At 34.5% G+C, this 66,032-nt stretch overlaps 5 protein-coding genes and 1 pseudogene across 11 annotated transcripts; 1 reads left to right on the forward strand and 5 right to left on the reverse strand.

The window, feature by feature from the left end:
• Nucleotides 1-7,207: 7,207 nt before the first annotated feature.
• LOC132044042 (protein RKD3-like) lies at nucleotides 7,208-8,293 on the reverse strand. Its single transcript, XM_059434520.1, has 4 exons — nucleotides 8,161-8,293; nucleotides 7,744-8,069; nucleotides 7,424-7,554; nucleotides 7,208-7,334 (listed from the first exon to the last, which is right to left on the reverse strand). Exons 1-4 carry the CDS (start codon nucleotides 8,291-8,293, stop codon nucleotides 7,208-7,210), a joined length of 717 nt encoding a protein of 238 aa, XP_059290503.1.
• Nucleotides 8,294-18,919: 10,626 nt separating this feature from the next.
• On the forward strand, nucleotides 18,920-20,519 carry LOC132044036 (UDP-glycosyltransferase 73C4-like). The gene has a single exon (XM_059434509.1). It carries the CDS (start codon nucleotides 18,970-18,972, stop codon nucleotides 20,479-20,481), a length of 1,512 nt encoding a protein of 503 aa, XP_059290492.1. The 5' UTR covers nucleotides 18,920-18,969; the 3' UTR covers nucleotides 20,482-20,519.
• Nucleotides 20,520-24,609: 4,090 nt separating this feature from the next.
• On the reverse strand, nucleotides 24,610-28,652 carry LOC132044037 (UDP-glycosyltransferase 73C4-like; annotated as a pseudogene).
• A 2,029-nt stretch (nucleotides 28,653-30,681) lies between these two features.
• LOC132044041 (UDP-glycosyltransferase 73C4-like) lies at nucleotides 30,682-32,308 on the reverse strand. Its single transcript, XM_059434519.1, has one exon. The coding sequence runs from the start codon at nucleotides 32,302-32,304 to the stop codon at nucleotides 30,814-30,816; it is 1,491 nt and encodes a 496-aa protein (XP_059290502.1). The 5' UTR covers nucleotides 32,305-32,308; the 3' UTR covers nucleotides 30,682-30,813.
• A 4,224-nt stretch (nucleotides 32,309-36,532) lies between these two features.
• LOC132044039 (probable pectinesterase 15) lies at nucleotides 36,533-41,058 on the reverse strand. Of its 3 annotated transcripts, none has more exons than XM_059434516.1 (5): nucleotides 40,603-41,058; nucleotides 39,964-40,135; nucleotides 39,497-39,703; nucleotides 38,111-38,361; nucleotides 36,533-36,874 (listed from the first exon to the last, which is right to left on the reverse strand). In XM_059434516.1, the coding sequence occupies exons 1-5, from the start codon at nucleotides 41,028-41,030 to the stop codon at nucleotides 36,727-36,729; spliced, it is 1,206 nt and encodes a 401-aa protein (XP_059290499.1). In that variant the 5' UTR covers nucleotides 41,031-41,058; the 3' UTR covers nucleotides 36,533-36,726. The 3 variants fall into 3 exon arrangements, with proteins under 3 accessions (XP_059290499.1, XP_059290501.1, XP_059290500.1); XM_059434518.1 differs by having other exon boundaries at nucleotides 38,107-38,361; XM_059434517.1 differs by having other exon boundaries at nucleotides 38,104-38,361.
• A 2,224-nt stretch (nucleotides 41,059-43,282) lies between these two features.
• On the reverse strand, nucleotides 43,283-55,486 carry LOC132044038 (uncharacterized). Of its 5 annotated transcripts, XM_059434514.1 has the most exons (23): nucleotides 55,159-55,476; nucleotides 54,961-55,005; nucleotides 54,290-54,705; nucleotides 52,221-52,292; nucleotides 51,914-52,118; nucleotides 51,714-51,822; nucleotides 50,922-51,014; nucleotides 50,716-50,808; nucleotides 50,492-50,584; nucleotides 50,306-50,398; nucleotides 50,137-50,218; nucleotides 49,974-50,033; nucleotides 49,808-49,860; nucleotides 49,518-49,684; nucleotides 46,490-46,703; nucleotides 46,350-46,407; nucleotides 46,212-46,268; nucleotides 45,797-46,042; nucleotides 44,984-45,048; nucleotides 44,839-44,895; nucleotides 44,650-44,743; nucleotides 43,721-43,861; nucleotides 43,283-43,607 (listed from the first exon to the last, which is right to left on the reverse strand). In XM_059434514.1, exons 1-23 carry the CDS (start codon nucleotides 55,346-55,348, stop codon nucleotides 43,479-43,481), a joined length of 2,832 nt encoding a protein of 943 aa, XP_059290497.1. In that variant the 5' UTR covers nucleotides 55,349-55,476; the 3' UTR covers nucleotides 43,283-43,478. The 5 variants fall into 5 exon arrangements, with proteins under 5 accessions (XP_059290497.1, XP_059290495.1, XP_059290496.1 ...); XM_059434512.1 differs by having other exon boundaries at nucleotides 54,290-54,904; nucleotides 54,989-55,478; XM_059434513.1 differs by having other exon boundaries at nucleotides 54,290-55,005.
• Between the last annotated feature and the right edge of the window lie 10,546 nt (nucleotides 55,487-66,032).

Genomic DNA, 66,032 nt, shown 5'->3' on the forward strand with positions numbered 1-66,032 from the left:
TTGCCTAGTGTGGTAGTTGGCAGGAAACTATGCTTAGTCATTGGGTCTGTTCTGCTCAGTATTATAATTTGCATAAAATTACACTCAAGGTGGCCTAACTTGTTTGCTTAATTTGGGAATTGCGTGATTTGTTTTTTTAAGGTCAAGATATTGTGCCATACATATATATGCCTATCACTCCCTCCTCTGTTTTGGAATCAGGGAAACACCACTCAGAAGTTAGAAATATTTCCTTTTTTTTGAAAAAGGATATGATGCTTATTTTACTTATTCCGTTAAAGATAAGAGTTCTTTATTCTAATCCTTTTCTTTCATTTTTTTTATGCATGACCACCGCATACGAGTCCGAGGGACTCGTTCTTCTCCCGCATTCGGAGTTGGGCTAAAAGCCCAACGCACCCTTCTTGAGTCAGCCCCCATCAGCTACACAAAAAATGATTCTGGGCCGAAGCCCATACAGCAGCCCAATCCGCAGCAGTTTATAAAAGTTATATTGGGCCAAGGCCCAACAGCAGCAAAACAGACCGCAGCAGCTTTAAAATGGGCTTGAGCCCAAGCCTAATTGCAGCAGCTCTTTTAAAATGGGCTAAGCCCATTGAAATTATCCCTTCCTCTATTTAATTCTTTTATGCATTTAATTTGCCTTGTATGACTAACATTTTACTTTGTTCTCATTTTCTTAGCTTAGATAAATTCTAGTGAAATTTAGTGGGTTAGCTTTAGTAAAGGGTAGTTAGTTTAAGAAAGACTAAAATTAATTCCATAAGTTTTACTCTCTTCCTTTCATGTTAAAAATGTCTAATATTTATTTTAGAATAATTAATTTGCAAAATGGCATGACTTTATATTTTAAGTAAAAGGAATCATATCTTGTCCTTACTATCATATACATTTCAAAATGTCACTAACACACAAATATAAACTCAAGCATATTTTATGGATAATTTTTGAAGTTTTGAGTCAATCACGCATATTTTTAAAGTATAGTTAATAAAAGGGATAAACAAAACTCATTAGCTATTTTGATATTTTGTTTATACTCCTAAATTGCAAAATCAATTAATATCTCATCATTGGAGTTCTTTCAAATATTTATTAAAATACTGCATAAACTTGTATTTTCTTATATATATATGCAAATTATTATATTTTGCAAATCTTGTTTTAGCATTATTATACTTCCCTTTGAAGCAATAGCAACATTTATAAGCTTTATTTTAAAAGCATTTAAAATCTTCTTTTATGCAAGTTACTATATTTTTACAAAGCATTATCTTAAATAGCATCATTAATCTCTCATTTAAAATCTAGCCACTTTTATAAGTCTTATTTTAGAATAGCATTTAAACTCATCTTTTATGCAAATTGTTATTTTTCTGTAAATTTTATTTTACACAATATCATCACATTTTTCTTTAAAATCTTAGCAATATTTTTAGCCGTTTTTTTTAAATTCAAACACTGCATTCGCATCTTTAGCCTTAATTAATTAACCTAAGTTTGGCAGGATAACCGTAAGTTAACGGATCCTAAAGGATGCCTAACCCCTTCCCTTTAGGATAATATAGAACCCTTACCTAGAATCACAAGTTGTTGCGAGACTATTAACGGAGGTTTAGTTAGTTTTACCTTAGTTAATAATTAGGTGCCCTAATTCACCTTAAAATCAATTAGGTGGCGACTCCTTAAAATAAGCAAAATAGGAATCTCCAATATGTTGTACTCTAATTTAACCCGGTTAAAATGGGGTATAACAGCTTGGCGACTCCGCTGGGGAAGTTATTTAGGTTCTTAACCATAACAAACTTAGGTTAATAATTAATTTGTTGGATGTTTTGGTTGTTTTCTCTATTTTTGCCTTTATTGTTGCTTTATTTGTTTCTCTTATGTCTTTTAAGTGATTGTTTTATTATGTGAAGTTTTCTATGTAATAATATGTTTTCGCTTTCTTTAACCGGCATTCCGTTCATATCTCTTCCACTCCCCGGAAAATTCACACATATGCACACACTTAAGCGGCTTCGCGGTTCGCGCCCGTGCACTACTAAATTGCCCTTCGTAGTTGGATTGATCTAGTGGATTTAGTCGATCGGCGGTGCGATCGACGGCCACGGACTTTCCACTCCCAAGTTGTCCGCTTGGGGGAGCCTTGTGTCATAGGAAAACAACTCCTAGTCAGCCTAAGATAGAGCTAAGCCAAAACCCTTTTTAAGGACATGCACAAGCCTAGGAGGCTTAATACCCAAGGTGTATTAAGTCCATTAGTCAACCTCGTCCAAATGTCCGAGTGGGTCTATGATCCCAAGCGACGATTATCATGTTATCTGCATTGATTTGAAGGATAAACATGCGTGTTATGTGGACCATGTGCTATTTAGGTAGAACTAATCGCTTGTGAACGCAGGGTACCATGAGTCAGTACAATACGAGCAACAGCATTTAATTACGAGCAAAGCATGCAAAAATTGGATATACTACTAGCTGAGCAAGGAGACACTTACGTCAAGAAGGCATCAAACGGGAGGAGTTCTATGCCATATCTAATGCGAAAATTGATCGGGCATTCAATCCAAGCAAATAAGAGGCTCAAGAATGGCTTTAATTTTGAAGCTCATGAGAGTCATTATAATTACTTTTGTATTTCTAAACATTGTATATTTTTGGGGCTTTCAATTAATAGCACATTGGGATGACATATAATTGCATATTTTATCCTTTAAATCCGCGTTAGGCCTACCTCTGGCACAAAGAGGTCCCGTGCATAATAGGTCGCGTTATGTTGGCTATATCTCTCTTTCACTATTTGATTTGTTGCCATGCAATATGTGTTTGTTTGCTATATGTGTTTTGTTTTCTATGCAATATGTGTTGTTTGCTATGCAATATGTGTTTCTTTCGTCGTTATTTGCTCAATATTCGCATTATTTTCAGCAGCATTTATTCGCACTATACTAACGCAGTTTTCTTCAAAGGTTTTTCTTTTATTTTGATTATTCCCCCAAAGGTTGATTTGTGTTGACTGCGAACTGGCGGATCACCCGTACTTCACAAGATCAAAGGCACACGCATCCAACGATATGAATGATTCAGGGGCATCCAAACGTAATGGCTTGGGACTCGTCACCCTTTTCCAAGAGACGAACCCAAAGCTTCGAGAGGAGGGACGACGAACTCATCGCCCAAATGGTGCAGCAAATAGCCAATATGCAAACTGAGATCGAGCGACTGGGAAATCTTACCAATCTATCCATCACCTCAATACCCCTCACCACGAACAAAGAACAAATGCAGCAATTCCATCATCTTTTTCGCCTGTCGATTCGCCCGCTCCTCAGCCCGCCCCCACAAACCCTCCGCTTTACACATGCCATCCAAATACTACCGATTCACAACAAACTAGCCAGCAACAAGCCATCTCACAACAAACCAACTTCCAGTCCGCAACCAAATTAACAAGCCATTCCACCACCAATCCGCCCACAACAAACCATCCCGCCACAAACCACCCCGCAACAAACCAACGTACAAGAAACCATTCCGCAACCAAATTACCCGCAATAAGCCAACCCCCAGCAAATTAACTTTCAACAAACCAATCCGCCACCCTTCACCGCTCCCTACGTTCTTCAACCTACAGTTACCCAAAGCTACCAAGCAACCCAAGCAACCCAACACGTACCGTTGGCACAACCGCTAACCATAACACGCAGTATATGCCACCGGTATATGTAGCAGAAGCTCAACCATTTACTACCCAGTTGCAGGCTGTGCAGCATCCAGAGCTTGACCCTTATGAAGAGCTTGAGGGGAAGAAATCGGATATTTGAACGCTTGTCCTTCAAATCAACAAGGAAAACGAGTAAATCTATCATATCCGCCATAAAAATGGAATGACAGGCTGATCACCGCCTTTCATATGTTGCATGGGCTGCGCACCGCCCCTTTGAAATTTCTGCAAAGGCCGAGCACCGCCTTTTATATGTTGCATGGGCCGAGCACCGCCCTCCGGATGTTTACGCGCGAGCACCGCCTTCTATATGTTGCATGGGCCGAGCACCGCCCGCCGAAATTTCGCAAAAGGCCGAGCTATTTACGTGCATGGGCTAAGCACCGCTTCCTTGATGTTCCTGCATAAGGCTGAGCACCGCATTCTATCGTTGTACGGGCTATGCACCGCCCTCTTGATGCTTCAAGCACCGCCTTTTATATGTTGCATGGGCTGAGCACCGCCCTCTGGATGTTTATGCAAAGGCTGAGCACCGCCTTCTATATGTTGCATGGGCCGAGCACCGCCCGCTGAAATTTCTGCAAAAGGCTGAGCACCGCCTTCTATTTATCGTACGGGCTAAGCACCGCTTCCTTGATGTTCCTGCATAAGGCCGAGCACCGCATTCTATATGTTGCATCGTTGCATGGGCTATGCACCGCCCTTTTGATGCTTCTGCAAAAGGCTAAGCACCGCCTTTTATATGTTGCATGGGCTGAGCACCGCCCTCTGGATGTTTATGCAAAGGCTGAGCACCGCCTTTCTATATGTTGCATGGGCCGAGCACCGCCCGCTGAAATTTCTGCAAAAGGCTGAGCACCGCCTTCTATTTATTGCATGGGCTAAGCACCGCTTCCTTGATGTTCCTGCATAAGGCTGAGCACCGCATTCTATCTGTTGCATGGGCTATGCACCGCCCTCTTGATGCTTCTGCAAAAGGCTAAGCACCGCCTTTTATATGTTGCATGGGCTGAGCACCGCCCTCTGGATGTTTATGCAAAGGCTGAGCACCGCCTTCTATATGTTGCATGGGCCGAGCACCGCCCGCTGAAATTTCTGCAAAAAGCTGAGCGCCGCTTTCTATATGTTGCATGGGCTGAGCACCGCCCTCTGGATGTTTATGCAAAGGCTGAGCCCCGCCTTCTATATGTCGCATGGGCTGTGCACCGCCCCTTTGGAATTTTTGCAAAAGGCTAAGCACCTCCTTCTATATGTTGCATGGGCCGAGCATCGCCTCTTCGACGTTTCGCATAAGGCTTAGCACTGCCTTCTACATGTTGCGTGGGCTGAGGACCGCCCTCTTGAAGTCTACATAAGGCTGAGCACCGCTTTCTACTATATTTTGCACCGTCCTCTCGATGTTTCTACATTAAGGCTGAGCATTGCCTCCTCAAAACAGATACGCTCTCTGAGGGCGTCAAAGACACCCTTTCATAGTCAAAGGAATTTACTTTTATGCATCATCATCCAAGGGCATCATAGTCTAAAGGCATCATCTTCATAGCCTAAAGACAACATTTCATGGCCTAAGGAATTTACTTTGTGTATCATCATCCAAAGGCGTCATTGTCTAAGGGCATCATCTTCATGGCCTAAGGACACCATTTCATGGCCTAAGGATCTTATTTCTTGTATCATGACCCTAAGACATCATAGCCAAAGACACCATCTTCATTGTCTGAAGGCATCTCCTCATTGTCTAAAGGGAGTTTGCATTATGTTTAACTACTCATCGTACTTTATAGTTGAGCACTAACCATTTATCCTGCCATAAACTGGGACAAATTTTAAGGGCATTATCGCAGCTCAACATCTCCGTGTGCTAGAAACTGGGACAAATTTTAAAGGCATCATCGCAAGTGACATCGAGAGACATGAAAGAGTATATGGTCAATAGAATCATCAGGCAAAAGGAAGATTTTGTAGAAAGGGCATTCGCTTTGTTTCGCAATGCGTCACAATTCCAGTTAGCCAAGACTCAGAAATGGGCAGAGTTTACAAGTCCAGACGAAGTTGGAAGCAGAAAGCGTCAAGAGCCAGTCTTCAAAGTCAACGCGAATCAACCCTCCCCCAAAACTTACAAATTTTCTTTGGATGCAGATTTTCAAGTTGCGGAAGTTGAAATATATAATGGTTGCAGCTTTGCAAAGATTGCGCGTCGAACGGTTTGAACATTCTTTTAACAATTATGCCTCTCAAATATTAAATCCGCGATAAATTAATGCTTAGTCTTCCAAATGAGTTTTCCAATATATCAGCGTACAAATATTTCTTTCAAATGCTTTGCAAAAATGCTCACTGCGCATGCATCTACTGCCTCAAAAACCCCGCACTGCATACACACTATTGTTTTAAATTCCCCGCACTACATACACACTATTGTTTTAAATTCCCGCACTGCATATGCACTATTGCTTTAAAAGCCCCGCATTGCATGTGCACTATTGCTTTAAATGCCCCACATCGCACGCGCACTATTGTTTTAAATCCCCGCACTGCATATGCGCTATCGCTTTAAATTCCCCGCACTATATATGCACTATTGCTTTAAATGCCCCATATTGCATATGCACTATTGCTTTAAACGCCCCACACTATATATGCATTATTGCTTTAAATGCCCCGCACTGCATATGCACTACTGCTTTCAAATATCCTGCACTACAAAAGCACCGCACTATTACTTTCAAGTACCCCGCAAAAACATAACATCTTTGTTCGCAAAAACACCGCATTTAGGCCAGTCCGCCTTTAATTGGACATTTTAGGTTTGTTTGCCTTTAATTGAACATTTAGGTTTGTCCACCTTATAATAGGACTTCATTATTTATTTAAGTTTGTCCACCTTATAATAGGATTTAACTATTTTATTTTAGGTTTGTCTACCTTATAATAAGACTTTATTATTTATTTGGGTTTTATCCACTTTATAATAGGATTTAATTATAGGTTTACATAGGCTTCGGTCACATTATTAGAAATTTTAATTTTATTTTCCTTGCACGGTCTTAATATAATGAAAATTCCATCTTCCCCATAAAGCAACACTGGGGCAACTTTGCAAATGGCCTATCATTATTCGACAAAAGCATGAATCGAAATCCCGAGCAATATATTAGCGTCACCAGATTGTTGCAATGCCATCACCACGAGAAATGCAGATCCAATGCCAAAGCTTCAGTGTTCAATGCAAGGCAACCGTTTTATTTTACACTAACAAATTTTCTTTGAGTAACGCAGGGGCATATTCTTGAAGGATGTCGCATAGTATCAAGTCAGCAATTGCAAGATTCAGACAAAGCAAAGGATAAAGCCAACTTAATTTCTTTAAAGACGTGAATTTTGAAAGGGTACCATTGTCCCAACTACTTTCTTCGAGTAGCTAATAGGAACACATAAAAAAAAAAAAAAAAAAAAAAAAAAAAAACATAAAAGCAAAGTTCAATCATGCAAGGTTGGGCTACTGGAAGTGAAACAGTCAGCAAGAAATAACTTAATGACTTCATCTTCATCATCTTCCTCTCTATGGCCATAACCAATAGCAGCATCATTGTCTGCAACTGGACCACTATCGCAGGTAAGTACCAAAAGAAGCCCGCAATTCTCGCCATACCCATAAGCCTTCTCTTCTTGTGGTTAGCCCCGAAACAATATTGCCTTAATCTCTTTGTTTTCTCCTCAAGTTCCATGTCTGGAATTTCTTCCATCCTTTTCTTCTCTTCCTCTAATGAATCTATCACATCCTTCCACTTTTGTTCCATACCATTTCCTTCCCCCCCCTTCAATTCCTGTAAATATTCATAACCGAAACAAAGGTTACATGTTTATATAGAGAATAAATCTTAACGTTCTTTTTTTTTTAAACGAAATATTAAGAGAATCTAATATTATTACATAAACTAAAAGGTAAATTTCACCATAATATTATATGCAGTTGAAACAAGAGTGTATAGAAGATGTGTGTATAGAGAGTGAACCTTAACATTCTTGATTAATGTTTGAAGACTCATTAACTTCCTATGTGGCCACCTTCGAATTCCCAAATCCCTACATCTTATCTTCAAAAATGTCACCCCAATATTAAGTTCCTTGGTCGCTTGAATTATTGGCATATAAAAGTACTTTGAAATTGTTTCTCGAGACAACATTTTTTGCTTCCCTTTTTCCGTTATAATTCCCTCAACACGATCATTAGTCATTATCTCTTCTTGATTGTTGTCACATAACAACAATTCCTGGTTCTCAGTTCTCTCAAGTAATTGGGTACTTAATCCAAATCCACCACTCATTTCACCCCACATCCCTGCACCCATAACATTATAACACATTAGCTAACTTATTTAGAACAAATACTATTAGTGTATACAAATAGATATTCAGAATATGACCATCACCTGGGGTAGGGTTATAAAAAGATGAATAAAATGGATCTTCAAGAGTACAATCCATCATCAAAGGATTGTTAGCAGCATCAAAAGCGAAATCATACTGATGATCGATAGCGTAGTGTCCTGAATTACCTTGCATTTTTTCTTGGATTGGATTCACAAAGAAGGATCCTAGAGGCATATTATCGGTTCTATATGAAAGTGCATGGTTCTATCATGTACATCACTCGAATAATCCAAGTGGACGGCTGATCTTGAAGATGCCATCTGCTTTTGCTTTCGTGAAAGTGGACAGCTCTTTTCATAAAAATTGTCGGCCACATGGATTTTACCTGAGGGGGTAAATACTTTTTGAAAAGTGGATGGCTGCTTTTTATAAAGCTTGTCGGCCACAAAAATCAATTGAAAAAAAAAAAAAAAAAAAAAAAAAAAAAAATATAAAATAATCCGGAATTGTGTATTTCTACGTATTGTTTATTTTTTTTATATATGTAATTAAGAATATACGTATATAACTGATATACAAATCAAGAATCAATTAATTACGTTATATAAGTACGGTTAAGAAATCTATATTGACAAGAAATAATTTGTATTAGTACTTATACACATAAGAAATATATAAAGACAAGACAAGTACTTTAAAGTAAATTATCTACCCTAAGTCTACAATACAGTGACTTATACCTTATATTTGACTAATCATTTTAATTTGGGCATGTCCGCCTTTATAATAGGACTTGGTTAATTTATTTGGGCATGTCCGCCTTAAAATTGGACGTATTAATTTATTTGGGCATGTCCGCCTTAAAATTGGACATATTTTTTTTTTTTTTTTTCAAAACAGCATTGATATTGCACTTGCATTCACACTACTTTTACCTTGAATGATTTTCGTACTAATTGCACACTAATGCTACTTTTATTTCAAATATTTTATACTACTCTCACGCTAGCACTAGTTTTATCTCAAATATTTTGTACTAATCTCGCATTTGCACAGCTTTTACCTCACATATTTTGTACGAATCGCGCGCTTGCACTATTTTTTTTTATATCGAAATAATATCGCACTAATTTTTTTTTTACACCTGCATTAATTTTATCTAGGAGTAATTCCACGCTTCTTGTAAAAGGAAAGAAAGTACGTAATGTTTCTGACCTTGCAAGGACTATGCACCGAACGGTTTGAGTTTTCTTAGGACTAATTATGCCCTCAACGCTAACAACTCTCAAATTTTCGAATAAATTAATGCTTAATTTTACAAAGATTTTCAAATGAATCGATGCACAAATATTTTCTATTGCTTTCAAATGCTTCGCACAAAATGCTTTCAAATGCACAACATACGCACTATCGTTTTCGAAGGCTCGCATAAATAATTTCAAACGCACGCGCACATGAATCACACTACTATTTTAAACGCATTATCGCTTTCAAATGCTCTACGCAAATGCTTTCAAATACACTGCACATGCACCGCACCAATGCTTTTAATTTGCTCCGCACAAATGCTTTAAATACACTGCACACGCACTGCACAAATGCTTTCATTTGCTCCGCATAAATGCTTTAAATGCACTGCACATGCACACGCACTGCACCAATGCTTTCATTTGCTCCGCATAAATGCTTTCAAATGCACATGCACCGCACCAATGCTGTCAATTTGCTCCGCACACTACACATGCACATTGCACCCGCACCGCACAAATGCTTTCATTTGCTCCGCATAGATGCTTTTAAATGCACTGCACATGCACCCGCACCGCACAAATGCTTTCATTTGCTCCGCTAAATGCTTTAAATGCACTGCACATGCACATCGCACCCGCACCGCATAAATACTTTCATTCGGTCCGCATAAAATACACCGCACGCGCACTGCATAAATGCTTTTAACTGCTTCGCATAAATGCTTTCAAACGCACGCACCGCACAAATGTTTAAAATTCACCGCGTAAATGTTTTGCACCATGAGTCATACTGGGTTTTAAAACCTCATTTTCATCAGTCATTGGGTTTTAAAGGAAAACCTCATGCGGGCTTAGTAAGCCTCATTTTCATAAGTCATCTGGTTTAGGGCCCCATTTCCATTAATCATCGCCAAAAGGTATCATTTTCATAAATCATTCGGCCCATAACCTCGTTTGCATCAGCCAAGCAAGGCTATTATTTTAATCATTGCGGCTACGTTTTGCGGATTTATTTTACATCGCTTTATTTTGACATTTATTTTACCGACTATTTTATCTAGTCTAAAGTTTCGCAGGAGCTTAGCGCAACGTGGAACTATTTCTTCGGCAGCGAACTGGGGCAATATGTTGGGAAGGAAATCAGACTTCCCGACAAGGGTCGAAGATCTACCTCGAACACTCATCTCCAATTCCAAATATCCCGCCTGCATTCCAGCGTATCCAATTTTCAGAATTTTCAAGTCTCTACCATAATACCCAGTGTCTCCATAATTCGACACTGGGACAATATTTTGCGAAGATTCGCACCAATCGGGATTCGTCTTTCATAGGTGTCGTAGTCATCCTAGAACTACACACGGCCTGATTCTCGTGCAACCCGAGATATGTAGGCAACTCGAAAACCGAAGTTCGGCCGCAATTCTTTCTTCATCCTTATAGTCCCCCGTTTTCTTGTGGTCGGGACAAAATAGGCTACTAAGTCAACGTCTTTGCCCGAAAACTCTTTCATCGTTCCCGGTCCAAGAGGGACAAGCTGTTGACACCCAATTTTGTCCCACCTTTCCTCCGAAATACCTATTTTTTCGCTTCCAATATTTTTTGCAAAAAAATAATTATTTGCATTTTTTACTATAATTATTAACTTTTATTAATACCGGCATTTCATTATCCTGTCATTATCTTTTACAACCGTTACTATTATTATTATTATTATTATTATTATTATTATTATTATTATTATTATTATTATTATTATTATTGTTATTATTATTATTACCAGTATTATTATAAGTCGTATTTTTTATCGTTTCAGCATTTTTACCAGCTTATGCACACGCATCGCATTTATCTTCGCATAATTTAATAATAGCATTTACTTACTGTTGAATTTCAAATATATTATCGCACGGCAATTACGGCATCATTTTATTTTCATCTAAATACTAATAAATACATATTTTATATTTGGGGATATTTTAGCACACTCAGTATATGATTAATTTAAAATGGGTCTCTTATTTAAATTTAGAAATTTAGATTTTAAAACAAATTTCTTCCATCCAGCCCAATATTTTAAAATAGCAAGCCCAAATCAGTTAACCCATTATTTTCATCCGCCCAGCCCACATTTTTAACCAATTGCCCAAAAAGGAAATTGATCCAGTCCATTTAACAATCAGCCCATGTCAATAAATTGATCCGGTCCACTAAGCTAACGACCCGACCCAATTCTATCAAAAACGGATGAAAACCCTTTAGGTTTTCATCCTTTTCTTTCAGCCGCACCACCCCGCTCCTCCTCTCTCTCTCTCTCTCTCTCCCCACCCCGCCTCCTCTTTTCCCTCTCTCTCATCCGCTCCTCCACTCACCACCGCGCCCCACCACCGCCGCTCTTCCCCGCTCCTCTCTCCTTTTCACCCACTTCACTTCCTTTCTCTTTCCTTAAAATCGAATGAAAAAACCCTATAAATAAGGGTGAGTTGAATCGGTTAAGGAGGGGATTATTTTTGGATTGATGAGAATTCCTCAAAAAAAAACTAAGTCTTTAGCCGCAAAATCCCCTAAGCAATACTAGTTCATCAGCCCTTTTTTCTGAATATCAAGTCAAAATTGTAAGTCGTTTTTTTTGGGTTTTTGTTTGTCTTGGTGTCGCTTTGAATCCGAGCATCGCAAGCTCGGATTTGGTAGTCTTAGAGGACAGATCGCGAAAACCCTCCCTGAAAAGCAGTTTCTTCAGCTTTGAATACTCCTGAAAATATCAGTCCCTAATCGCACGAATTTCCCTGTTGAACACTAGTTTTAATTTTCTAGATATCGACCCAAGCATTAAATTCTTTTCTGTTTTGCCCCCTTATTGTTCGTCTTGAATCCGAGCATCGCCAGCCCGGACTTGATAGTCTTCGAGGTAGATCGGAGACTCGAAGCCTTACTTCGCTGCGCACAAAAAAGGTAAAACTCGATACATTTATTACTTATAATCTTCAGTTTCTGCTTCTAGTTAAATTTTTAGCTGATTCTGCTATTTTCTAGTTATGTAGTTTCTTTGTCGTCACGTTATTTGTTTTGATGTTTGGGAACTGTTAGGATAGAATATTAATTGCTAAAACGAATTCGAGGACGTATACTGTAGTTCGGAGGTTTAGACTGAATTCTCAGGAGTTAGGACCTATTCAAAGCCGAATATACATATTATTACATAGGATATACGGTGGGTATCAAGGTAAAGGGGAGGTATGCATTCGATATACATCTGATATACACATCATGGTGTATATACCTTAGGCATATTGTGTATATGATTAAAACAGGCTGGCACTGTCCCTCTTTCACTCTGTTTATTCAAGTAATATACTCTGACATGAACGAAATCTGCTTGGGTTAGATACGATGAAATGATTACATGATATGTCAATGTCGTTCGCTGATTCGATTTGGTCTCTAATTTGACATAGTCATGTTTGTTTGGGCCTGTTGAGATTAGCTCATTCATTTGCTGGTTATCGCTTAAGGTGATTTTGGTGTTTAAAGTCAGCGCATTCTTCAAGCAAACTCATGTTGACTCAACTCCTGAAATTTGATATCTATGTGACTATTGCTTTTGTGGTTTATCCATCTATTTAACTTGTGCCTAAGTGATAGTCGAGTGTTAGCGTAGTGATTAATTGGATTTTCTTGGTAATTTATGTATGTTTAGTAGGCATATGGGGGCTGTTTGGTTGGCTTAATATGATGCCTAGTGCAATTTTATTGACTTCTGGCAGATTAGTCTGTTAATGGGCCTTTTATATATTTGTTGGATATGTTTCTCTGTTTCTCTGTTTGTTTGATATGTTTCTCGGCTTAATTTATAATTTAGTCAGTTTATGAGTTTAAGACAGCATTTGATTAACATTAGTTTTTTTTAATATATAGCTTAGTTTAGAAATCATACATGCAATGTTGCTATCTGGTTTGTATGCATTAGTTGGTCTAGCCTGGTTTAGTTACTGCTTCAACCTAACCTGAGCTAAGATAAATTTACCTAATCACTGGCATTCCTATAAGCTCTGTTTAAAGTGAAAACTGTCCTAAGAGGTACTCATTAGAAGCTGTTTAGTCCACAGCCTGTTTGAACATGATCCATGCCTAGCTTGGTCAGTCTGCTGCAGTGTCTTCCCACTTTGAAATGTTCCCTCTATGTCTTACTATATGGAAAAACTCCACTCAGCTCTGCATTAATGTTTGAGTTGGTTGCCGACCTAATTTGCCTTTGCTTGTCCTCAGCAGCTGCATACTTCTCCCTTTTGCCTTGCCCACAGCTGCTGTTTACTGTTTGTCTTTGCCCTTTCAAAGGAGTGTTGTTTGACTTTATTATTGTTTGTGTCATTAAGGTCTTTTATGATGTGAATTTCATATGTATGTACTTGCGCATTGTCTCCTGCTCCTGCCCACATCTGCTCTTGGAATTGCTTTTGAACTCATCTGTTTTTGTACAGTGACTGGCTCCATGACTTGTCTTGATTATTTCCTTTCTGTTGAATGTGATAATTGACCCTGATGCATTCCTACTGTTGCACTCAGTTTGTTGCTTGGATTGTGTTTTATCTAGAGTTGATTATTCTCCCTCTACTAGTTTCATCATGTCATTACTTCGCAGTTGCTACCCATGGTTATTTATTGCTTGTTGTAGTTTGGTCATCAGTTGTTGCTTTGCTCTTAAAAGAAGCATATTGATGCTATGAGCTGTCCCTCATATTCTTGTGATCGAGCTGCAACCTGTTTGCTACTTAAATCGGTGCTTAAAATGAGTATATATGCTACACTTGATGTATAGTTGCTATTATAGCTCTGCTGCCTTCTTAGAAGAAACAGATTACTAAAAAATAATAGAATTTCTAGGAGCCATTTCATCTGTGGATTTTTGTTATTCCTGTTTGTATTTCCCATATCATGTTGTCTAAGTTGGAAATGACCTGTTGAGATCTCTTCCCTGTTTTAAATCAGCTGCTGCTCGTAGGCTCTAAAAAAAAAAGGGTAATAACTCTAAAGCCTATATCTCTTTAAATTTCAGACTGATCAGTTGCTGCTCGATAAGTTCACTGTTATAGCTTGTTGTTTGGGTTGCTGAATCTTAAAAGGAAGAGTAAAACAGAGATGGGATTTGAATCTTACATAAAAATGTATTCTAATTTGGATTAGTCAGTTGCTATTCGACTAAGCGTATGTTAGTTTAAGTTAAGTATTGGCCTGTGTCCATGTTCAAAATGCCCCTCTTTAGTCATATATCTATGCTTGGCATTCTTCTTTCACCTCTTGCTTTAAAAAGAAGAAAGTTTAGGTTCTTAATATCATCTAGGAGGTTTTGTTTGTCTTCATGAACTATCTATACACTTAATGATATTTTTTCAGATTTAAAGAAAAGGTTGGTTATGTTTTGTATATGTCTAAGTATCTTTATGATCTTGAGTCCTATTTGGTAATGTTTTAGTCAATGGTTCACTATTGAATCTGTCAATATTGGTAAGTCTGATTAGTTATTAGCTTTGGATTAGATCTTATGTTCGGTTGCTAGGTAGCAATGTTTATATTTGGTCATGCCTAATGGTCACTTATACCTGCAAAGCAGTTGATTAGTAGCAGCTTGAGTCATTGGCCCCTATATGAAACTCCTTTACTGATTAGCTATCCCCCATATTAGTGTGTTTTCCATGCTTAATTCGCTAGGGTGTATTTAAATGTTTACATGATGTAGCTTCACTATCTTAGTTGTTTGTTGTTAGTTTGTCTTCATTGTGTTTTGGTTCAGTTTGGGAGACACGTTTGAATGCTCTTGATTGATATTTAGTTTGCATTATACTTATAGCAAGCCTGTTAGTTTAAACATATCCGAGAGCATTGTGTGATCTGTCCATGTTAAGCATGTATCTTGTGTTAGTTGAATAATCTAAAGTAGGGTCCCGATATGTTAATTCTTGAATCTGACTGCAAGTATGTGTTAGTCTGGTTTAGATTATTATCTGTTTGAATATTGGTTCTGTTGGTCTATTATTATGGTGGATGTAATGCTATGATTGGTCTGATGAAGTTTAGAAGTTGATGTTTATTATGTTTTAATGTGTTCTTAACCCAAATTATCCTTCTTGTTTCGAATAAGTCGATTGTTGTCCAATACATACCTGAGTATATATCATTCCTTGAGTTTAATAAAGTGGAGCAGATCTGGTCCATCCTCTTATTTATTTTGGTTTTGGGTTTCTATGCAGTCATGGTTGTTTTGTTATGTACTTAGTTAGGTAGTTTGTTTTGCTTAATATTGTAGCTGGTATGAACTGTGTTTAGTCAGTTAGTTTATTTGCCTAGTGTGGTAGTTGGCAGGAAACTATGCTTAGTCATTGGGTCTGTTCTGCTCAGTATTATAATTTGCATAAAATTACACTCAAGGTGGCCTAACTTGTTTGCTTAATTTGGGAATTGCGTGATTTGTTTTTTTAAGGTCAAGATATTGTGCCATACATATATATGCCTATCACTCCCTCCTCTGTTTTGGAATCAGGGAAACACCACTCAGAAGTTAGAAATATTTTTTTTTTTTGAAAAAGGATATGATGCTTATTTTACTTATTCCGTTAAAGATAAGAGTTCTTTATTCTAATCCTTTTCTTTCATTTTTTTTATGCATGACCACCGCATACGAGTCCGAGGGACTCGTTCTTCTCCCGCATTCGGAGTTGGGCTGCAAGTCCAACGCCATCTTGTCGAGTCACCCCCATCAGCTACATAAAAAATGATCCTGGGGCCGAAGCCCATACAGCAGCACAATCCGCAGCAGTTTATAAAAGTTATATTGGGCCAAGGCCCAACAGCAGCAAAACAGACCGCAGCAGCTTTAAAATGGGCTTGAGCCCAAGCCTAATTGCAGCAGCTCTTTTAAAATGGGCTAAGCCCATTGAAATTATCCCTTCCTCTATTTTTATTCTTTTATGCATTTAATTTGCCTTGTATGACTAACATTTTACTTTGTTCTCATTTTCTTAGCTTAGATAAATTCTAGTAAATTTAGCGGGTTAGCTTTAGTAAAGGGTAGTTAGTTTAAGAAAGACTAAAATTAATTCCATAAGTTTTACTCTCTTCCTTTCATGTTAAAAATGTCTAATATTTATTTTTAGAATAATTAATTTGCAAAATGGCATGACTTTATATTTTAAGTAAAAGGAATCATATCTTGTCCTTACTATAATATACATTTCAAAATGTCACTAACACACAAATATAAACTCAAGCATATTTTTGGATAATTTTTAAAGTTTTGAGTCAATCACGCATATTTTTAAAGTATAGTTAATAAAAGGGATAAACAAAACTCATTAGCTATTTTGATATTTTGTTTATACTCCTAAATTGCAAAATCAATTAATATCTCATCATTGGAGTTCTTTCAAATATTTATTAAAATACTGCATAAACTGTATTTTCTTCTACTTATATATAAATTATTATATTTTGCAAATCTTATTTTAGCATTATTATACTTCCCTTTGAAGCAATAGCAACATAATTTTTATAAGCTTTATTTTAAAAAGCATTTAAAATCTTCTTTTATGCAAGTTCTTATATTTTTTCTACAAGCATTATCTTAAATAGCATCATTAATCTCTCATTTAAATCTTAGCCACTTTTATAAGTCTTATTTTAAATAGCATTTAAACTCATCTTTTATGCAAATTATTATTTTCTCTAAATTTTATTTTACACAAATATCATCACATATTTTCTTTAAAATCTTAGCAATATTTTTAGACATTTTTCTTAAAATTCAAAACCGCATTCGCATCTTTAGCCTTAATTAATTAACCTAAGTTTGGCCGGATAACCGTAAGTTAACGGATTCTAAAGGATGCCTAACCCCTTCCCTTTAGGATAATATAGAACCCTTACCTAGAATCACACATCATAAATGTATTTTCTTTAAAATTTAATTTAAATTCTTGGTTAAGCGGACTATTAACGGAGGTTTAGTTATTAATATATTTTATTCATTATTAAATTATTTTCTTTAAAATTTAATTTAAATTCTACTAAAGTTTAATTATAGTAGTTTGTGCTCCGATTAATAATCTTGTAAGTTTATCCAAAACTTTATTATATTAGTGTTTGCTACGAATACAAAGTTTGCAAAAATTTATTAATACTTTTTAAAAGAGAAGACTTGTTTAAAAGGAAACTATTTTCCTCTCTTTGAGACAAAACAATAGCAATATTTAAGCATCAGTTGATAACTTGAGTTTTAATTCGATTAATTTAAAGGTGTAAAATATTCTTTTATTAATGTATGTAGATTGGACCTAAACAATACTTATTATTTTTTATCAAATTTTTATTTGGATAATTCTAAAATTAAATCAAATTTACATTAGTTCAAATTATTAAATTAATGTACATGTTTAAAATGAAACAAAGTAGAAATTTGATTTTCTATTTAAACGAAGAACTACTACTTTTTAATTTTTGGTGAATATTCTTGGTTTAGCTCATTTTACTTGTTGTGTTGTCTTTTGCACATTTTTTTTAAGGAAACGTCAATTAGAATTATAATTTGACTAATTTACCTTATTGATTATTTGACCTCCATTTAATATTATTTTTTCTTTTACGACATTAATCTCTTTTCACATTTATTAGAGTAAGAATAAAAATGAAAAAGTAATTAAATTCTATCTTATTTTAAAATATAAATATTTTAAGTATATTTATTTTAGTAAACATAACAAATAAATGACATGGCGGAATAACAAATACAACAGTTAAATATCTAGATTAGATCTTAGGCTAATATAAGAAAAGAAAGGAAATTGTATGGTTTGGCTAATTAACCTTTTGAAGAAAAGCAATAATATGGGGTCCACGTTTTTTGCTGTACAATGATTTCATTTGCTCCCACTAATGGGTTGATATGCATGTGGCAATGAATCCACCATTATTGACTTAATGGGGATACTTTGGGAATTACATGAATATTGCTTGATTTTTTAATATGGAGTTCACATTTTTTTTTTTTTTAACACGAGTTGGAGGTGGACGACGATACCACCTCCAAACTCATGCTTCTGTATAAGTTAAAATATAATATACTTAACTGCCACAAATCTCAATACTACTTTCCTTAGTTGTATATAGTAAAAATTATTTCTTAACTCTGGTTTCGGTATCCGCTTTGGGTCCAACTAATTCGAATACGAGTCTAAAAGTCTCATTTTGGTAAAACGCTCGCTATTAAAGGTGAATTCATTTTCAGTGGTCGATTAATCTGAGATCTTTGATTAAGGATGGAAGAATACTTACCGCCAGAGATAGATGCATGATTTTAAGCTGATAGGTTCTAAAATTACCGCCTTTTTCACTTACACGGTTCACAATAGATTATTTATACATATATTAAGTCGATTTTTAACATAAATACAAAGTTTACATCGAAATTAATGGTTCTGCCGAACCATAATATGTATTGCATATCGCTTCTGCTTGTCGCCCCACCATAACCTTTAGTGCAGTTATATAAATTTCATATAACTTCTCCCCTTTACAAACAAGGGTTGTGACTGTTATTTCCTTCTACACTTGACCAAACTAAGCCTCCCCGCAATGGCTTCTTCCCTATCTAAACAACTTCATTTTCTTTTGATACCTTTAATGTCTCAAAGCCATATTATACCATTAACATACTTTGCAAAATTACTAGCCCTTCATGGACTCACTGTCTCCATTATCACAACACCTCTCAATGCACAAAGGTACAAATCTATAGTCACTCATGCTTTAATATCCAATCTAAAAATCCAACTAATTCCTCTTCATTTCCCAAGCCAAGAAGTTGGATTGCCTCAAGGATGTGAAAACTTGGACACACTCACTTCTCTAGAGTTGTTTAAAGATTTCTTCTTGGCTAGTGAAATGATGCAAGAACCACTAGAGAAATTGATTCAAGGTTTGAAACCAAAGCCAAGTTGTATCATTTCCACTAGTCCGCTCATTTGGACTCAAGAAGTTGCTAATAAGTTCAAGATTCCAAGGTATATATTCCAAACTGTCTCTTGTTTCACTCTCTATTGTTCTCACATACTAAATCTGACAAAAATACAAGATAACTTTGTGTTGGATTCTGATTCATTCGTGATACCTAATGTTCCACACAAGATTGAGTTCACAAAAGGTCAAACATTGAATGGCACTATAAAAAAGCAATCTCAAGATATGCAAAGTATTATAGACAAAATTAATCAGTCTCAAGATTTAGCAAGAGGTATTTTGATCAATACTTTTGAGGAATTAGAACCATGGTATGTTGATGCATACAAGAAAGTTCTGAACAAAGTATTTTGTGTTGGTCCAGTATCATTGTGTAACAAAGAAATGGTTGAGATGGTTGATAGAGGCAACAAGGCCTCTATTGATGTGCATAGTAATTGTTTGAATTGGCTTGATTCTATGAAGCCAAAATCAGTCATTTATGCTTGTTTCGGTAGCCTTTCTCGGATTTCATCCTTGCAAATGAAGGAAATTGGATTAGGCTTGGTGTCATCAAATTTTCCTTTCATTTGGATAATCAGAGAGCTTAATTTTACATTAGAAGTCGAAAAATGGCTAAGAGATGAAAATTTCGAAGAGAAGGTGAAAGGAAGAGGGATGATTATTCGAGGTTGGGCCCCACAAGTTTTAATATTATCTCATCCATCTGTTGGAGGATTCCTGACACATTGTGGATGGAATTCGACTTTAGAAGGAATTTCATGTGGCGTACCGATGATTACTTTTCCTTTGTTCGCCGAACAATTTTACAATGAAAAATTCATCGTAAATATTCTGAAGATTGGGATTCGAGTTGGGGTTGAAGTAAGTATTAACTCTTGGAATGAAGAGAAGAATGGAGTGTTAGTTAACATGTATCAAGTCAAAAAAGTAATAGACCAACCAATGGATAAAGGATTAGAGGGTGAAGAAATAAGAAAAAGAGCAAAGGAACTAGCACATATGTCAAAGAAGACGATACAAGAAGAGGGTTCGTCATATTTGAATATCAAATTGTTGATTGAAGATGTCATGCAGCTACTTAAGGATAAGGAAGGGGAAGCCAATAATGTGGCTAAGACCATGTAAAGTTTATAAGTTGCACTACAAAAAGAAATTTGGTAATGACTAAACTCGGCTAAATGGGTTTTATTACAAAATGACCCGGAGTGAGTGTAGTCAATAAGATGTGCCTCATTGTAAAATATTATAGTGCATTTTCAATGTGTCCTTAGATAAATTGTTTTGAAAAAAAATGAAACAAAAAACAATGAAATATTTATTTTAAATGCGGAATATTTGATTTTAAAAAAGAAAAGCGAAAACCGAAAAACTACGGTTTTAATTAAAATATTTGTAAAAAATGGATTTTTTTTTATAAAAAATGAAAACTTGATATTTTTTTAAAAGTGTCCTAAAAAATCGATTTTCATTTCTTTTAAGACACTTCTTTAAAAAAGAAGCTGGAAAGAATGATTTTTTTTAAAATGTAGAAAACCCATTTTTTTTTAAAAAAATAATCTGAAAATTAGATTAGTTTTTAAATCTAGAAAAAAATTCGCTTTTCCACTTTATTCTTAAAAAAATAAGTATTATTTTTTTTTCAAAAATTCAATTTTTGATTATTTTTTGAAAAATGAGTTTATTTAGTTTTCAGATTGTTAAAAAGTCCAAGTTTTTTAATTAAAAACAAATAAATTTTCTAGGCTTTTCAAGATTTAGTTTGAGATTTTTTTAATAAAAAATATATATTTTCCACATTTTAAAAAAAATTAGTTTTTCGATTTTAAAAATTTATACTTTTTTTATGAATTTTTCAAAATTGATTTTCTTTTTTTCGTCACGCATGTTTATACACTTAAAAGATGAAAATTTTCAGCCAAAAAATGACAAAAAAAGATGGTAATAAGATTGTCATTATTTATAGTGCCAACTTAATATTGTTTGGAAACAAAAAACTAATATTCCAAGTTTCTTTACTTCTTTTTTCGTCAAATTGTCCTTCTATTTACTATTTCCTCAATATTAATTTATGTCACATATTTTTCTTTTCATTCTGTCCCGAAAATAATGGCATATTTTAATATATATTCAGAAACAACTTGTCTATAAAATTCTCATTTTATCCTTAAAAGATGAAAATTTTCAGCCACATAAGTACTAGGAGTATTATTTATGATTTATTTTAGATTATAACTTTTAAGAATCTTTCCTTTTTTTTCAAAAAAAAAAGAGTTCATATCCAGTCAAATAGTCACTTCCTGAAAAAATTTCGCAGATGAAAATCTAATTGTAAAAGTTACTACTAAATTCTCTGTCAATTAAGCTTGTTAATACTTGTCATGAACGAACTTAATGCTTACAACAAACTAATGGATGCTACGTTTTTTAATGGTTCGAGCTTTTTTAAAAACCAAACCAATTGTTTTTAAATCTATAAACCAAACCAAACCAACAAAAGTCGGGTTTTTCAACCTCGGGTTTTCTCGGTTTTTTCGGGTTGCTCGGGTTTTTCGGGTTTTTTCCGGTAAAGTCTTCATACAAAACATATAACTTATACTTTAAATATTTCTTTAGTCCTAGTAAGATACAACGATCTAATTAAGATATTTATTAAGAAAATAACACAAAACGTGATGAGAGATGACATTGTACTAAAATATTCAACGAAAAAAATTAATGAAATTGCATAAAATAAAATTATCATAATCTAAAAGTTAAGTCATGCTACAATAAATACAACTAATTTATAAGGCATGTAAAAAATGATCATAATCTACTAAGTCATGCTAAAATTAAGCTACTAAATATTAATTACATGACTAAATATTAAAGAAAAAAATAAAATTAAGTTCATTTTCACTTTCTAAACTAATATAAACTAAAGAAATATCAAAATTATTGTCATTCCAGTGTTAGATATGAATTTCTTTTGTTAGCATTAGTATTGATTTGATTTTTGTTAAGTTTTACTTTAGTTACTAATATCATTGGGCTATAAAACTTATTAAACCATTCAAAAGTCTAATAAAGACAAAAAATTATGAAAAAGTTAAAGAAACATTTATAAATTACATTATAAATAAATATTTCTATGTATAAAATGTGTTTGAAATTTTATAAATGTAATGTTGGGTTGGTTTGATTCGGTTTGACTTTTTTTAGTTAAAACCAAACCAAACCAATGTTGGGTTTTTCTTTTTAAAACAAACCCTACGGTATGCATTTAAGATGCTTGGACACCCCCTAATCTTACATATACACTTTTATTATACCTAATTATGATTAAGTGAAATGTATTTTCATTTTATTTTATTGAATATAACTTTAAAGAGTAATATCTACCAAAGTTATCGAACCGCGAAAATTGAAAACAAACCACACCAATTTTTTTCGGTTTGATACTAATATTTGAAAAAAATGAAAATATCGAACCAACTATTTTCAAAACCGTATCAAGCCGTCCGATGAACACCCCTACCTTAACGTAAGTTGTTGAATTTGAGATAGCTTTTGGTCCCCTTGCAAGAAAAACACATGTCGAAGCAATGAAAATGATATTTTTAATTTGCATATCTGAAGGTGGAATAGGCCTGTGGCTACTGATAAGATATAAATCACCATCTCGTAGAATATCATGGCTAATGATGGTGACAAATTATATTTTCAGAGTGATATTTTATGGGACAAGATGATAATACGATAAAAAAATATTAAATTTTGTAGCTCTAAGCTCATGAGTTGACAATTATCATTCTTTTACCTTTAATTAAATCAATCGCCTTTTGGAGAAAAAAAAAAAAAAAAAAAAAAAAAATTATGGTGATAAGGATCAAGTTTTCCTTTAAATGAATCTTTCACGCATTTATTTAGATTAGTGGTCAATGAATACCGAATATCAGATGATTAAAAAAAATCTCAATTGACCTATACACAACTCTTGTCGATCTCCAGAAAGACAAGTGAAGAGCCCATAGTTGGTTCAATTATTATATAAGGGCAAGTTACACATTTAGCCGGTCGGCCAAAAATAATTACACTCAGTAGTCATATACATAAAAATGATAGAGAATTTTGTATCAAGAATGGATATTTTATGTATATTATACATTAGTAAACAAAACATATAAATTTATTGGGTATTATTTTGGTGGGCAACTATTTATGTTCATTTCTCTTATTAATTATAATATAATTTATTATCTAATGTTTGAAATGCAAAGTAAAGTGATTGGCAATATCGCGTTATCTTAATTAACCCATTATACCATTAATTATCCGAAATTTGTTTTATAAATATGTTTACCACGTCTATCAAAAATCAATTTTAGAATGAAAATCTTTTTTTAATCTTGATTCATGTTGCAAGATGGGGGTTTTAATATGTAACAATAAAATAAAACTGAGCTGTATGAAATGACTTAACTCAATGAAGCCAAGATATGTCGTCATTTATGCCTCTTTTAGCCTTAGTCACATTTCAATTGATCCTCGAAAATAAAAGAAATTGATTAGGTTTGGAATCATCAAATGTATAATGGTCTAGGTATTCTTCAAAATTTGTGAAATTTCGTTGATAATGTCAACGAAAAATTGTGAAAAGACGAGCACATTTTCCACAAAGTCCTTCAAAAATTCCGTGAAAAAATACGCATGTTTAAACTTTCTAGTATTATAATGTGCCCTATATGGATAATCTAAATGTTTCATTGGGAGTTAAGAAATCGCAAAGGGATGAAAATTTTGAAGAGAAAGTAAAACTACCACAAGTTATATATGATCTTATCACATATCCAGAAAAATTTAAGTATATAAATGTGCAAACATTAAGGCGTTACCTTAATTTCATTTTTTTTTTTTTGGTTTCCCACCCAGTGTCTGGTATCCTCATTGGAGCCCGACTATATCCGGATTCGCGCTGCGTAGGGCTCCATTCGGGGGGAGCACTCCCTACCAAGAATTTTTCCATACTCAAGGTTCGAACCCGAGACCTCTGGTTAAGAGAGGAGTAGCTTCATCCGCTGCATCATATACTTTGGTGGTACCTTAATTTCAAATAGTTTCACCTCACATCTCAAATGTCTCCCTTCTAACAAGAAAGAAGAGTGTATAAGGTAAAAAGTTGGTAAATAAAAGAAAAACAAAGGAAATGATTTCGTATGACCAGCCACAATTTAAACATAGATATAATTTTATAAAGATCTGGTATATTTTATTTATTAATTATTGTGTTATTTTAAATTATCTCATGCGAAATGATCATATGACTAAAATAAATTTGTAATGGATCATAAAATCAAATGTCACGGAACAATGCGACTAGGACAATAGAAGTAAAGAAACTTGTAAAAGATTTAGAGTTGGCTAGCAAACTTCAGGTGGTCCTATGTAGCTGCATTATTAGCTTCCTTCTTCTTTATTTTTGTGTACATGCAATGCATCTTCAACGAATATTTTGATATTCAAATATGAAGAACCCTCTTCTTGTATTGCCTTCTTTGACATGTGTGCTAGCTCCTTTGCACTTTTTCTTCTTTCTTCACCCTCTAATCCTTTATCCATTAGTTGGTCTATTGTTTTTTTGACTTGATCTTTGTTAACTAACACTCCATTCTTCTCTTCATCCCAAGAGTCAATACTCACTTCAACACCAACTCAAACCCCAATCCTTAAAACATTCACGATGAATTTCTCATTGTAAAATTGCTCAGCAAACATAGGAAAAGTAATCATCGATACACCATAGGAAATTCCTTCTAGAGCCGAATTCCATCCGCAATGAGTCAGGAATCCTCCGATACACGGATGAGATAATATCAGAACTTGTGGAGCCCAACCTCTAATAATCATCCCTCTTCCTTTAACCCTCTCTTCGAAATTTTCATCCCCTAGCCATTTTTCGACTTGTGGCGTGAAATTTAACCCTCTTATTATCCAAATGAATGGCACATTTGATGACTCCAAGCCTAATCCAATTTCCTTCATTTGCAAAAATGAAATGTTACAAAGGCTACCAAAACAAGCATAAATGACTGATTTTGGCTTCATAGAATCAAGCCAATTCAAACAATTAATATGCTCATCAATAGAGGCCTTGTTGCCTCTATCAACCATCTCATCCGTTTCTTTGTTAGACAATGATACTGGACCAACACAAAATACTTTGTTCACAAGTTTCTTGTATGCATCAACATACCAAGGCTCTAACTCCTCAAAAGTATGGATCAAAGTACCTCTTGCTAGATCTTGAGACTGTTTAATTTTGTCTATAATAATTTGTACATCTTGAGAAGATTGGTTTCTTGAATCATAAGGCAATTGAGCTTTTGTCAACTCAATTTTGTGTGGCACATTAGGTATCAAGACTGAATCAGAATCCAACACAAGGGTTTCTTGAATTTTTGTCTGATTTAGTATGTGGGAACGATAAAGATAGAAACAAGAAACGCTTTGGAATATATACCTTGAAATCTTGAACTTACTGGCAACTTGTTGAGTCCAAGTGAGAGGACTAGTGGAAATGATACAACTTGGCTTTGGTTCCAAATTTGAATTAATTTCTCTAGTGGTTCTTGCATCATTTCACTTGCCAAAAAGAAATCTTTATACAACTCTAGTGAATTGAGTGCGTCCATGTTTTCACATCCTTGAGGCAATCCAAATTCTTAGCTAGGGAAATAAAGAGGAATTCGTTGGATTTTTAGATTGGATTTTAAAGCATGAGTGACTATTGATTTATACCTTTGTGCATTAATAGGTGTTATGATAATGGAGACAGTCACTCCATGAAGGGCTAGTAATTTTGCAAAGTCTGTAGATGATGTGATTATTTTCTCCTCCGGAAATCAAAGGTCCATGGAACTTGTTCTTCAACAACTTCGGTTTTATGAGGAGTGCTCGGGCCAGAAGATCAATGTGAACAAGAGCTGCTTTTTAGTAGCTCCCAATGTTGAAGATTCGGTTGTTCAGTCCGTGAAAGTTTTCACTGGTTTCAAACATTCTGTTTTCCCCATAACTTATTTGGGATGCCCTTTGTATGTGGGAAGAAAGAAAATTGCGTTTTTCAATGAGGTGGTTTCAAAGATTGTGAGGAAGTCAAATGGGTGGCAAGGTAAACTGTTATCCATTGGTGGTAGGGCGGTTCTTATTAAACATATTTTGCAATCACAACCCCTTCACCTTCTAGCCGCTGTTGATCCTCCTAAAACAGTGATAAGATAAATTGAAAGTTATCTGGCTAGTTTCTTTTGGGGGTCATCTGATGGAAAACAAACATACTACTGGTCATCATGGGATAAGCTATGCTTCCCTACTAAGGAAGATGGACTGGGATTCGTCTAAGCATCCGGGATATTTCAGAGAGCTTTGCATACAAAAGATGGTGGCGATTTATTGCTATCAGATCCTTATGGTCTGAATTTTTGAATGCCAAATATTGTAAAAGGGTTGGGCCTGTGGAGAGGAAATTTCAGTCCGGTCAATCTCACTGTTGGAAGAAACTTATGGAAGTTAAATTGGAGGCGGAAAAGAACATTCTCTGGAGAGTTAACAAGGGAGAGATCAAATTGTGGTGGGATAATTGGATGGGGGAAGGGGCTCTTGCCAACTCAGTCTATGTAGAGGGTGCAAACTCTAAGATGTTGATCAAGGATGCTAGACAGAATGGAGTATGGAATTTCCCTGAATTTCATCAACTCCCGGAATACATTATTGAACTATTTCAGTTCATTGAGTTTGGTGAGCCTAATCTCCCGGACCAGGCTATCTGGATGCCATCAATTTCTGGTAATTTTACTACCAAGACAGCCTGGAATTTGGTGAGGCAAACCAGAACAAATTTTAACACCCTAGGCAAAATATAGCACAAGTTTCTTCCTTTTAAAATGTCCTTTATCGTGTGGAGAGCTCTCAAAAGAAAATTACCATTTGATGATATCATTGTGAGGTTCAATATTGATATGGTTTCTAGGTGCCACTGTTGCTTCATGCCTCAAAGAGAAACCATGCTTCATGCCTTGGTAAGTGGTGATATTGCTAACAGGACTTGGAAACTTTTCGGAGCCCCCTTGGGTATTATTTGGGAAGATGAGTCCATCATCTCCACTCTTTTAAAATGGTGGAGTGCTAAACATGCCAATTCTGTCCATAAGGAGGTGCTTACCATTACCCCTATTATCATAATATGGGAATTGTGGAAGGCCAGATGCGCAGCTAAATTCGGGGGTAAGAAGATGTATATAACCAGAATTTTTTATCAAATCCTTTATCATCTCAAATGGATCCTCACCAAATATTCTTTGGACATTATTTGGAGCTCAAGTTGGGCAGAAATCTGCCATACGCTAATGGAATATCATGATGAGATTAAAAGAACCATTATCAAGTGGGAGAGGCCTGAACTGCACTGGGTTAAGCTTAACACGGATGGAAGCAAACACAGAGACGGGCATACAGGGGCTGGTGGCGTCATAAGGGATAGTTCAGGGCATATGTACATGGCTTTTGCAAGATTTTTGGACATGGGCAGCCACAATTACGCTGAAGCAAGAGCTGCTTTATTGGGTCTACAGTGGTGCCATGAAAATGGGCTACGAAATGTCGTCCTTGAAGGCGACTCGAAGATCATTGTTCATAGGTTGAACTCAGCCAGCTCTGTCCCTTGGAACCTCTTTTATATCATTGGTGAGCCTAAAAAAATCATCTCTCAAATCAATGTAGTGATTCAACATTGTTTTAGGGAAGGAAACCAAGTAGCCGATGCTTTGGCTAAAGTTAGAACCAGGGGCCAAGATATGATCATTTACAACTGTAATGACCTTCCAAAAGAGGCTCTTGGACCTTTTCGGCTCGATCTTATTCAAATGCCGTCCTTCAGACGTAAACAAGTGAAGGTGCGACTTAGAAATCACTAACGGTTGTGCATTTTGTACAGTATTGATTCTTGCTGAACAGCCCTCTTCTTAGTATAGCTCTTATAGTTTTGTAGTTAGGGAAGAGGGCTGTATATATTTTTGTAGAATGGGGTGCAGGTTGGTTTTTTGTCCCTCCCTGCCCCGTCGATGGAAAGGGTGTAGCTTTGCTCCCCTCTTTCATCTGTCCTGTACTATATGTCTCTTTCTAATGGAAGCGCCACTTAAGGGGAAATTTAAAAAAAAAAAAAATTGCAAAGTCTGTTAATGGTATAATAATATATGGCTTTGAGACAACCAAGGTACCAAAAGGAAATGAAGCTCTTTAGAATTTAGGGAAGCCATTGTTGAGAAAATTTATTTTGTTCAAGTGTACAAGATAGAATAGTGGTGAAACTTATAAATAAGGAAAAAAATATTATTGAGATTGTGACCGTTAGATGACACGAAATGGATGAGACTAATTTTATGGCAACAATTAAGGAAAGAGATTACAAACAAGAGAAATTAGCACATTTAGTCCCTCTGAAGGTGGAATAGGCCTGTGGCTACTGATAAGATATAAATCACCATCTCGTATAATATCATGGCTAATGATGTTGACAAATTATATTTTCAGAGTGATATTTTATGGGACAAGATGATAACACGATAAAAAAAATTAAATTTTGTAGCTCTAAGCTCATGAGTTGACTATTATCATTCTTTTACCTTTAATTAGAAATCTAGAATTCAAGCTTTTGGAATAGAAAAATTATGGTAATAAGGACCGTTTTCCTTTAAATGAATCTTTCGATGCATTTATTTAGATTAGTCGGGTCAATGGATACCGAATATCAGATGATTAAAAAAAAATCTCAATTGACCTATACACAACTCTTGTCGATCTCCAGGAAGACAAGTGAAGAGCCCATAGTTGGTTCTATTATCATATAAGTGAAGTTACACATTTAACCGGTCGGCCAAAAATATTACATTCACTAGTCAGTTATATTTAAAAAATATAGACTGTTTTGTATCAAATGTATATTTTATGTATATTATACATTATTAAACAAAACATATTTATTGGGTTTATATTCATTTCTCTTATTAATTATCATTTAATTTATTATCTAATGTTTGAAATGCAAGTTAAAGTGATTGGCAATATCGCATTATCTTAATTAACCCATTATACCATTAATTATCCGAAATTTGTTTTATAAATATGTTTACCACGTCTATCAAAAATCAATTTTAGAATGAAAATCTTTTTTTTTTATCTTGATTCATGTTGCAAGATGGGGGTTTTAATATGTAACAATAAAATAAAACTGAGTTGTATGAAATGGCTTAACTCAATGAAGCCAAGATATGTCGTCATTTATGCCTCTTTTAGCCTTAGTCACATTTCAATTGATCCTCGAAAATAAAAGAAATTGGATTAGGTTTGGAATCATCAAATGTATATACTGCTGGAAATCTAGGTATTCTTCACAAACGTTTCTGTTGAAATTTCGTTGATAATGTCAACGAAAATTCGTAAAAGACTGTTTTTGACGAGCACATTTTCCACAAAGTCCTTCAAAAATTCCGTGAAAAAATACGCATGTTTAAACTTTCTAGTATTATAATGTGCCCTATACGGATAATCTAAACGTTTCATTGGGAGTTTAAAAATCGCAAGGGATGAAAATTTTGAATAGAAAGTAAAACTACCACAAGTTATATAAGATCTTATCACATATCCAGAAAAATTTAAGCATATAAAAGTGCAAACATTGGCGTTGCCTTAATTTCATATTTTTTTATTTTTTTTTGGGTTTCCCACCCGGTGTCTGGTATCCTCATTGGAGCCGGACTACATCCGGACTCGCGCTGTGTAGGGCCCCATTCGGGGGAAGCACTCCCTACCAAGGATTTTTCCATATCCAAAGTTCGAACCCGAGACCTCTAGTTAAGAGAGGAGCAGCCTCATCCGCTGCATCACATACTTTGGTGGTACCTTAATTTTAATTAGTTTCACCTCACATCTCAAATGTCTCCCTTCTAACAAGAAAGAAGAGTGTATAAGGTAAAAAGTTGGTAAACTAAAGAAAAATAAAGGAAATGATTTCGTATGACCAGCCACAATTTAAACATAGATAAAAATTTATAAAGATATGGTATATTCATAGATATAATTTTATAAAGATCTGGTATATTTGATTTATTAATTACTGTGTTGTTTTATATTATCTCCTGCGAAATGATCATATGACTAAAATAAATTTTGTAATGGATCATAAAATCAAATGTCACGAGAAAACATAAGAAAAGAATGTTCAAAACAAAATGAAAATGAAACTAAAAAGGAACACGTCATGATAGAGTAGTACGAAAAAAACTTGTAAAATAAGATATTAAAATAAATTTGTAATGGATCATAAATCAAATGTTACGGAACAATGCCACTAGAACAATAGAAGTAAAGAAACTTGTAAAAGATTTAGGGTTGGCTAGTAAACTTCAGGTGGTCCTATGTGCATCATTAGCTTCCTTCTTCTTTATTTTTGAGTACATGCAATACATCTTCAATGAATATTTTGATATTCAAATATGAAGAACCCTCTTCTTGTATTGCCTTCTTTGACATGTGTGCTAGCTCCTTTGCTCTTTTTGTTCTTTCTTCACCCTCTAATCCTTTATCCATTAGTTGGTCTATTGCTTTTTTGACTTGATCTTTGTTAACTAACACTCCGTTCTTCTCTTCATCCCATGAGTCCATACTCACTTCAACACCAACTCGAACCCCAATCCTTAGAACATTCACGATGAATTTCTCGTTGTAAAATTGCTCAGCGAACATAGGAAAAGTAATCATCGGTACACCACAGGAAATTCCTTCTAGAGCCAAATTCCATCCGCAATGAGTCAGGAATCCTCCGACAGACGGATGCGATAATATCAGAACTTGTGGAGCCCAATCTCTAATAATCATCCCTCTTCCTTTAACCCTCTCTTCGAAATTTTCATCCCCTAGCCATTTTTCGACTTGTGACGTGAAATTTAACCCTCTTATTATCCAAATGAATGGCACATTTGATGACTCCAAGCCTAATCCAATTTCCTTCATTTGCAAAAATGAAATGTTACAAAGGCTACCAAAACAAGCATAAATGACTGATTTTGACTTCATAGAATCAAGCCAATTCAAGCAATTATTATGCTCATCAATTGAGGCCTTGTTGCCTCTATCAACCATCTCATCCATTTCTTTGTTACACAATGATACTGGACCAACACAAAATACTTTGTTCACAACTTTCTTGTATGCATCAATATACCAAGGCTCCAACTCCTCAAAAGTATGGATCAAAGTACCTTTTGCTAAATCTTGAGACTGTTTAATTTTGTCTATAATAATTTGTACATCTTGAGAAGATTGCTTTCTTGAATCATAAGGCAATTGAGCTTTTGTCAACTCAATTTTGTGTGGCACATTAGGTATCAAGAATGAATCAGAATCCAACACAAGGGTTTCTTGAATTTTTGTCTGATTTAGTATGTGGGAACAATAGAGATTGAAACAAGAAACTGTTTGGAATATATACCTTGGAATCTTGAACTTACTGGCAACTTGTTGAGTCCAAGTGAGAGGACTAGAGGAAATGATACAACTTGGCTTTGGTTTCAAATTTTGAATTAATTTCTCTAGTGGTTCTTGCATCATTTCACTTGCCAAAAAGAAATCTTTAAACAACTCTAGTGAATTGAGTGTATCTGTGTTTTCACATCCTTGAGGCAATCCAAATTCTTGGCTTGGGAAATAAAGAGGAATTAGTTGGACTTTTAAATTGGATTTTAAAGCATGAGTGAGTATTGATTTGTACCTTTGGGCATTGATAGGTGTTGTGATAATTGAGACAGTCACTCCATGAAGGGCTAGTAATTTTGCAAAGTCTGTTAATGGTATAATATGGCTTTGAGCCAACCAAGGTACCAAAAGGAAATGAAGCTCTTTAGAATTTAGGGAAACCATTGTTGAGAAAATTAATTTTGTTCAAGTGTACAAGATAGAAATAGTGATGAAATTTATAAAGAAGAAAAATTGTACAAGATATGTGACCGTTAGATGACACCAAATGGATGGGACTAATTTTATGGCAACAATTAAGGAAAGAGATTACATACAAGAGAAAGTAGCACATTCAGTCCCTCGAATATTGGCATATTCTGATTTTAGCTCATGTGGTTTTTGGTTTAAGCATATTTAATCTACAATTAATTGTTATATGCATGTTTAATCTCTTCGTCTATGAATCTTCACAAGTTTAACTAATTATTAAGTGCTAATTCATCATTCAATTATTGATGTGTCATCTTAAATATGTATTGTTATTTCATATTTAAGGATAATATGTGACTTTAAGAATAGTCTAAATATCACATATTTTCTAAAAATAGGGACCAAACATATACCTTTTAGTTAATTGAAGGTTATATGTATAAGGACCTGAATTAAAACTTATCAATAATTGAGGAACTAAAAGTGTAACTATCTCTCACACGTCTCCAAATATATGATGATGCACCATGGGTTTATCCTATCATATCACTTTGTTTTTTTCATTATGTAATCACTTAAGTGCAAAATATCATGTAAATGAAAAGAAAATGTGAAATACAATAAAATCGTTGCCTTGTTTGAGCCTTGGTGTCTGTGCTGAATTCTCAAATTGGTATGCTAGATCTGCTGACCAAGTTTGACGCATCATTGGTAATAAGGTGATGTTAGTAAAATTTAAGTTATGGTTTGTAAATCAAGTTCTTTGTTTAGCATATTATTGTGTTGCAGTTATTGTCCCTTTTTTTTATTTGACCTGCTTTATTATTGCTTTATTATTGCTTTATTCTGAGAGAGAGTCTATCGGAAATAACTTATCTATCTCGCAAGGTAGGGATAAGGTCTGCGTGCACTCTACCCTCCCCAGACCCCCCTTTTTGGGACTACATTGGGTATGTCGTTGTTGTTGGTTTGTAAATCAATGAACACACAGTCGGTTGATACCTAGGGCTTAGATGTTTTGGACTATAAAAACTGTCTCTGAGTATATTGAAATGGATTGCGACGTAATTGATTAAAATTTAAACTTATGAGTTCAAGCTTTAAAATATTACTGTAGGATATATTAAATTTTTGGAATTAAGAACTCCAAATTTAAAATTTGTTTTTTTTTGTAATCTTTTGCATAAAAATGTATATAGTCTGTATGAATATTACTTCTGAATCCACAGCAAATAATGTACATCCAACTGTAATTCAAATATGACAAAAGCAAGACATTTTGGTATGGATTTGGAAAGTGATATTTGAAAAAAGATACATATTTTTTTAGTCGAAATTAAAAATTAGTATTTCGAAGATGGGAAGTTGCGTCTGACTATGCATTATATTTAAACAAAAAATGTTAAGATTTTGTAAGTGAGATAAAGAAATTACGTGAAAACCCGATTTTGAGAAACTCATCTTTAAAGACTTACCAATTAATCATTCTACTGTGTTAACCAAATATTGCTTTAGAAGTATCTTTGAAAAAAAATCATGTCCAAACTGACCCTTGGTAAGCTAATTATAGACTTCCCCAATTGGTAGTGCACAGATTGCACCTCTCTAAATCATAATCCAATTTCAGATACTATAAATCCCACAGTTTTTGTCAAGTTATTTATAAATTTTCAATTGGTAGTACTACTAATCAATTTATTCTTCTATAATTATAGCTAGTGCAAGTAAAAACATTAATATCCGAATTAATCTTTTGATTTTTCACAATGATTTCCCAAACCAAAAATCTTTACTTCCTATTGATTCCTCTAATGTCCCAAAGTCATAGAATACCTTTTAACAGATATTATTAGCCCATCATGGAGTTAAAAGTCTCAATTATATTTATCACAACTCATGTCAAAGCACAAAGGTACAACTCATTAATCACTCATTCTTTGAATTCCAACCTTAAAATCCAATTAATTTCCCATGTAAAGAATTTGTTTTGCCTCAAAGATGTGAAAATATGGATTCACTTCCTTCTATAGAATTGGATAACGAATTCTTTTTAGCATGTGAGACACTAAAAGAACCAATTCAAGAAATAATTCAAAACATGGAAACAAAGCCAAGTTGTATCATTTCAACGTGTGGACTTTCTTGGGTCCAAGAAGTGGCTGATAAATTCAAAATTCCAATGCATGTGTTCCAAACAATTTCTTCTTTTTCTCTCCTTTATAATCACATCCTTAAACAAGAAAACTTAGAAGAAACCCTTATCTCGAATTCGAATGTGTTTTCGATCCCTGGATTGCTACAAGAGATCGAAATTATAAAAGCTCAGGTACTTGATGGGACAACAAGAAAGCAATCTGATGACATGCAAAGTATAATCTGCCAATTTAAATTATCGGATGACTCTGCACGAGGCACCTTGATCTAACACAAAATAGCGACAAAAGTGCAAATGACCCTACATTTTTGGGTTCAAAAGCATTGGCCATATATTTCAAACTTGAGCCTTCCATTAGGCTTCTTCAATGTGACTTGTCCTAGAAAATAGAACTTACAGATATAACTACCTTCTATGAGGATCTTATCATTAGTAGCTATTATTTTTCAAATTACAATTCGTAGCTTACTTTAAAGCAAAAGCTGTGTATTTTGTGTATTCGTGTGTATTTGAGCGAGACTCTCCCTTTGCCCGCCTAAGTTCGAACCCAACCAACAACATTAGTTTTCTTACATATTTTTCCTAGCTTCTTCTCCTTGTCTTTTGAGTGTATTTTCGTCATATATATTTGGCTTATATTGGATCTCATATGTATTTGATGTCACATGTATCTGATGTCACGTGTATTTGAACTTTATTTGAATGTATGTCATATGTATTTGGCTCATATGTCTTGTATCCCATATGTAGGGGTGGGCATGGTGCGGTATGGTACGGTATTTGAAACTTCGGTACGGTAATTTCGGTTTTCGGTTTCTAAAAATACTATACCATTACTATACCAAATTAATTCGGTATGGTTCGGTATTTTAAAGTTTGGTTTCGGTATTTTACGGTAGGTAAATCGGTACCATGTCTTGTCCGACTTCGACTTACATATACTCATATCGTGGAGAATTATAACTTTCGCTACTTAAGAAATGTCTCAATTATTATGTACTAAAAACCTTACACATGTAAAAATATTCAAAGGAAAGTACAAGCAATCCCCTTCGTAAATCAATTACACAAAAAAGACATTTAAATCAAGATAGAGTAGTCAAAGTTTCAACGTTTAAACAATTAGTTTTCTAATAATACTAGTTTATATATTTGTTAGTATTATAACACTAAGATATATGAATTGTACATGTAATTATATACTTCGATATGGTATTCGGTATTTTCTTTATGAATACCGAATATCGTACCGAATACCAAACTTTTTAAAAATGCATACCAAATACCATAATATCGAAACCGCGGTATATAAAATTTCGATTTCGGTATGGTAATCGGTATCGACCACACCATGCCCAACCCTACCCATTATACATTCAGATACAAAGACACTCAGGCCAAATACATATGACAAAATATACTCAGGCCAAATACACACTCAGGCCAAATACATATAGATACAAATATGAGCCAAATACATATGGCGAAATACACTCAAATACAAGGCGAAGAATCTAGGGAAAATATGTAAGAAAAGAATTGTTATTGGTCGCGTTCGAACCTGGACGGGCAGGCTGAGAGCCTCGCCCAATAACCACTTCAGCCATTCCAACTTTATGTATTTTGGTGTAGCTACGATTAGTAATTTACAAAATCACTGTAGCTAAATATAAATAAATTAAAAGAGAGTTATTATCAATAAGTACCTCTTAGAAGAAGCTACACCAAGTAAAAATTCCAAATAGAAATGATACAAGATAGCTACTTTACTCCTACTTTAAATGGTGCTATTCAATTTAAAACATAATTGTAATTTATATTATATTTAAAATTTAGCCATTTGTTGCCTTTTTCTGTACAACCAGAGTAAACAACTATTATCAAAATCAACAGGTGTACTGTGTAGGGGCCTCAGAACTCCTTGTGTTATCGAACCAACTTAGCTCGACCCTCTAAACTCTTCGCACTTTAGTGCAAACATAGCACAAAAAATTAATTTCTTCAATTTGGAGTCAGATCGCAATTCAAATCCATCACACTTCAAGACACAATGAACAATATTGTTAAAGGTGTTCATCTCATAAAATGATATAGTTGTACCTTATACAACTGGGAACAATTCCTTGCGAATGACAATATTTTAGACAATATCAATATACTAGTAAAGTATATAAGCAGTATATTTTGGTATAGTCTTAGTCTCTGAGTCTATGTTAGTGAATCCGAAAGAGAGTGTTTCCTTAATTTAGTAGCCATTCTTGTCCATCTATAAATGAAATATCCATAAAAGGTGTTGCCTCATTTTGCTTCAGTTGCTTTCCATAAGGTACCCTAAATGTATAGTTTGCTCCAGGCCCATAACACTCGTATTCTCCGAAGAATACTGTCCTGCAAAACATATAGTATACATTTAAATCATGAAAAGTATAAAGGAATGTATCACTCTCTAACCAAAATAATATAAGAATTTCAATTAGCCAAAGCCTTTTTAGAAATGAGTTTAAGTAATATGTGCTGATTGCGTACAAAAGTATTTATACAATCAAACAGTTAGAATATGTGATTATCTCATCTAAAAGATTAAGTTGTTAGAGAGCATTTTCATTTACTTAACTACATATTGATAACACCTCTCCTTACGTGGAAGTTTTTTTTTTTTTTATAATATTGGGTGATTGGTGAGACTCGAATTCAGGACCAATATGTTTGCTCTGATACCATATTGAAAAGTGTGACCATATAATCTAGTAAAAGATTAGTACGCGTTTTATTTGCTAAATAATGTCTTCACTAGGTCTAATCACACTTATACTATGATAGTTGTATATATGTACAGATGAAATCAACAATATAACTTATATACAGTGACAGTACAATATACTACTTCCTCTGTTTCAACTTTTTTGTCTTAATTTCCTTTGAAGTCCATTTAAAAAAGAATGTCTCGTTCCTTTTTTTGGCAACTCTGTTATTCTAACCTTTCACATGACATGTTTAAGTCTACAAGATTAAAGGACATTTTAGTATATTTTACATATCTTTACTCTTTAATTTAAGATCACAAGAATCAAAAGTGTCTCTTACTTTCTTAAACTCTATGTCAAGTCAAAATCAGAAAAACAAATTGAAACGGAGGGAGTATATTATCTGAGGTGATTTGTCATATTCTTCAGGTTACTGGTCTCACTCATTTATTCTATATAGAGGTGAAGCTACAATTTTCGTTTCAGGTTCGACAGAACTCAGTAATTTTGATCCAAATCTTGTATTTGCGTTAAAAAGAATCAATTATTATGTATAAAAAAAATATTCAGAACTGAATACGCTACCATTTCTAGATTACAAAACCATAGATTCAATATACTAACTCCACCTATATTTTGATATAGGATCTCTCCACCCTTTACTACAGATCTTTGGTCCGAATCCTGAAAATGGAGAAAATTCTGGTAGGGAGCATTTTCCCCTTTTAATAGACCTTACGTGGCGCGAATCTAAATTAACTAGACCGTAAAATAGATGTAGGACACCGAGTGAAAAACCAATTAAAAATAAATAAATAAATAAATAAATAAATAAATAAATAAATAAATAAAGCAGTAAAGAGTTAGGATCACCACAGACTGGTCTCTGGCAGGATCTCTCCAATCATTCCAGCCATCAGATGAAACCACATCTGACATATAAGTTCTTGAGAAAACCACTGTTGCATAAGAACCCCAAGCACGTCCTAGCCAAATACTTCCAGTGCCACTAATACTGCAATTCACAAATGAGAATCCAGATTTCTCACTTTGTGAATTCTTCCCTTGTGCTGTGATAGATCCTCCAACTCCACTTGTTCCTTCTTTTGCTATTGAATTTATTGTGCAATCCTGCAAAATGAATATCTTTGTCAAGTTCAATTTACCTAATAAAGTAATTAACCTTACTATAGAGACATTAAAGAATCTTTAATTCATGAAAAGTGGGATCTGTAAATTTTAAAATGGGCAAGTTATTTATACTGTAATTAGTAAAGATGACATATTTTAAGTGATTAACTTATTTCAATAATGGATAGTACTTGAGAACATGCGCAAAAACATTTTCAAAATTGAGCCGGAAGTGTCTATAAGAATGCTTTATGTGTTCAAATGTGAATATGACTTAATAGTCGAGTGTCTGAATGCAATTTACTAACAAGTTTAAGGGTTGTTGATGTATTCCACCACAAATTAACCATGCTATAAAGAATTTAGTATGCTACTATCAGTTTTTATAACTTAAACTCTTTCTTTTTATTTGGTATACATTGTCAACTCACGCGCATGTGTTATATATGGAAATTTCGTTTACCCAAAGAAATGTCACCTCCATAATGGACCACAACAATGTTGTGATCTAACATCATGTACTTAGTGAAATGCAGTTTCCTTTTTGTTCGTCTTTTGTTTTGCTTTATAATATGTTCAGTATCTGAAATACATTGACCTGATTAATTTGAATTTATCCCACATATGACTCATTAAAGGGTAAGGCTCATTTCTAGAAGTTTCTTTACTCTTACGGCTAAAATTTGAAATCTTTGATTAAAGATAGAGGAATTTCATCTATCCTACTATGCTCCTTCACAATTAGTACATAATATCGGTGAACATGAATGTTAGCAGTTCTTTTTGTAAATTATATATAACTAAGAAGTATATATGGACTTACCTAATCTGTCAATATTAAGTAACTTTTGTATTTGATTAATTTCATTAATCATACTTTTCATTTTATATATACTTGTGTTAGGAGGATTCATCATTAATTAGTAAGTTTTATATTGACTACCAGCCCACCGCAACCTACCTTATAAATTCGTGTTTGGAACCGATAAGCAAGTTGACGCATGCAGCCGGAATTACACTTTTTAAGTTATACTAAATGAAATATGCTACTTCAATATTAGGAATTACATGTCATATATTACATCATGATAAGTGATTATTTTGAGTCAATATATGTGATTATTAAGAACCATACCTCATAGAGTGATCTACCATTTCCAAAGATAAAATCAATGGATCCTTGAATAAAACATTCTTTAAAATAATGTCTTCCTCTATCATCATTAAGAGTGTCTTGTGCTCCATAAAATCCACAACCATAAAATGCAGCTTGATCTCCTCCTATTATTATAGCCAATGCTTGTGCTCCTACATCACCAGGCATAGGGCTAGGTGCTGTATTCTTTAAATAAACAAAAAGATCCAATCAAGAAAACACTACAAAAAATAGGAATTAGCGACAGGACTTTCTGTTGTCAAACAACAAAAATTCATCTCTAATCATAGTTTAATGACGGATTAACGACAATTATCAAAAAAAATTGTAGCTATGGGTTATTTAGCGATAGATTGTCGATGAATTTTGTAGCGTTGTTTTTTTTTTTTTTTTTTTTGGTAGTGTGAAAAACTAGGGAATTACGACATAAGTGAAAAAGGTTGTACCTGGAAGCTGATATTGTATGCTATGAAATTTGGAGCATGAATAGCAAGAGTGAAGCTATTGGCAGTTCCACCAGTTGAATTAGCAGTATCATTCCATGAGATAATAGTTTTAAGGTAACCTTGTCCTTGTATTATCAAATTAGTCTTGTTGGGGTTTATCACCAATTTCTCCCTTCCAAAACAGATAATAGTTCTTAATAATTTTCATATCACTGGAAAAAAACAAGAATTAGCGACGGACAGCTTCTGTCGCTAAACAACTAAAATTCGTCTCTAATTTAGCGCCGGATTATCAAAAAATCATGTTAGATATGTGCTACCGACAACTTTTTATCGCTAAACATCAAAACATTCGTTGTTAATCCAATGTAACGACGGATAAATCAAAACATTTGTCGTTAATCCTATGTAATGACGGATTAATTAACAAACAATCATGTTAGCTACAGACTAGCATCGATAGATTCATGAGGATTTCGTAGCCAATTCCTTCTTCTTTTTTTCTTTTTTTACTTTTTTTTTTTTTTTTTTTTTGTAGTGATGTTTTGAAAATTGTTAACTACAATAGGATACACTATACAATTTCATAATACATCAAATATGTTTAACAAGGGGAAAAAAAGATGATTGATTACTTACTTGTATGTTCCTGAATCGATTATTATAAGTGTCCTAGTAGAGCTAAAATCAGGAGCAGCATCAACGGCCTTCTGTATGTTGCTAAAATTTCCACAACCATTCAAATCAACACTAACAACACGTGAAACGCCATACGTAGATACAAGCGTTGAGTTCCATTTTGAATCGTCGCATATAGGTTTCCTCCTTCTGTGGTGGTGGTGGTGATGGTGACGAGTAATAATTTCTTCGAAAATAGAGAAGAAACTACCCTCTATGCCATTTTTCTTCAAAACCCTTTGTAAAATAGCAAGTGCAAAGCTACTTTTTTCACTAATACAGCTTTCAATAGAATTATTTGTGGAAGAGTGGTTAAAATAGAGACGAAGTATGATGGAAAAGAGTGCAATGGCTAAGGCTATAAACCAAAAGAGAGTGGTCCTTCTCATAGTTAGGTATATTATTTTGATTGATGCTGTTTTTGCTTTGTGTTTTTATGTTTCTGAAGGGTTAAGATAGTTATATATATTTAAGTTGAAGTAATGTTTTTAATTTATTAGCGTAGGAGGTAAGAGAAGTGTGGGTAAAGGGTCTTTCATGACATACATTTTGTAATGCAAAAGAAGGAAGAAAGAAGAGATTAATTGATTGTGGAAGATATGGACTGTAAGAAAAAGTGGGGTTTGGATGATGAGCATGCCAAGAATTGTACAAGGGGAAATGAATCTTTTATTGCTGAGTTTAAGGTATATACATTGATCGTGTAAAAGGATTATACAATTAGGTTACTATAATATTAAGGTAATTAGATGTGCAAGAGAACCTGGGAGCAAGATAAAGTTGCTTCTAAATTGACGTATAGGTCACAGTTCGAGCCATGGAATTTGCCTTTCCAACCCATGCATTAACACAGGATTTGGGCTGCCGTTTTTATAAGATGATTACATGTAAATTTCTGTGGTAAACATTAATTAGTAACCGAGTAATCACAGTAACTAACATGCTATCACAAGTTAAATTATACTAATAATATTAAAGAAAATAATATTATCAGTATATATAACTTCAAATTCTTTACCAATTTGGGTATGACTTCGTGATGAATGTGTAAAGTAAAGTTGTTACCCATGTGTTTGTTTATTTGGAAAAGTTGAATTCTTCAAAGGTAGGAGCTGGATCTTGGCCGGTGCAACTATGACTAAGTATGTGTGCATATATACATAAATGGCATCAAAAGAGAGCACTTGTTCAACCAAATGATGATGCAATATATGGACAATAAAGGAATAATATTTTTTGAAAGGATGCAACAATTGATCTAGATATGATACTAACATGGCAGAATAACCAATGCAGATCTAGTTTTGTTCTCTCTGCCCTGTTTCTATTGCATATTTTAGTTCCAAAGTTTAGCATATCAAGACAGCCTTATTTTGCTTGGCACGCAAATTTAGTAGTTAGTGCACTCAATGTGATTACGAAGTGTGACAACTTAAGGATCGCTGGCGGTTAAACTCGAAATGAAATTTAATTTTCTTTAGGCAAATCCCACCTCACAATGAAAAGCGAAAGTTATAGCCTATAGGCCATAAAAAGGTTAGTTCATGATTCAAATGTCGAAGCATCTTTTGGGTTAAAGCTCAAGGTTACAAAATCATGAAGCCTAACAGATTTGAGATGATTCAGAGCGATCGGGGAAAACGAACACCTAAATAGTTGGACCTAAATTTTGTGTGGAGGCAAGATTTTATTTTCGGGGGTTCGAAAAAAACAACAAAAGCTAAATATAAAAAATAAAGTTGTTATATGGGAATTGAACCTAGAATGCTAGCGATAATTTTAACATTTTGGACCGCCTGAGCTAACCTTTTTGCATTTGTTCAAGGTGTTCAAAATTAATATATGTACATAAAAACAGAAAATATATCCTATATATACACTGTAATTTTTTGCCAAGAGTATTCGGATGAACACGCTCACCTCCACTTAAATCCGCCCCTGCCAAGGCCATGACAAGTGGCCAACCAAAGGCAGTACATCCCCTAATATGATGGTGGGGAGCAACATAGAACATTGTATCTCTAGTTCCAAAAAGGTATGATTAACAGATATTAACTCTAAAATTTATATTAGTTCTTAAACGTCATTCAAGTCTGGGCTACATATTGATCAAAACCGATGGGAGGTTATTGATCAAAAGCACCATGGTTGTCATCAAGTTGATGGGTAACCTCCAATTTCCAGATCAGGGGCATCAAATGAAAGGGTTGGGTTGATCTTGAACATGGCAAAATGTGCAAATTTAACAATTAGGGGGGTAAATGATTACTTGGACTAAAATTAGCTAGGTCAAAATGAACTAAATCATGGAGCATAACTCAACCCATCCTACTCTTGCTAAATTTTATTAGTATTTTTCTTCTTTTCTTATAATTTTTTTGATGAAGTTTTCCTATAATTTTTTAAGTACATAGCCAATTTTTCTTTTCTTTATAATGCTTATACATAATATACCACACAACAAAAATATCTTTCTAAATTATTTTGACAAGGTCTCCCTTGAATCAATTTGGGGATTACACATCAGCCCCCGAAAATTTAATATTGGAGCATTCTTCAAAGGATAAGGTATGGTTTCTTCTTTCACTCTTTCAATACCCTAGGGGTGGGTTGGGGATGTTCGACAGAAAGAACATGAATCTAACTTATAAACATGCAACAGCATTGACTTTTAAGTAATAAGAACCTTCTTTACAAAATTTTGATCCTCTCAAATTCATAATTTGTAAAGTTCAACTCATCCTCTTTGATTAAATAAGATTCTAATATATACATGTGGTCAGAAATCTCTCTACAAAATGGGTTGAATGGAAAAAAATCCTATTTGCAGCCTACTACTACTCATCTGGTGCATCAGTTTCAGTTTCCTCATGCCGAATGATTCGACATTTAGGAACCATTTTTTCCAGCATAGATGTTCCTTTAAAGGTAATCATTTGCCAACAGGTTTTTTTGTAGCTGACAAGCTGCAATGTAAAACAGTCGCTTAGAAGAATTAAAAAGGATAGTTGCTTTGTATTCGAAGGGGAAAAGAAGACGGAAAACAGATGCAGCAGAGGCCAGGACTTGTACAACATACCTGATCTGGTGGGATCTCTTTGAATCCGAATTTCTCGGTCCATATTGACATTGATTCAACAGCAGCAGGGAGTACAAATTTTCTTACATTTAAGAATGCAAGCAATTTTTCTATACAGGAGAGAAGCAACTGAAAGTAACCCTGTAAATATTCAAAGCATACATTCTTAACTTGGACATGTCAAGAACAATAGCTGAAGAAAGATCGCTAATAAGATGTATTCCACTATTTCTAATTACTTGACAGGCCTCTAACATGTAATAAGCAAGAACTATGATTTCCCATAAAAGAATCATCAGAATCAAACACCTAGTGTCAACATGAGTACATGACGATGTCAGATACACTATGTTGCCAATCAATGTTCTCCACCGTGGCAAAAAATGAATTAGGATTAGAGTGGGTGTTAAGGGACATCCAGTTAGGTTTAAATGTGTCTTAGTATTACCCAAATTAGAACCCCTTGAGGATCATCTTGAAGAAAATAGATCAACAATAAAGACGAACGTAAAAGCTGAAATACTGCCGGCCGCCCAATAGGCCAGTAGTCCAGCAGAAGTCAAACTTCTGCGATTGGCCAATAAATTTTGGAGGATGCTGGGCCTCTTCCACCAGTTTTTTAACAAATTCGTCATATCTACATACGTTGGGTCAAATATGGTCAAGCAGGAGAAGTTTATAAAGAAATGGTCCAGTCAGGCAACCAACCTTCTTTTTTACGCAACTCCAAACTTTAAAAGCCAAAATAAGTATAAATAAGGCAAGACATTCAAAATATGGACCTTCCAGAATGTAACTATATGTAACCCAATCAAGTAGTGAATGAAATTTAAAGAGTATGCGACACAGGTAAAGCAACAAAAATTGAGAGAAAGTCATCCGATAGAAAATAAATTGAACCATTTTCCCGAACAGTTACACAGCTTTACCTGGCCCTGGCTATCAATACGTGTTGCCACAAGAGGAAGCTCTGCCATATCCTGACCAAAAATACGGAGGATCCCTGCTGATACTACTATTGAGCTACACGATAACCAAATAGCCTTTTGAGTTATGTAATCAAAATGTGCTTAAAAATGAGAAGTTTCAAACGAAACAAATTGCAACACATTTCTTACTTTACTGTCAATATAGCACAGTACATGCCCCCAAAGTCTTGGCCCCTAATATTCCTTCTGCAAGGAAGAACAAATATCATAGATAACAACAATGGCAAAATAAATAAAAATCCAGTTCACTCTGCATAACAACGAAGAAGCTTACCCATAGACCATAGATGGAATGAAATCACGTCCAGTTGCCGAATCAACAATAGGATCAAAGCAATCCTGAAAAGTCAATAATGATGATTCTAACTTTTTCACTCATATCATTGACAAAACAAAAGATACAACCTCAAAATAGTTTTAAAACCCTTTAAGGGAACACAGAAAATCTAAATGAACCAACCACAAAACATCGCAGAACAAGAAAGTCACAAAACCTCTATGTGAGCGTACAAGAAAAAATATGACGAAATAACATCAAGAGAACATTATATCAACTCCGACTACAGAAGGAAACAGCAGGTAAAATTCCACGAAAGAAATTTACCATGGAATATAGCGATGACAAGTCTGTTTCTCATGATTAATAAATTCTTTGAAGCACTCATTCTCATTTCTCAAAAAAAAAAAAATTGATTAAATAAGATGTTGTATTAGGAAGGCATCAAGTAGATGCATGTTACATACACAAAAGAATCGTGGTTAACTCTTGAGAATAAAAACTTCAAATCTAAATCAGGGAGTTAACCAGAAAGCAAAAATATGGTCTCTAAGCCATATTGATGGAGCTAATGAAGTCTAAATTCTCATTTCTCAAAATTAAACTTAATGTGGCCACATAAAAATCACATAATCAAAGTTACAAAATAATGTAAAGGCATAAAACTGAACCCTACTCAGCAAACCCATCCCATCTCAGATAAGTTGGAGACTAAACAGTTTAAGTAACATCACACAGTGAACATGGTTATCACAGCCAAAGTCTGCTCACTGAAAGTGTGGACAAAAATAATTCAGGGCTGATGCTTACATGGAAAATTGAAACAGCTTCTGCTAGTAACACTCTGGTTTCACGAGAAGTAATTTTGCCACTTAGAAGTCTCCATCTCACATCAGGAACACCAACAAAATCCAAACGCTTTTCCCTTAGCTTCATTCTTACAGCGCCCAGGCAAGATTCTGACAGCTTCTCTTCTCCCGAGTTCAGCGAATTTTGCAGTGCAGAATAGATCCTCTTGCAATCCACACAGCAGAACCATTTTCCTTTAGGCAGCTCCTGCGATGCAAGTTGCACTAAATTTTTAACATGAGAATCCCAAAAAATATAAATTTAAAAAGGAAAACAAAAGAGGAAAAAAGGGAATGAAACAAAATGAAGTAGCAGGAATCCTGGACAAAGAACGGAGATCTCCCATGAAATAATCCTAAAATGCAAATGGACTAACCTTTAAATCAGCTATCTTGCGTTTCTTCAAGCAGCCAACATGATATTCCTTCTCACACTGGATATGAAAGGTGAGTAAAGCCTTTTAATCATATAACTTGGTCGAATAAGGCAGTTATAAGAAATGTAGAGGAAATACCTGGTCACAAAGGATAACTGTGCGTGGACCAAATCCAGATTTACTGAAATCGTAACACCTGTGTACAACAAATATTCGCTTCATTATACTACAAAAGCTAAGACATTAGGTTTTGAACTTTTTTAAAAGCAGACAACTACCTGCACAAAACACATGCTATAACTTCTGCCTCTTCTGGGTTCTTGACAATACGAATGCAACGTTGGGTTATTTGCTCTATGGGATCAATACCAGAAACCCTCCCAGCAGCAACAGCATTTGCATTGTGCTCCACAAACTTCTCCCTCTGAAACTTGTTTTCACAATACTTACAGTACCATTTACCAAGGGGAACAGCTGACAATGATGCACATTCTGCATAGACAATTGAAAACAAACATCAATACCACTTAAATGGAATATTGAAATTTTACCAGTAAAGGAACCAGAATTTTTAAGAGGTGAAAGAAAGAAAAATGAAACAAAACAGAGGCAAGTCTGAAATTTTCTCAAAACTAGAAAAAAGAAACAAACAGAGGCAAGTCTGAAATTTTCTCAAAACTAATCCATAGCCGCATGCTGCTCACCTAAATGGAGACATGGAACTGATTGTCCAAAAACACAGCTTATTTGTCATTATAAGCAAATCTATAGGATTAAGTAGACAACTATCAGAACCTTAATATTTCTTTCTTTTATTTTTAGAGATGATCAGTCCAGGTACTTGTGCTTGGGAGGGGGGAAGGGGCACTGGTGGGAGGTAGCAGGTACCAGTGGAATAGTCAAGGTGTGCGCAAGCTATCCGGGACCACCGTCATCAAAAAGAAAAAGTAACAGCCGCTTGTGACTTAGTGGCTGTGTCTTCCTTATTAAAGGGGATCAATAAGAATTTACAGAAGCAATCCACATGGCAAACTGGTAGAGCAAAAACTTCATCCAAAACAAACAAGAAGGCAGGTACAACATTTTTATCAAGTTCAAGTCGATTAACAAGGCGCTAGGATAATCTTCCCAAGTGTTTGTACTGAATAGATCAATATTTCAAATTTAACGTGTTGGGAATTATTAGAGACGAAGTGGTTATCATCTAAAACTAAAAGGTCAACTTCAATCAATTCATACTACTTAAAGGCTCACTGCTGTAGACCTTAGCTCAATTGATTTCACTTAAAGGAGGCACGAGGCATGAATCTGAATCATTCAGATCTTAGCCCATGAAGAATATTTTTGTTTTGTCCTTGTGCAACCATTCTTTGCTCTCGGTACGTCTGATTCATTCAAATCTTGTAGTCTGTTTGAGAAGGGCTTTTTTAAGAAGGAATGTAAGATTCATGCGAATGTGACCATTTAGTCTGCTTTCCCATTATCACTGTGTAACCGCCGACGCCATCACCACTAACCACCTCTATCACTAACCCCCACCTAATGACCAACCATCATCACCACAAACCTCTAATCCACCTCCTCCACATAACCACCACAGGCAACCTCTACCATCACGACAACCACCCCACAACCATCATCGTCGATCGCCACCATCGCCGTTAGCTTTAAGAGTGTACTTTGTCAAACAAACAATTTCTACAACACCATGTAAATTTATATTTTCTCTAGAATTAGTGGATATAATATATAATTATTAGTCTTTTTGAATTTTTTTTTATCAGCTTCTATTTTTATTTTTATTTTGGCAATTTTCATTAGCTTCTAAATAAAGATAAATTATACTTCCTCTATCTCGTTTCATGTGACACTTATCCTTTTTAGACTGTCCCCGAAAAGAAAGACACCTTTCTCTTTGTGGAAACTACTTAAGCTTAGCATCCCTATTTTACCCTTTTTTTTATGACATGGGAACCCGCAACCGCTACCCTGCGGGTGCGCACAGGGTAAACCCAGCTCCTATGCAATAGCTCGCAAACCACACAGGAGAGGCAACCCGCACTAGGCAAGCCCAGTGCGACGAGCTAGACCCAGAAGGCAAATCCCCTGCTGTCGAACATCCCTAGTTTACCCTTAACGACATGATTTAGGGGAACTCTCACCACCACTCATTTAAAAGGATACTTTAGATATATTTGGTTAAGTCATCTTTAATTTCTTAAATTTCGTGCCCAATCAAAAACCGTTACATAGATTAGTCGAAGAGAGTATTAAGTTCAATCTTTGAGAAAACAAACAGTTTTAATTTACCAACATCCAGATTTAGAAACAATATATTAATAATCGTACATGTATTCAGATGGCATAATACATAAACAGGTCCTCAGCTGGCAAGTATGCCCTCCAACTTTGGGTGTGCACAAGTAGGCACCTCAACTTGTATAAAGTTGAACACGTAAACACAAATGCTGACGTGGCACATAAAATTTGAGGTGTTTAGATGATCATTCTGTAAGTTGGGAGTTTTTAACTGGCAAAGTGGAGACAAGTTGAGGTTCCTACTTGTCCACCCCCAAAGTTGGAGGGAACACTTGCTAGCTGAGGCCAAGTTTGAGGGCCTGTTTATGTATTATGCCTATTCAGATTCATACATCTTCATCTTAATATAAACAAACAAGGCCTCAATCCACTTGAGTAATCCTTATTCATCATCAGAGACTCCTCTAAAGAACTGAATAAGATAGTTTAGATGGAAAATGGTTCAAAACATTGCACAATGTGACTCATGATCAGAGTTGAAATTGTTTCAGACATATTATCTTCCTCTACAATATGCTTAATACTTTTTCCTCTCTAACTTTGTCCTCCCAAGATATGAAGAGCACACTAAACCTGAAAGACATCTAAGGAGTTTTGAGCCTATTACAAACTAAACAATCCTGGCACTTCGACAGTAACTTCCACAATTAGCGATATATAATATCTTTTATTTATCTCTTTTGCTTTATCTTAACATGCCTCTCTAGTTTGCCCCCGGGAGGGTAGTGTGGGGGTAAGGGCGGGGGTTGTGTCCCAATGTCTAACTCGGTGCTCTAATGCCAGACGACAAATTTATGAGCAGTTGTCGTAACCTGACCCAACACACACACGCGGACACACCCGAAAAAAGGAAAAAAAGAAAAGCTAGTTAATGCATGGGATGATGAAATAGAACTTGATGGTTTTAATCATCAATAAGAAAATAAAGAAACCCCACATGCACAAAAGAAAGTGTTGGGTGGAAATATTAAGGCCCTACAACTTAACCTTTATGGAAGGCCCTTGGGCATCCATCACAAAGCACCAGTTTTCCACCATCTGCGCATATGATGCACAGGTCATCACTGTCTTTGACAGAAGACTTACGGCCTTTCAATAGGGATATAGCAAATTCATGCAGGGACACTCCATTTGAAGTGTAAATGTATCCATAGCTGCAGAGACATGAGAAAATGTCAAACATCTAAATGGGAATGCGTCAGAAGAAAAAGGTAAGCTAAAAGTTAATGAGGATGAATTTTCGTTAAAAGACAGCTAAACAGAAGAATGACACTGACGGTTTTTTGCGAGACGCCCAACCTGCATGAGCTTCAAATTGTGATGGACTAACCTAACCATGACAGGAAAGCAACCATTATGTCTTATGTGACGGTTATGAAACCCTATGCAAAGAACCAAGGTTTTCATTTTTTGGAAAAATTATGCAAGCTACAAGAATTGTACCTCAGAATTGCAGCAAGAACAAAATATACCAGATCCCTGCTTATAACCAATGAGCAATTTCTGCCAATGATAAATGAGCAAATCACAATTATAACAAAACAAACCATATTTAGCATCTAGCACTTATAAGATGTCTCAACTAAGAAAAGGGAATGCTCGGTACCTTTCCACGAGAATAATAAGCTACCTCAGTCCCATCGGGCAGTCCACCTTCCTCAAAAACCAACCAATGCAGTTTTTGATCCCTAAATGCAAGCAATCACATTGACTTTAAGAAATGTGCTGACAGATGAAATCCAGAATAGCAAATGTCAAAGAGGAATGGCACCAACTTTTTTGTAATTTTCCATTGGGTCCTAGAGTGTACTGAAACACCAAGAGAACCAATTTTCAAGGAACTCGAAGCTGCAATGGATTTCGACAATCTGAATTAAAGAATACAGGCACCATACAAGTGAGAGGTAATATATCAGATAAAAGGAAATTACTGGCAATTGACTAGCCAAATATTCACCAACTTTTTTGAGATCTTGCTCTGCATCTTATCTCTGAAAGAGTTGCACATCGTGGCAGCTCCATTTGAGTGTGGAGAAAGAACTGGATTGGATAACCTAGATGGTTCCAAATAAAAGTGCGTAAGAGAGAGATGGCAAAAATTTGCATTTTTACAGAGTAAATTTGATGTTGCAGACAAAGCAAAGTGAAAATATCAAATAGAGAAACATTGAGTAACATAACACACCTGTTTGGTGTCTTCAACTGATCCCTCCTTCCTGAGATTATATGCGCCGAAGATATTCTGAGGGACTTTTTCCTTGAATATATTTCCACATCCCTTACAGCAATAATAAAACATCATTATTACATGTTGGCTAAACCATTTAGTCATGCTGAAAATATTCAGACTGCAAAATCAAGCAGAATTAGTCAACTGGAAAAGATACCAACTTTTTCTTTTTTCTTCCTCTACTCCTTTTTAGTGAAGTATCTGACGCAGTTGAAGTTTCGGAGGAATTTATGTTCAGAACGGGCTCAAATATCCTAATTTTACAAAAACAAGATTAGCAATGTCATTAAAACAAGAGCAGAGACTACTGAGAGCTTCTGACTATGCAAACACATCTATACAAACTAAAAAGTAATATAAATTGCAACATAACCATTCGTAAGAATAAATCAGCTAATGCTTACAAGGAAAAATCATAAACTCAACTCTCAAAAAGATATTAATAATAAAGAAACATGAGATGTGACAAAGTGTCCTTTGGTTCATGCAATTAATAGTGTTAAATCCATGCTACTTGTCCGAAAGAATGATAAATAGCTTTAAGTTCATGACAACCACTAGTTTTATTCCATTCATCAGAAGCATTAACCCTGAAAGCCAACTGAGAGCAGAAACACCTGCCTCGCGCTAAATAGATTTAATAGACCATGCTCTTCCTATACGACTTAGCCTTTTGCTTGGACACAAGCAGATCCAGGATTCGAAATTGATGGATTCCTTCACAGTCAAATATTTATAAATATTTAATTTCTTAATACATATACCGGGTCTGAGCCAAAGCTATTTAGTTTAAGGCCACAAGATTCAAAAGTCTTCTTTACATTCTTAAAACTTCATGCCTAGTCAAACTAAGACACATAAAATGCAACTGATGGAGTATAAGAAGACTAGAGTCCAGTGAAACACCCAAAAGTATCAATATAATCATAAGCTTATTTTCAACAGAAACATACCCAGCTTCAACTTTTATTGACTGAGTTGGAGTGGCTTCTGATCTTAAAGAGACTACGCAAGAATCACAAATTTGATCAATTTTTCCAACTGAGGTTGCAGCAAAATACCCTGGCCACCATGAGAAATCAAGAAAAAGATCATTTGAGTGTACTTGTGCGAAAACCTGTCACCATATTCAACTTCACATAAGAAAGCTCACTTTTGCAATTCTGACATATGATATTTTCTTTCACAGGAATCGGGCCAATGAAGCTCCGAATTGTTGCTTCTAAATTCTTCAAAGAACCTTTCCTGCATTCTTTGACCACATCAAGGAGACCCTTCCCATTCTCCAGGCAGATATACTGTGATGCACGTCTATATGTTTTACATGCATGGATCTCAAATTTGCAAGGAGGAACAACCTAAAAGAAAGTCATACAGCCAATTAATGGAAAAGTTAAGACCCAAACAACTACAGAGTCAACAAAGAGCAAAAAAGAGATACAGAAATAACAAATACTCACCCTGGCACCCTTGCACAGATCACAAGAACATAGAATTCCAATATCTTTGACTGTTCCCCTCAGTGGAATTCCCTAAATTAAGACAATTCAGCCTTCAGAATAAGATAAAACTAATCAATTCCATGACCATTTTGAATTTTCAGTCCAAACTAGATGAGGAACATTGATAGGGAAAGCTAGATAAGCTTTTTGACAAGAGAAACTGCACAGCAAACTAAATGATGTAGCTTCCTGCAATAATAAATCCATGTAACATGTCCACACTCCACAGTTGAATGCCAATGCTGCTTTACTGTTTTCAACTCGACTCCCATTCATGTTCGGGCTATAACTCTATAAACAGAGCACACTCAACATACATTGTTTTCTAATATTCATATCGCATAATATAAACGGGCTCCAATGGTTTTCTCCCATAACTACCCCAGAAAGAAGAAAGTCCGACAACTGGGCAACACCAAAAAAATCTACACACAGGGTGTTTCCAGCCCTTTTTTTTTTTTTTATAACCGTGGTGTATGGACCAGCTTACGCGCACTCGAATAATTTCACGGGGTACCGGCTACCTCCCACCAGCACAGGTACCGGATAACACAGTCCAACAAGACTTGGAGAGATAGAAAGAAATCACCTAGTGTTGCAGGTTTTGAACCTAAGACCTCATGATTCTCAACTCACTTCATTGATTACTAGGCCACACCCTTGGGTGCGTTTCCAGCCCTTTCTTTAGCTAATAATGAATATGTATGTGTCTTTTTTTTTGTGTGTGTGTGTGTGTGTCTGTAACAACTATTATTAAGCCTCTGTCAAGATCATATGTAACCAGTCTGCTCTATCCAGACCCAAATCAGGGGCGGAGCCAGGTGGGAGCAAGGGGTTCACGGGCAGAAAATTACTCTATATATACAAGGTTGAAATTATTTTTATGTATATACTATAGTAAATGTTCAATCCCTTTGACGTCCTCATGCGTTTACCCAAGACAGGAATTCTCTACAAACAAAATGCCACGGGTTCAAATCCTGTCATCCCTACCTATTACTGCTCCTTTGGGCAGTAACGAGGGATCAATTTTGATTATTTTGAGCCCCTATGAAACCCCCCTTAGTAAAAATTCTGGCTACACCACTCACCCAAATCATTCCAAATAGAAGTATAGCAGAGTTAATTATAAGGTTCAAAAATATATAGCCGAACATAATTTATTACGCCACGTAGCCTAATATACAATATTATACAACACTATACCTGGGGGAAAGCATTATACATAATGTATCAACCTGGTATAAAAGTGCATAATAGTGTATAAAAGGTGTTTATACACAAATATGGGCTAAACCAGGTAACAAACTCAAAATATGGGCAACGTGGCGTAAATATTTTCTCCAATTATACATAGAGCATAATTTTCCCTGTATTATTTTGAACCCCCTAATGAAAAATTCTGGCTCCGCGCCACTAACCCAAATCATTCCAAATACAAGTATAGCTGAGTTAATTATAATGTACAGATTTTTTTTTTTTTTTTGGTGAAGTATAATGTACAGATATTTTCATGCAACAATAATACATAAAGAAAAAAAAAAAAAAAAGCATTACCCTCTTGCCACCATTCCCTAATAACTAATACATGTATTACTAATACATGCATAACTCTAATCAGCTACTAAACGACCCCTTAATGCGTAAGAAAACAAACAAATAAACAATCCACGCACGTTTAAGCTTAGAAAGCATTACCCTCTTGCCAACATTATAGAAAACTGCATATCCCTCAAGCAAACCAAGTCTCGAGCATGAACTTTACTACACGTGATCAATTTCCCATATAACATGAATGTATCAACCTGGTATAAAAGTGTATAATAGCGTATAAAAGGTGTTTATATACACAAATACGGGCTAAACCTGGTAATTTTCACTATATATTTTAAACCCCTTAGTAAAAATTCTGACCTCTGCGCCACTAACCCAAATCATTCCAAATACAAGTATAGCATAGTTAATTATAATATATTGGTATTTTCATGCAACAATTAATACGTAACAAAACACAAAAAAAGCATTACCCTCTTGCCACCATTATAAAAAACTGGATATCCCTCAAGCAAACCAGTTTCGAAAAGCTCCTTAACAGTAGTAGGTCTTCCTATAATCGATATCTTCTTCGATATTTCCATACTACTACTCAATACAGACACACCATTACTATCATGAACTTCACCACATGTAATCAATTTACCTTCCAACAGTTCCAAATTCTCATTAGACATATTAAGTGGTTCCACATTAACAGTAGTAACACAGTTGACTGTTAACGTTGACTCCTCTTTGACTTCAATTTCCACCATTTTACCCTCTGTTACCTCGTTAATTACAACTTTACCACTCAAATCACTCGGTTCATCTTCAACGCCACCGTTGCGCACTGGAATTCCCGAAATACCCTTTGTTTCATCGTTAATTACAACTTTACCACTTGAATTACACCTCAAATCACTCAGTTCTTCTTCAACGCTGCCATTGCACACTGGAATTACGGAAATACCCTTTGTTTCATCGTTAATTACAACTTTACCACCTGAATTACACTCATTAGCCGCACTTTTCAATCGCTTGCACACTGGAATTCCGTAAATACCCTCAGTTTCATCGTTAATTACAACTTTGCCACTTGAATTACACTTCAAATCACTCCGTTCTTCTTCAACGCTACCGTTGCACAATGGAATTACGGAAATACCCTCGGTTACATCGTTAATTACAACTTTGCCACCACTCGGTTCTTCTTCGACGACAACATTCTCACCGTTGCGCACTGGAATTACGGAAATACCCTTTGTTTCGTCGTTAATTACGACTTTACCACTTGAATTACACTTCAACACTGGGATTCCGGAATTACCCTCCGTTACATCGTTAATTACAACTATGCCACTACGCTCATTAGCGTTACTTTTCAATCTCTTGTTCCTTGTGTATACAACGACGCCGTTAGTGTCACGATTCCGAACCGGAGCATTAACCGAACCGTTCGATTCCGGTTTAATAACGTAACGCCGATCAGTTGTTGTTTCGGTTTTGAGAACCGGTGACGTGGCTAACGGCTGTGACACGTCACGGTTCATCGTCGGGTGTGAGCTATATGGATCTATGGGAAACTGAAACCCTTGTTCAAGTGTGAAGATTGTGAGAGTCCATATTAATTAATTAATGAAGCTGGAATAAAAATAATATGACCAAAAAAAAAAAAGGTTGCAATATAAATGAGTGGAAAGTGAATTATTTTAAAGTTTTAAGTAAAAGAAGAAAGTAAATTTGCCTGAATTGGGCAATTGCAGAATTATCCTTCTTTTGGGGTGGTCTTTTAACTTTTGTCCCATGTGTATAATTTGTTTTCTTTAATTTTTTTTTTATCTAAATTTCAATTTTTTTTGAAAAATAAAAATTTTAAAAAAATTTGTAAGACAAAATTTGAATTTTTTTTTAATTTGAAAATTTGATTTTTTTATGCATTTAAAAAAAAAAAAAAAAAACTAAAAAAAATAAAAAGGCGATTTTCTTTTTTTGAATTTAAACTCTACTTTTAAAAAAAAATTGATTTTAGTTATGTTTCACTGAAAAAAAAAAAAAATTTTAAAAAATTCGTGGAAAAATGGATTTGTTAAAAATATGGAAAACTTTTAGTTATTTAACTAAAAGTCTTAAAAAATTTTGAACTTTGCCTTGAGGCATGTATTTTATTTTTTTAACTTTTCAAAGTAAACTTTTAGTTATGCCTTAAGGAAAAGTTTCGCCTTATGGGGCATAATTTGATTATGCCTTAACTAAAAATCCGTTTTTAATAACTAAACATGCCTTAAGGAAAAGTTCAAATTTTTAAGAAAAAAAAATTAAGTTTTAGACTTTTAGTTATGCGGATCCGGCAGTGAAACACACTCTCTTAAGGCGTGTATATCGGATCCACACGGTAATTATTGCCTTTTAAATTATTTTTTTATTTTATGCTTAAGCGGTGGTTCGAACCCAGAACTTCAGGTATTCGCCTACCTTTCCAAGCGAAGGGCAAAACTTAAAGATAAGCAATATAAATAGTGGAAAGTGAATTAAACGGACCGAACCGAATTAATTCGGTTTTTCGGTGTTGGGTTTGAGTTTTCGGTTCGGGTTCGTCTTTTAACTTTTCAAAAAATTCGGGATTCGGTTCGGTGTTCGGGGTTTAGTATTCGGGTTTTCGGGTTTTCGGTTTAAACCGAAATATTATGTCTTAGCCCAAAATTATTAATAGTCCAAGCCCATGCCCTATTTAATTTAAGCCCAAACGAAAAACCCAAGCCCACTTCATTCTTTTCATCTTTTGTATCAAACGAAAATAACCCAACCCCAAGTTCGAAAACTCTTCTTTGTTGTTAAAAATGCGACACCTTATCTAAATTAGTTATGATTCTTATTGCTTTCAAAGACACCCACATCCACCTGACATTTCCTTCTTATAAAAAGAATGTTAATAATTAATATACTTTTTTATATATGGCAAACATTACTGCGTTAGAAAACAAAAAGAAAACTGCCTGTGGAAGGAGCTAACATTGTTGAACGAAAGCAGCCTTATGCTGCAGACGCTCAACGAGAATCGTGCGCTGCCGCCGAAAACACCGAATTGAAAAAACCGAAACCGAACCGAACCAAACTTCAAAAAACCGAAACCGAAAGAACCAGGAAGATTAGTTTGGTTCGGTGTTTGGTGTCCACTTTCAAAACACCGAACCCGAAATATTTTTGAAGAAGTATGAGAAAGCGAACCAGAAGAGCCGAACGCCCACCCCTACTTAAAGATCACAAATATGAGGGGCAAAATTTAAAGATCACAAATATGAGGGACAAAATTTAAAGACCACCCCAAAAGAAGGACAATCCGCGCAAAAAATGGGCTTGAATTTCCTTTCAAATGACCTGGTCTTTAATTTTTGTCCTTTAAATGGTCTCATTTTTTATTTTTGTCCTTTAACAATCGAATTGGCGTTACTCTAGTTTCTCCTCCTTCGATTTCTGCTACTATATGTTGTTTCTTATACTTCGATTATCATATTAATTTGTGGTAGTTATTGCTTCTTCTTTTTCTTTTCATCCTGCTTTATCATGCATCTATAATATTTTTCACATGATTTTTTATACTGCTTTGAGTTGCTTGTTCTTGTGTCGAGAGTCTATCGGAAACAACCCCTCGACCGTCCAAAGTAGAGGTAAGATCTGCGTACACTCTACCCTTCCCAAATTCTACTTTGTGAGATTTTACTGAGTATGTTTCAGCAATTTGTGCCTAGTTGGATACAAGTTCCTATGAAAAGGTACTACTTTGTTAGGAGGAGCAAAAATTAAAGACCAACACAAAATAGGGGAAAAGTTGAAATGGCCCATTCTAAAACACCCACAATGGAGTACAGTACTGACCAATTTGCAAAAAAAAACTTTTCTGTTTGTGCAAAAAATTGTAAAAGTATTTTCGTCATCCGTGTACTTGAGTAAAATGCAAATGGTTGAAAAAATAAAATAAAATTTGGCCTCAGATTTTGACTGAAGAGTTTTTGTCTGTTATTCAATTCGATATTATTTGGGGTTAATTTTTTTTTTATGATAGTGGTGTTTAAGTGATTGTGCACCTTAATTATTTCATTAGGTATTCGCTATCTCTCGTAAGCATAGATATTAAAGTAACTCTATCCATTAAAATTCAGGCAAATAAAAGAAATTGCCCAATATTTTTTATTTGGTGAGAAATGCTGAAAAATTATTAGACTGATATTTGATTGAAGCTCAAAGAAAATAAACTGAACAATGTGTGCGCATGTAATATGTAATGTGTACGATCAATTGTAATACCCATATTTAATATGATTTGGTAATAACCGCTGATTATTTGATGTAAATTATATGATTCTCAATTTCCTATTGCTTACACTTATCATGGTAAACTCTTCATTTCCTCTTCTAATTATTTTGTTCTAGATAATATATGGATGTTCCTAGTCTTTGCTTAGTATTTGCAAATTCACTATGAATTAACAAATATTTAATGCTCTCTCTAAATCAATAAGTTCCGGTTTTTCTATTAAGGACATCAAAAAGAATAAATCCTTTTCAGGCTCAATAGTTCTATTTGTTGATGATACTGCCCCCACTTCCTTTGCTCATATTTCTTCTCATGCATTGGGTTAAAATAAGGGGAAATTTCAGAAATATACAATTTGCTCACTTACATTGCAAAAAAATAGTCCAAAACTTACATTGCAAAGCTTTAGCCCAAAAACACTTTTATACAGTGTTATACATTTATATACAAAAGACAGATACATTATGTATATAGGTGTTTGAAGGTGTATAATGTGTAGGTATATACACTAAAAAATATAATTATACAATATTATACACGAAAATATGCACGAATACACATTTATACACGATTATACCTTTGGACTGATTACATTATGTATATGGGTGTATAAACATGTATAATAGTGTATAAGAGGTGTGTATACACCCATATAGGATATTATACACTATTATACACCCACTACCCCTGCACCTACCAGTTTCTCCACCTCCTGCGACTTCCCCTCCGTCGGCGCGACTCGAGATTTCTAGCCGGAACTCATCATCGGAGCTCAGTCGCGCAACAACCACAACGCCGCCGCCGCTCCATCTCCGGCCAAACAACTTAGACCAAACCTAACGCCACCAGTGGTTCTCGTTCGCCATCAATTGTTGTTTGTCAGCGACGTAGTGGTGGTCGGAGATTACGAGAGCAAGAGAGAGGAGGCAGAGAGAGAGGGAGGAGGAGAGTGGGTCATTTTTTCGTAAGATTTAAAAATATGGGTCAATTTTGATAGTATTGTTACACTAATTAACATAGAGTGTAATTTTCTCTTAAAATAACTCATACTACTGTTGTATATCCCTTCTTTGAAGTTGAACAGAATTCCCTTTGAACTTCTTTTCGCAAATAACTCACATATTATCATCTAAAAGTTTTTGAGTGTTCTTGCTATCCTATTTTGATCGATTATTTTGAATTTTGATTGTGCTTGTCTATAGCATATGTTTATCTACATTTATTTTGTGTGTGTGCAATATGTTATTTTATGTTAGTACGTATTAGTTTTCTATCTCTTTGTATGTGATATAGTACTCTCTTCCTTTCCTGTACAATTTGTTGGGCTTATTTGTGGACGAAGTGCAAAGATCATTTTTTTGCACGGATTGGCCTTCTTTTTGGGGTGGTCTTTAAATTTTGGCCCTCATATTTGTGGCTTTAAATTTTGCCCTTCGCTTGAAAAGGTGGGCGAATACCTGAGGTTCTGGGTCCGAACCCCCGCTTAGGCATAAAATAAAATAAAAAATTCGCAAGGCAGGGTTGGAGGCGTGTATGCCGGATCCGGCATACAATCCTTAAGGAAAAACTAAAGTTATGCCGAATCCGGCATAACTAAAAGTTTGCCCCATAAGGCAGAATTTTTCCTTAAGGCATAGTTTAGTTATGTCTTATGGGGCAGACTTTTAGTTAAGGCATAACCAAAAGTATGACCCATAAGGCCAGAACTTTTCCTTAAAGCAGAGACTTTGCCTTATAAGACAAACTTTTAGTTATGCCTTAATGAAAAGTTCAGCCTTATGGGGCATACTTTTAGTTATGTCTTATGAGGCACACTTTTAGTTAATTCATAACTAAAAGTTTATCTTGAAAAATAAAAAAAATAAAAATATATGCTTCAAGGCAAAGTCTGCCCCCCCTCGGCAGACTTTTAGTTAAACATAACTAAAAGTGTGCCGGAAGGGGCATAGCGAAATTCAAACTCTGCCTTGTGAATTTTTTTTAAATATTTTACTGAGCAGGGGTTCGAACCCGGAATCCATGGATTTTAGCCGAGGGGCAAAATTTAAAGACCACAACTATGAAGGGCAAAATTTAAAGACCACCCCAAAAGAAGGGCCATTCGCAGAATTGCCCTGCAAAGATAGTCGATTTCAAGATGTACACCATTCAAGTCATAGCCGGAATTCTCATTCTTTTTGAAAGTTTAGCCATTATTAAATCAACTTTAGGCGTGCGAGTCTGAAGCGCAAAGTATAACTTCAGACAATTTGAAAGCAAACAACTTCAACTATTTTTGCATGAAGTTCAAGTCATATATGACTGAACTTCAACCATTTTTACACGAAGTGCAGGCCATAAACGAACTTCAACTATTTTAAAATGAAATGCATGCAATATATGACTGAATCACTTGACAATTAAACTTCTAAGTGATGTATGATTTTTTCCCCTCTCAGTGTGATATTACTTTTGGGCAACACAGTAATTCAAAAGAACGCGCCTTGGCACCGTAGATTATTTTTAAAGAAAACCCCAAAAGAAAAACCCCAAAAGAAAAATAAGGGAAAACAGAAGAGTAAAGCTTAGCTAACTAATGATTCAAAATCTTTTAACAAGTGACAATAAAAGAAAAAACTAGTCGGACCGTTTGATATTTTCCTAAACTTCTGGTCCTATATTGTCTGTACGTATGATCATTTTCACTCAACTTATTGGCATTTCTTATAGTTCATTACTTCCGTTCATTGTAATTGCTCTTTGGTTATTATTTATTAAGTGAGAGAATTTTTAACCGAAAAATATTACTTTTTAAAGTAATGAATAGGTGTAAGCATTAGTCTAATAAAGTAGTACTTAATATCAAATAAATTGTCCACTGCTGCAACGATTCCAAATGCATGACGTAATAATGTTGTCTAGAAATGACCACATTGTATTTTCTCTATGTACATCAGTATAAAATATTCTTGAAAATTAGAGAGTGCAAAGATGTTTTTTGGCACTAGCTTGAATGACATCCAATGTAAGAGTACAAATGTATTTCAAAGATACTTTGTCATCCAATGAAAAATAAAAACAAATTCCTTTTTAAGTATAAGTGGCATAATCTTTTTCCTAAGATGTATATATATTGCAACTTGTTAGTATTACCCTTATGATTTAGGGAATAAGATTACAAGATCCTCTTAACATAGTGAATTTGGAATTATTACATCATAATGGGGAAAAGAAACTAGGTACGCTGCCATGCTTAGCATAAGATGTGTGCAACCTTTTGATGAGTTGGTATAATTTCTACATGTGTATTAAAAGGGTTAAATTTCATACGGATATTTTATTTGGAAATCACTATTTAATATGTATTTACTTTTTAAAATTTTGTATACATTATTTTGGAATAACTTTAGATATGCGGTGTCTGAAGTTAGGCTTGACAAATCCTACCTTGAAATAAAATATTTGAAGTTTCATATGATTGAAATTCAAGCATTAATCTGTTTGAAGTTCAGGCAAAAATGATTGAAGTTTAGACAAACTAATTGAACTTTAGTCATACGCGTTTGAACTTCAGTCATATGAAACTTCAAACACTGCATATCCGAAGTTATTTTGAAGTGATACACTTGCAAATTTTTATGCATTGCAGGGATGACTTAAATGGAGATCCTGAAATCGGGTATATGTGCAGGTTAACAATTAAAAGTTGTGATGTATTCAAATCTAAATAGGTCATTACAACATAAAAGGTTGTGTTGGGATGCTAAATACCATGTATTCTTAATAAGAGGTCTCAAATTCTAGTCCTGATAATGAAATCATGTTTGACAGGAAATGCTTCATCCCAAGTTACTTCCTAGCGTGAATTTGAATTAGTTGGATCCTAGCAGTAACCAATACCAATGGGAACAAAAAAAAAATATTATTGCAGGGAAAACTCATCCTATATATGCATGACACAACATTTGTAGGCGTTTGGCCATGAAAATCAAATATTTTTCACTTTATTTGGTATTTTGGAGTTGGAGTTGAAGTTGAAGTTGAAGATGGAGTTGTGTTTGGTTATAGTTTTTGCAAAGAATATTTGGTTGTTTAAATGTATTAAAAGTGAAAAAAGTGAAAAAAAAAAAGTGAAAAACAAATTTTTGTTGTTTTTCAAATTCCAAATACAACTTCAAGTTGTATTTGGAATTTTTATGGCCAAACACCATAAAGTGAAAAAATATTTCTGAAAAAAGTGAATAATTTCAACTAATTAATGTTTAGAACGCAGCCAGCCGCATCAACCACTCAGAAGTCAGCTGAAAGCACACAAATGTACAAGAACTTCATTACATTATTCCAACAACCTTTCTTGCTTCACGTAGGAAACATAATGCTATAATCAAACTAATCATAAACAAAACGCACTCAAACATTAATACAACACAATAAACCATTATTCTGGCCATAGGACTATACGTAAAACACTCCTTGAGTAACTTACAAAAACATACCTATTTAGTAAAAGAAAAACTCAATACTATAGAACTAAGTAATTAAGGACAGGATTAATTAGGATAATCTGCCTTTTTTTGAAATTATATTTTTTAGGAAAACTAGTATACATCAATTCCTAGAGCCCCATCAAGAGACTCAAAATGCCAAAGGATTAGAAGTTGCCCATAAATTTGACCAGAAAATCACTACCAGGAACATGCCGGCCATTTACCTTAATTACCATGGAACTAATCAAGATTCTTCATGAATGATAATAGTTCCCACCAAGCACCATCACAAAAACCATATTTTGCAGCCACCCTTTTGTTATCTTCATCATCTGATGGTTCCAGTCTTTTCTGTTTACGTAGGAGTTCTTCCTCTTCCTCCATGGAAAAATTACGATAAAAAGGGTAAGTAGCTGCAAAAACCACTAAAACAAGCCTAGAGATTTGATTAAAAGCCTTTGTTGATGTTAATGAAACAAATATAAGAAAGAAGGTGACTTAATTAGGGAGAATGTGGTCACTTTGGGTAAAGGAGGAACAAAAACGAAAGTAGGAAAAAAGAGTAAAATGGAGAGGTTTGGCAAGTTTAGAATCTTATAAGGGATATACCATTGGTACCTTCTTCCACTGCTCTTACATCACATATGTTATTTCGTTGTTTATGTTTATAATTAAGAAACTCGTGAGTGTTAATGGCACACGGTTTGAAACTCGATAAATATTGAGCCACTTTTTTCTATCATCATATACTTAAATATTAAGTATTTTTTTAATAGAGTTCAAACTCGTAATATGTTATTAATTTGTACATCACGTGTTGTGTTCTCATCACTATACCAGATTCCGCCACATGTAGTATTTCTTCTGATGGCCTCATATTCCTTTCCGACCCTTGAGTTTTTTATATTGTCATGCTTTACTTTTTAGTGGATGGTACTATTTTAATCAAATAAACCACGTATAGCTTTAAGGTTTAATTTAATTATTATATTAAAGGATGAAATCATCGTTCACATGCAGAATTTTAGAAGAGCGGTCATGAATTAAGTTTTTCAGCAAAAGTGACTCGTATGTACTGCTAAAATTTTCCAAACTATGACCCACATTTAAAAACTATTACTTCTATTTGGGGTTTACGTTAGGGTTGGTTCGGATTTTTTAAAGACCAAACCAAACCAATTGCATCGGGTTTTTAAATTTATAAACCAAACCAAACCAATAAAAGTCGGGTTTTTCAACCTCGGGTTTTCTTTGTTTTTTCGGGTTGGTCGGGTTTTTTGGGTTTTTTTCCGATAAAGTCTTCATACAAAACATATAACTTGTACTTCAAATATTTCTTTAGTCCTAGTAACATACGAGTATCTAATTAAGATATTTATTAAGAAAATAACACAAAACGTGAGATGAGAAATAAAATTGTACTAAAATATTCAACGAATTTTTTTTAGTGAAATTGCATAAAATAAAATGATCATAATCTAAAAGTACTAAGTCATGCTACAATAAATACGGCTAATTTATAAGACATGTAGAAAATGATCATAATTTAAAAGTACTAATTCATGCTAAAATAAGTACGGTAATATGTATTAATTACATGACTAGATATTAAAGAAAAAAATAAAATTAAGTTATATATTTTCACTTTCTAAACTAATATAAAACTAAATAATAGATATCAACATTTTTGTCATTCAGTTGTTAGATATGAATTACTTTTGTTAGCATTAGTATTGATTTGATTTTTGTTGAGTTTTATTTGAGTTACTAATATCATTGGGCTATAAAATTTATTAGACCATTCAAAATTCTAATTCCAAGCTTGAAATAATATGTTAAAAGATAAAAAACTATTAAAAAGTTAAAGAAACATTTATAAATTACATTATAAATAAATATTTTAATGTATAAAATATGTTTGAAATTTTATAAATATAATGTCGGGTTGGTTTGATTCGGTTTGACTTTTTGTAGTTAAAACCAAACCAAACTAATAGTGTTCGGGTTTTTTTCTTTTTAAAACCAAACCAAGTCAAACCAAACCACTAGTCGGGTTTTTTCTCGGTTTTTGGATTATCGCTTGATGCAGTTTGTCGGTTTGCTTTGTACACCCCTACTTCCTACGTATCAATGGAAGTGCCTTATTACTCTTCTTTTTAATAGTATGTTTCTAGAAGTATGAATCTTTCTATGTTTGACAAATTTATTAATTTTAATATTTTACATGATAAGTTTTAAAATCACAAGTTCAAATAACATTTTGGCACACTAAAAAATTACACAAGTAATGAGATGCTTAGGAGAAGAAAATTTGGAGAGTGCTTCTCGCTTTATAAGCGGTCTTACACTCTGTGAATTAAGATTAATCAGTCCAATTATCAATTCTGAATACCGAATGATTAAACAAAAGAAATATATTAGAAACTCTGATCACTAAAGAATGACAATAATACTAGAAGGGGTTACATGAATTCTAATTAAAAAATATGCCCCATTTAGTCTTTTATGTCAAAGTAGGTTTACGCAAGCATGCTACTCTCATGGAGGCCATATTATCAAACGTACATTTTGAAGCATATAATTCCACTTCATCGAATATCCAGTTTCGTGAAAAAATTGTTTTGTTACTAAGTATATATATTTCAGTCGAGCGGAGATAAAATAAGAGAGAGAAACAAAACGAAAAAACCTGCTCTTTTTTCTTGTTTGGTTTCTTTATATCCTTTTCTGCAAGGGAAATCCATAAAAATCAAGAATCACGTGAAGTTGATATTTATCACAGTTGACAAATTGTATCTAAGAAATGGGCCACATGCAATGTTTATCCAATCCAATTGCGACTCAAACTATGATTTATTCATGTCTAGACTAGACTAGATGCAAGATTGTCTCTTGTTTCATCAACACAAAATAAAAAATTTCGAAAAAGCCACCCCCTTTAATACGAGTGTAAATTCTATGCACTCAATGGGGCAGTTAAATTTTGGGAAAACTTGCAAAAACATGCCCCTACACGCTTTTATAAAATTTCACCTTGATATATAGTTTATAAGTTTTAATTTAAATAGCTACCTTTTATGCGATTTCAATTGTATTTACGTATTTTTTTTTTTAAATGCATCTGAAATACATGTATCGTAAAAGAGTGGAGTAAATCCTTTAAATACACGAAAGAGTTGTGTATTTCATTGTATTTATATACTGATAATCCTTTTGTTTTCGTTGTATTTAACTGTATTTCAGTGTTGATTTATCATTTTTTTTCTTTGTATTTGAATGTATTAATTTGTATTTACACTAAAAAATGACGAATTGAAAGAATACGATTAAATGCAGCCAAATCTCAGGTCTGAAAAAATAAAATACACTATATTTAAAAAGGAAGAATAAAATCAAACCCTTTGGATCTCAAAAAACAAAATACCCCTTTTATTTAAAAAAAAAAAATTTAAATTT

This window comes from Lycium ferocissimum, unplaced genomic scaffold, assembly GCF_029784015.1.
Source record: "Lycium ferocissimum isolate CSIRO_LF1 unplaced genomic scaffold, AGI_CSIRO_Lferr_CH_V1 ctg3281, whole genome shotgun sequence".
NCBI classification, from domain to species: Eukaryota; Viridiplantae; Streptophyta; class Magnoliopsida; order Solanales; family Solanaceae; genus Lycium; species Lycium ferocissimum.

Excerpts from the sequence above, each read along its gene's own strand:
- LOC132044042 (XM_059434520.1), bottom strand. The coding sequence starts at position 8,293 with ATGCAAGGTAATTCAGGACACTACGCTATCGATCATCAGTATGATTTC. Across the intron at positions 8,070-8,160 it reads TTTTTATAACCCTACCCCAG|GGATGTGGGGTGAAATGAGT; the intron begins GTGATGGTCATA and ends TTATGGGTGCAG. Across the intron at positions 7,555-7,743 it reads CATTAATCAAGAATGTTAAG|GAATTGAAGGGGGGGGAAGG; the intron begins GTTCACTCTCTA and ends GAATATTTACAG.
- LOC132044036 (XM_059434509.1), top strand. The coding sequence starts at position 18,970 with ATGGCTTCTTCCCTATCTAAACAACTTCATTTTCTTTTGATACCTTTA.
- LOC132044041 (XM_059434519.1), bottom strand. The coding sequence starts at position 32,304 with ATGGTTTCCCTAAATTCTAAAGAGCTTCATTTCCTTTTGGTACCTTGG.
- LOC132044039 (XM_059434516.1), bottom strand. The coding sequence starts at position 41,030 with ATGAGAAGGACCACTCTCTTTTGGTTTATAGCCTTAGCCATTGCACTC. Across the intron at positions 40,136-40,602 it reads ATCGATTCAGGAACATACAA|GGAGAAATTGGTGATAAACC; the intron begins GTAAGTAATCAA and ends CTGTTTTGGAAG. Across the intron at positions 38,362-39,496 it reads ATGGTAGATCACTCTATGAG|GATTGCACAATAAATTCAAT; the intron begins GTATGGTTCTTA and ends TTCATTTTGCAG.
- LOC132044038 (XM_059434511.1), bottom strand. The coding sequence starts at position 55,348 with ATGAACCGTGACGTGTCACAGCCGTTAGCCACGTCACCGGTTCTCAAA. Across the intron at positions 51,015-51,713 it reads TCAATAAAAGTTGAAGCTGG|GATATTTGAGCCCGTTCTGA; the intron begins GTATGTTTCTGT and ends TTGTAAAATTAG. Across the intron at positions 46,704-49,517 it reads CCCAAGGGCCTTCCATAAAG|AATGTGCATCATTGTCAGCT; the intron begins GTTAAGTTGTAG and ends TTGTCTATGCAG.